Here is a 71,383-nt window from a genome sequence, read left to right on the forward strand (position 1 = left end):
ATCTAACAATCACAAACGCTATTATCAGAACTAGACAAATATTGATAATAAAAAAAAACTTTTTATAAAGAAAATCAAGAATCTCCAAAACAAAATAACCAAAACATTATCACCCCTCAAACCAGAAAAGTATCTACTCCATAATCAAATAACAAATAATAAAAGAGAAAGATGAAGTCATAGCGGGAAGGGGAAATCTTCTCTGTCGATTTGCTCCTGCGCGATCTATGAATCTGTCAGTCTCCTGCTCCTGTGCATTTCTGCCATAGCCGTTCTCCTTTGCCAAATAGGCGTGTCTTTTCTTCTTATTTGATTTTTGCCCTAATTATTTTGTAGATGGGCTTTTGGGCCTTTAATTAATTTTATTTCCTTTTTTTTTTGCCAATTATGTCAAATTTAATATTTGCCCTCTGCACACAGCAAATAAACAATTCGCATATAAATTAGGTAGAATCCAATCAAAATCACCCAAATATTGTATATGATATGAATATAAAACGCATATAATTTCTAACTATCATTGATATAATATTATAAAGTTAAATTAAATTTTAGTATAATACTTCATCCGTCTCAAAAGTAAGTATTCATTTGTTTTTTGCACGTAGTTTTAGAAATATCATTATTATATTGGGATATAGTAGGAATAAAGTAGAAATGACTAAAATAACCTTATTAGTATATGTGATATCAAGGTAATGACATATATATAATATATTGTAAGTTGTAAGGATATTTGTAATGTTAGTTAGATCAGTTGCTAAAAAAGAAAATGAATTCTTTGTTATAGAATGGACTAATATGAAAAAATGAATATTTTGTCATAAAACGGAGTGATAAGAATAAATAAATAAAAATATTTAATTTAATATCTTGGAGGAAAAATTGAAATAGTAAAACTTAATTCAAAACTTGGACAAATAAACACATCCCAAAAACGTTATTTCAATTTTAGGATTTTTTTTTTTTTTTTTTTTTTTTGTGGTGCATTTGACGTGGAGAATGAAAGTTAGAGAAATAATAACGAAAAAAAAAAATATAGAAAATAAATTAGTGAGAATTGATTACTACATTGGGTAAACTTAAATTTAATTAAAAATATATATACATAAAACCAATGATCATTTATTTGTGTGTGCATATGTACAAAAATTTCACAAATTAATCATTTAAAAATGTGCTAATTAATAATAAAAATTGTTCTATAATAAAACTCTACATATTATATTATACTCTCTCCGTCCCACATAATTTGTCCATATTTTTAATTTCGTCCGTCCCACATAATTTTTCTTTTCCTTTTTTGAAAATTAATTATACACTTTAATCATATTTTAAAATTTAAAATTTAATTTTTTTTAATTTTAATTAAAATATTTAGTTATCTTAAATTATTTTTACTAAATAATAATTATTTTAACTAATATATTTCTTAATTACTTACTAATTATATTTTATCTAAATTTATGTGTCTACAGTAATACATCTATATACATGGGACGGAGGGAGTATGTAAAAACCTCCGACTGCTATGAATGTTGTGCTGGCAGCAATGGAGACGGAAGAGAAGAGTTGAGAGAGAAATGATAAAAAGGTTTTTTTTTTTTTTTTTATGCCGGATAAGAATTTAAAAAAATTATTTCCTCCGTTTCAATTAAAGGGACTAAGATGCAGTTTTGTAATAAATTAAAAAATAGTAGTATTGTATTAATCATGAAAGTGTGCAAAATTATTTTGATTTTTTGTATTTATACTTTATATATAAATTAATTATATATATAATTGTATTGTAATTTATGTAAAATTAGTATTTTAATATTAGTAGGTGAGTATTTTTACTATAATAAAAAAATAAATACTTTAAAGAGACTAGATAATAAAAAAATACTTTGAATTGGAATATATACTTTTTTTTCCCACAAATTCAATTCTCAGTATTTCTCCATTTGAATTGTAAGAAACACTTGGGTTCGTTAGCATTATATTTTTTAGTAGCACAATTATTTATAAATATTATTAAAAAAATATAAATATATACATAACATAATATATAAGTATATATTTTATTCACTTAAAAAAATTTAAAAATTTAACATAAAATATTATTTTTTATATTAACATGATAGACATATTTTAATAGAATTTATTTTTAAAAAATTTAAAAAATATTATTTACGTATATCTAATTATTATTTTTATTTTTTACTTATTTTTCTACAAAATATATCGTACATATTTACAAAATTATCATTTTTGTTATTTGATCGTACGTAAGACTAGCGTTGTGTAAACATCACATGCGTCCAAATGACAAAAATGACAGAATTTAAGGAGAGCCCTTTTTAAGCTTTAAGGAGAGCCCCTTTGTTAACATATGGGATCACACCGACTGATGGAGATAATTTTTATTTTATTTTAAATTTTTATTTATTTTTTATTTTTTAAATTTTATATTTTTAAATTTTATTTTATTATTTTTCATTATTTATATTTTAAATTTATTATTTATATTTTTATAAAAATAAAATAAAATAAATTAAATTATACACGTGTTCGCTAGGTGGTGCTGACTTGGTGGACACGTATTCTCCGGCATGTCTGTAGGTATTTCTGGCGTTGGAATACTTAAGGCAGGCGTGTTTGACAATTAGCTGATAGCTGTTAGCTGTTAGCTGATTCAATTAGCTGATAGTTGTTAGTTGTTTATACGTAAAATGACAATTGAGGAAATTTCTATTTTATTCTTGTTTCTAATATATTCAATTATATTCTTTTGAGTTTAGAATATTTAAAATTTTTTGTTATTAGTTATTGAAACTTGTAAAAGTGTTATAAAAATATTTATTTTTATTACAGTTAGATTTAAAAAATAATATATTTTTATTAAAATATATAAATAGTTTTTTTTATTGAAAATGATGTAAAATATAAAATAATAAATTTTTCGTGTATATATTTATTATGTTAGTTATCGATTAGTTCATTATATTTATAATTTTCAATAAATTTAGTTTATTTAATTTATTTTTAAGTATAAAATTTATATAAATATAAATTATTAATATTTATATTTTTTATTTTATGTTAATTTTAATAAATTTATATATTTTACAATAAAATAATTTTTATATAAAAATTAATTATTTTAAATTTATAAAAGTAAAATTATAATATACTAAAATATTCTAATATAATTAATAAATAATCAAAATATATTTATTTGTGTAAAATGTATAATAAACTTTTAAGGGCATATAAGGAATAAAAAAAAATTTACAGAAAAAGCTATTTCAAAACGCCGGGTAAGTTAACTTTTCAGAAATTAGCTTTTTGAGTCCAATATAATTTATGCACTCTGGTTTTGTTTCCAAGTGTTTAATTTTTTAATATAATCAATAAAAGTATAGTTATTATTTATTCATAATTATAATATTGACATTAACAATGATAATAAACTAGTTGCTTAATGTAGATTCAAGATATGCATATACATAAATAAGTGTAATTGGTTCTCCCATATACATATATTTTTTAATATATATGGTACACGAACTTGGCATTTAGTTTCTGTGCTCCTGAAATATTTCAAGAACTGCTTGACTGAATCCTTACTTTTCGGATCGCCATATATCCTATAAATCGCACCTTTGATTACCTATGGATTTATGATGGGATGTGGTAGCGGCACCATCTCTGCCTGCCCCCCAGGCTGTTTGGAAGCTGCCTGAATGGACGGCGGATTGTGTAACGCCGGCTGCGGAAAGGCTTATTGAGTAGGTCCCCATTGTGATAAATGAACTCAAGGGCCTTTCGTAGGTTTTCTAAAGATTGGAACCTATTTCAATGGTTTATTTTCAGGGGCTGGTTGGGCAGAATACTCGTAGGTTTGTACCAACCCAAAACCAGCAGCAAATCGACCTTCCCCAACAGCTCCATACCCCCCAGTGTATTGGGATGGTATTGGGACTGATCCTTTTGGTTCCCAAGTCATTCCAGAAGGCTTTGGGACCAAGGAAAGTGTTGGTATCATTGTCGGCCCTGCCCCACATGCATTGGAAGTCTCTTGTCCAGCAGTTGGGTTTCTTTAAAGGCCTAGAGTGGGGACTAGGGTGCTGAAAATATTTCCAACAAATAGGGGATTATTTTGCACATATGGTACTGATGGGACTGACCCGAAGGTCATCCTAAATCCGTCGGTTGAAGGCGGCCCAAAGGAAGTCTGTCTGGCCGACTTCCGAGATTCTCCGATCTTCTGGATGGTGATCGGAGGTCCTCCAGATCCGGTATCCCTACCGAACAGGGTAATATGGTCATACTTAAGTGCCTGGGAGGTTGGATCTGCTGCGAAGCTGGTTGTAAAGCCTGCGGGAGGCCAAATCTCTGGCTGGCTGGAATCGACCTTCCGGGCCTTGCTTTTTCGAGTTTCTTTCTCCAGAAGCATCACAAACTCGTTCTGAATGGCGGGTTTCAGAACGTCGGTAATGTATCGAGATAGATCCAAGGTGGATCCGCGAATGGATGACCGAATTTCCTCACGAATCTGCTCCTGAAGGACGTTCGCTGGAAGATTAAGGATCTGGTCCGGCCTTCCAACAGCCGCGGAAGACTCGTCGCATGGGGCACCATGTTGCGTAGGCCACGATGACGAATCGCCGACGATTCCTTTGTTTTTAAACATCTCTGCAGTCCTGGGCGGCATCAATTTTCTTCCGAAGCTGCATGTAAAAGTTGCGAGACGTTGGTGTCCCACTGGGCGTGCCAATTTGTTGTCGTAAAAAAATCTCCACCGACGGCTTAACCGGAAAAGCTTGTCTGAATTGATTTGTTCGTAAGGTTCCCCAGCCTCCTCGAGAAAGGATCCGAGCTATCTCGCGATAACCGAAAAATTGATGAAAAAAGGAAGGTAAAATAAACAAGAACGAAGCTGAAAATTAAATTGGAATTAATTGAAGAAAACTATAAAAATCTGAAAAAATTACAAGAATGGAAAAATTGCAGAGAAAATAATGAAGAAGAAGAAGATCACATGGTGAATGACGTCTCCTTTTTTGCTCTTTTGGATCTTCTTTAAATAGTTAATTTTTTGAATTTATTTGAATAAGATATTATCCCACTTTTTTTCCAACAACTTTTTAACCACTTCTTTGGCCTTCTTGCCTCCGTTGACTGCTTCCAAGTCGAGCTAGACCTCCTTGAACGATGGGCTAAACGGGTCAGAATGTCCATCTGCTATTTGGACTGTATGTTGGACCGCGAATGTCCTTGAACTGCAACTACACTGAGCCGACCCCAATTAATTGTTTGGGTGTGTACAAAGATAAAATAAAATCTCTTGTAGTATAAAATTTGCATGCCGTCTTATACTTTAAAAATGTTGCATTAAACCCCACAGCCATGAAACTTTCCTTATGTGATAAGAAGATGATTTTTTATCTATATTTTTTGCATGCCGAAAAAGTTATGCAATTTTTAAAGTAAATGAGAAATTTACGTGAATTTCGAAACAACAAAGAAGTTAAAAATAATTTTTCCTAGTTTAAAAACAATTTTAGGTAAATGTACAAGCAATCTAATAAAATTCTAATTTTTAAAAGATATATATGTATATCTTTTGAAATTATAATTTTTTTTTAGTTTTTTTTATTTATTATAAAAAATATTCTTATATATTGATATATTTTTCTTTATAATTTAATTATAAAATAAAATTATATTGATATTCTAATACTAATATACATACACTATAAGAAAAAATTACTTTTGTAACAAAATTTTTTTGTCTCTAAATCTACTTTTTCCATTACTAATGATATTAGAGATGGAATTAGTAATAGAATTACGTTAGCTACGTGAACTTTAGGGACAAAATTTCGTTATAAATATATTATTTTTTTTTGTAGTGATATATACATAACACTAGTTATGTAGAGTAGAGTCGCACCTTACCCATCGAAGACCCTTCCTTAATTGGTCAAAAAAGTGATGTCGGCCAATTATACTTTACAGGTGTGTTTGTTTGGGGGATTGGATTTTGAGTTGGGATTTGAATAGTAAAAATTTTGAATTTGAATAGTTGTATAATGTGATATAAATAGGTGTTAATTGAATATAAAATTGATTTTTAATATAATATAAAAAATAAATTTTTTATTTAATTATTTTTTTTAAAAAAAAAGGGATAAACAGCGAAAATCTTCACAAATCCTTAAACAAACACAACTTCAAAATGACGAGCTTGTACAAGGTATTAAAAGAAACACACACCAGTTATGAGACTCTGCTCCTAAAAGCCATAATTCATGTAGTCATCCATAAGCATCGATATATATAAGTTTAGATATTGCAAAAAAATAATAATAATAATGAAATATTTTCTAATAGGAAGTGTTTGGGAAAGGGTTTTTTTTAATAGTTTTTAACTTATTAAACAACTTTTATTGTTTAACCAGTTAAAAAGCTAATGTCCAAAAAACTAATTATGAAAAGCTAATCTACCCAGCATTTTAGAAGAGTTTTGTTTGTTACTTTAATTTTGTTTATTCTTTGTTTATTCTTAAAAATTAATTATTTATTTCATACCTTAATATATTTTTATTGCAGTATTTATTAATTATTTTTAATATATTTAATTTATTAATTTATAATTTTATTTTTATAAATTTTAAAATAATCACTATCATTAACTATTACATATAAATCATTATATTTGTAAAATATATAAATCTATTAAAATTAAATCAAATTAAAAAGACAAATATTATTAATTTATTTATATACTATATTTTTATTATGTAAATTTTACATTAAAAATTAATACACAATAATTAACATAATAAAAATATTCGAAAAAACTTATTATTTTATATTTTACATAATTTTAATAAATAATTATTATTTTTTTAATAAAAAAATACTATATTCAAATCTAAAAGATAAAAATAAATATTTTTTTATAATTTTCAATAATTAATAACAAAAATTCTCATAAATTTTAAACCAAAATAAACAAAATTAAATATTTTAAAAATAATGTATTCATGTCCTTAATTGTCATTTTATTTATAAATAACTATGTAAAATAATTGTTTTACCAAATACTTTAATACAAACACCTAATTGAATCAACTAGTCAAATCAACTCATTGAATCAATTAAGAACTAACGGTTAATTGAATCAACTAACAGCTAAAAACTATCAGCTAATTGTAAAACGCACCCATAGTATGGTTGTTATACGTAGGGAGAACCCGCCCCGAGATCCGCCCCGCTAGAAAATATTAGGCTCCGAGACCCGCCCAGCCCCGAACCCGGAGCCCCGAACCTCCGGGTTCGGGGCCAACCCGGCAAATCTGTTTTTTTTAAAATAATATATAATAATAAATATTTTTTTAACAATCAAATACTAAAACAAATAGCATTAAAAGCACAAAAAAAATCTAAAAACAATCAAATATTGATCCATAAAAATAAAATAAATAAATAAATAATATATTTTTATTATATACATATACACATATTAGGTATATTAATTTTAACAAATTATTTGGAGCAAGCGACTAATTGAATTTTATATTTAAAATTATTTAAGTAAATAAATAATATATTTTTATTATATAAATGTACATATATATTAGTTATGATAATTTTAAAAAATATCCGGGTTCGGGTCCGGGTCCGGATTAGAGCGAGTTTTTAATAAAACCCGTAACCCGCTCCAAACCCGACCGAATTTAAAATTTTAAATCCATAATTTGCCCCGAAACATATTATTTAAACCCAAATCCGCCCCATTAAAAACGGATCCGGGGCTAACCCGCCCCATTTGACATCCCTAGTTATACGCTAGTTTTATAAATTCTACTATCATTTGTCATGTTTCTAGGCCAAAGCACTATAATATATTTTTCATAGCGGCGGTTAGTTCATTGATTAATAGATATCAGAATGGTGTTGATTAGTCATTATTCGATGAATTACATTTTAATTCAATAGTTAATATTAAATTAAAAGATAAATAAATAATTTTGTCTTTATCTTCATTTCCCTCTATGTCTTCTTCTGCAACATTGTTTTTCTTCTTTTGCAACATTGTTTTCCAATATTTTTTCTCATTTAATGCATATAATTGATTTATTGTATATTTTATGTTCCTTTTTCGCATCCAACAGAAATAGATAGATAAATAAATAAACATAAGAAATCGAAAATCCAAATGAGTTAGGAAAATGAATTAAGACTAACAAAGATGAAAAATAAATTAATTAATAAAATAAATAATCATATATGTGAAGTAAGTGAATGAAATAAAAATAATAAAAGGTTGGAAAGAGAAAATTCAAAAGAATTGCAACATGGAGTGTGAGCAGAAAGGGAATGGAGTGCGATACGAGTTTGTACTCTTTAAATATTATTGTTATGATTGTTTATAATTAATACTTCTTTCGTCAAATTGAAAGATTATTCGTTTTTATTTTCTTCTGCCAAAATAAGGTTATAATTTTCTAATTTCGTAATTATACTACATACTTAATATAATAAATATCCTTTCAATTTACAATATATTACACAAATCTCATTACTTTTATATTATACCATACTAGTTGGGGTATTTTTGTTTTTTCTTACTATAATCCAATATAATACTAATATTAAAAAATCTACGTGTAAAAAGCAAACGTCACCCTTCTAACGAAGCGGAGGGAGTATTTGTTGTGCAAGTGATCGATCATGGAGTATTGACGTCTGCCGGTAGGCTGCCTCATAACACAAATTTAGGAGATAAGATATGCTTGACTGTTGTGGCGCGGCATGGATACAAGTGTGAGGAGTTCATTTAAATATATTTTTTGGTTTGCCGATGCGTGCACTTTCAATTATGTTATTATTTTATTGACTCTTTTGAGATTATTATTATGTTATTTTGAAGGCTCTTAGAATATTTTGATTGTACTATCGTAATATAATAATCTGTTATAAAATATATGATATAAATATATATATATATATAAGTATATAAGGATATGTAATACAGTATATGTTTATAGTGTGTTGTGAATATTAAATTTTAGAGAGAGAATGGAAGATTGAGAGAGAGAAGAGGGGGGATAATAATCGTATATTATCTATCTTCTCAAATTAATACAATAGCAACATATTTATAGATATTTGAAATGTCATTAGTCATCTCATTTGATGACTTGGAAACACACCTAAATGACACCTATAATAAAATATAATGAGTCATAAAATACAATGAGTTATAACACTCTCCCTTAGGTGTCATTTAATTGCAATGAATACGCCTCGTTAAAACCTTACTAGGAAAAAACCCAACGGAACAAAAATCCTAGTTAAGGAAAAAGAGTACGTCATTCATGCATTAAAAATACTTCCTTTACTGTGGACATCACTTGAAATATTGCTCTTCCTGATGTGGACATCATTTGAAATCTTGCAACCGACGCATCCCGATGATCTTTACTAATTTCTCGAACGTTGCGGTCGGTAAAGCCTTGGTCAACAAGTCTGCTAAATTTTGGTCTGATCGAATCTGCTGCACATTTATCTCACCATTTTTCTGGAGATCATGAGTAAAGAAAAATTTTGGTGAAATATGTTTCGTTCTATCTCCTTTGATATATCCTTCTTTCAGTTGCGCTATACAAGCTGCATTATCTTCGTACAAGATAGTAAGAGGATTATCATTTTCAGATTTCAAACCACAATTCTGTAAAATGTGGTGAATCATTGATCTTAACCAAACACATTCTCTACTTGCTTCATGAATTGCTATTATTTCTGCATGATTTGAAGATGTGGCGGTTAATGTTTGTTTAGTGGATCTCCAAGATACCACTGTACCGCCATAAGTAAATATATAACCAATTTGAGACTTGGCTTTATGCGGATCAGAAAGATACCCAGCATCTGCATATCCAATCAATTCATGTCGAGATCCTTTTGTATATAATAGATCAAGATCAATAGATCCTTGGAGATAACGAAAAATATGTTTGATTCCTTTCCAATGTCGTTGTGTTGGCATTGCACTAAATCTGGCTAATAAATTTACAGCAAACGCTATATCTGGTCTAGTACTGTTAGCCAGATACATTAGTTCACCAATAGCACTTAAATATGGTACTTCAGGACCAAGTGCTTCCTCATTCTCCTCTTTTGGTCTAAAAGAATCTTTAATAGGATCGAGAGTTCTAACGACCATTGGAGTACTTAATGAATGTGCTTTATCCATTGCAAATCGTTTCAATACCTTCTGGGTATATGCAGATTGATGTATCAAAATCCCATTTTCCAAATGTTCAATTTGTAGACCAAGACAAAATTTTGTTTTCCCGAAATCTTTAATTTCAAACTCCCTTTTCAAATATTCAATAGCTTCTTGGACCTCTTCAGGGGTTCCAATTAAATTCAAGTCATCCACATAGATAGCTATTATTACAAAATTTCTCCCATTTTTCTTTATAAAAATACACGGACAAATAGAATCATTGGCATATCCTTCTTTCAATAATGATTCACTGAGACGATTATACCACATGCGACCAGATTGTTTGAGCCCATACAAAGACTTTTGTAGCTTAATAGAATAACATTCTTTTGGCTTTGATTTATATGCATCAGTCATACTAAATCCTTCAGAGATTTTCATGTAAATATCACTATCCAATGAGCCATATAAATATGCAGTTACAACGTCCATCAGACGCATATCCAAATTTTCATGTACTGCCAAACTGACAAGATATCGAAATGTTATTCCATCAATTACTGGAGAATATGTTTCATTAAAATCAACTCCAGGTCTTTGTGAAAAACCTTGGGCAACAAGTCTTGCTTTATATCTGGCAATTTCATTATTCTCATTTCTCTTTCGAACAAATACCCATTTATAGCCAACAAGCTTAACACCTTCAGGTGTTTGAACAATCGGTCCAAAAACTTTTCGTTTTGCCAGTGAATTTAATTCAGACTGGATCGCATCTTTCCATTTTGGCCAATCTATTCTTTTCCGACATTCATCAACTGATCTAGGTTCTGGATCCTCGTCATTTTCCATTAAATCAAGTGCTACATTATATGCAAAAGCATTATCCATAATTGTATCACTTCGGTTCCAATGCTTTCCAGTAGTAACATAATTTATTGAATTTTCAATAATTTCATTCTCTTCAGAAGAAATTCTATTAGGATTAACATCCTCATCAAGTTTATCAGGATCAATTTCTCTAGAAATCTGATCCATGTTACTATTTGTTTATTGAGGGTTTTGATTAACATTCAAATCTTCAATCCTTTCATTTGTTCCCCTTTTCTTTCGAGGATTTTTATCTTTGGAACCTACAGGTCTGCCACGCTTTAAGCGTACATTTGATTCATTAGCACTTTGTATTTTGTCTCAAGGAATAACAATTTTAGCAGGTACATTTTCAGCAGCTATATAAGATCTAGTGACCCTGCTAGCGTCACAAAAAGCATCAGGCAACTGATTTGCTATTCGCTGCAAATGTAAAATTCTTTGTACCTCTAATTCACTTTGACTTGTACGAGGATCAAGAAAACTGAATGGTATTTTCCAAGTAATTTCCTTTTTCAGTTGATCAATTTCTCCCCCTAATATCGGGGAATGCGACTCGTCAAAATGACAATCAGCAAAACGAGCCGTAAATGAATCACCAGTTAATGGTTCAAGATATTTAATGATAGATGGTGATTCGTACCCGACATATATCCCCAATCTCCGTTGGGGGCCCATTTTTGTATGTTTGGGCGGTGCAATTGGCACATAAACCGCGCACCCAAAAGTTCTCAAATGTGAAATATTGGGCTTTTCATTGTACACTAATTGTACTGGAGAGTAGCTATGATAGCTTGTCGGTCTTAATTTTATCAGTGTTGCTGCATGCATAATTGCATATCCCCAAGCAGATACGGGAAGTTTGGATTTCATTAGCATAGGTCTTGCAATTAATTGCAGCCTTTTTATAAGTGATTCAACTAGACCATTTTGAGTATGTACATGAGGTACAGGATGTTCAATGTCAATTCCAATAGACATGCAATAATCATCAAATGTTTTGGATGAAAATTCACCAGCATTATCAAGACGAATTTTCTTTATTGGGTAATCTGGAAACTGAGCTCGTAATCTAATTATTTGAGCAGGCAACCTCGCAAATGCCAAATTGCGGGTAGATAATAAACACACATGCGACCATCTAGTAGATGCATCGAAATGGTCCGCATGGTGGATCTACAGGTCCACATATATCACCCTGAATTCGTTCTAAAAATGAAGGGGATTCAGTTCCCACTTTTGCCGGTGATGGTCTAGTTGTTAACTTCCCTTTTGAACAAGCAACACATATAAACTCATTTGTATTTAATACCCTTTGATCTTTCAAGTTATGGCCCTTGGTATTCTCAATAATTCGTCTCATCATAGTATTACCAGGATGCCCAAACCAGTCATGCCAAATTATAAAATCTGTAGACTTCTGGTCTACCAGATATGTTTCAACCACATTAATATTTGTGCAATATAATCCGGAAGACAATGAAAGCAATTTTTCTAATATATATTTATGTCTATCAATGAATTTTGTAATCAACAAAAATTCATTATTTGCCACACTTGATGTCTCAATATGATATCCATTTCTGCGAATATCATTAAAACTCAACAAACTTCTTTGAGATTTACTAGAATATAGTGCATTTTGGATATCAAGTTTTACTCCTTCGGGGAGAAATATTATCGCTCTTCCAGAGCCCTCAATTAACTTCGCACAACCACTTATGGTATTCACCTCAATTTTTCCCAACTTCAGGTTGGTGAAATATTTCTTATATTTCAAAATGGTGTGCGTTGATGCACTATCAATGAGACATGAACTGTCTTCCATATTATTCATTATAACGTGCTCAGCATTCATATTTCTTCTTCTGGGAGAAATATAAGAATAAATATATCAAAAATTTGGAGAAAATACATAGTTGTCATATCATTACAAAATGTAGGGAGCAAAAACTACATGTGTTACAAAAACATATACACATCTATATGCATTTTATATCGCATTTCCGGGATTTTCATAGTACCCACCTTCAGGATGTACTAGAAAATCAGATACATCTAGCTGTGTATTATCATTACATTTATCACCCCCACTTCCACCGGCAACATTCTCTGAAAAATTAATTTCTGGAGGATTGACATTTTCCGGTGCTTTGACTTCTTCAGGCACTTTGTCTTTCTGTTTCAGGGAATTTTGGTACAGCTCAACAAAATAAGAATTGGAACGACAATTTCTGAACCAATGCCCTGTTATTCTGCAACGAACACTTATCCTCGTTTTTCTTTAAACTCTGACCAATATCGTTCTGAGGCCACTTCATAGGCCTATTTGATTCCTGCTCATCAAAATATCCCTGATGGTAATAAACAAACCTGCCACGACCTCGTCCACGGTCGGCTCCACGTCCACGACTCATTCCACGTCCACGACCAAATCCACGTCCACGACTAAATCCACGTCCATTGCCTTGTCCGCGACCTCGTCCGCGGTAGAATCTAGGCATATTATTTAAACACTGAGTTGCATTCACTTCAGGGAATGGACTCGCACCAGTTGGCCTCGATTCGTGATTTTTTAACAATAATTCGTTATTTTGTTCAGCAACAAGCAGACAAGTAATAAGATCACAATATTTATTAAAACTCCTTTCTCGATATTGTTGCTGTAAAACTATATTAGAGGCATGAAACGTGGTAAATGTTTTTTCCAACATATCCCTATCAGAAATATTTTCTCCACAAAATCTTAACTGGAACGTGATTTTGAACATCATGGAATTATAATCAGCAACTGTTTTAAAATCTTGCAAACGCAAGTGTTGCCATGCATGTTTCGCTTTCGGTAATATAACAGATTTCAAGTGTCCAAATGGATCTTTCAAATTTGTCCATAATTCAAATGGATCTTTCACCATTAAATATTCCATTTTTAGGGCTTCGTCAATATGATGACGCAAGAAAATCATTGCCTTTGCACGTTCTTGATTTGTGCATTCATTTTCACTAATTATTGTTTTCGAAAGCCCCATGGATTCGAGGTGCATTTCGACATCCATTACCCACGGCATATAATTATTTCCGGTAATTGCCAGTGGGGGAAATTCAAACTTTGCTATATTAGACATTGTTAAAAGAAAATAAATACTTACCAGAAATTCCGCAACCTTCCGAGTAATATAACAAAAACAACAACAAAAAAAAAACGCTATCTTTATATGCACTTCCTCGGCAAAGCCTCGTGCTGATAACGTGTTATAAAATATATGATATAAATAGATATATATATATATATATAAGTATATAAGGATATGTAATAAAGTATATGTTTATATTGTGCTGTGAGTATTAAATTTTAGAGAGAGAATGGAAGATTGAGAGAGAGAAGAGGGGGGGGGGGATAATAATCGTATATTATCTATCTTCTCAAATTAATACAATAGCAAAATATTTATAGATATTTGAAATGTCATTAGTCATCTCATTTGATGACTTGGAAACACACCTAAATGACACCTATAATAAAATATAATGAGTTATAAAATACAATGAGTCATAACATAATTATACTTTTCATAAATTTTAATATTAAAATTGTTTGTATTTTTAGATATGATTTAATTCATTGATTATAAATTATTAAAATCTTGAATCAATTAATTTTTTCATTTAAGAATGTGATTTTAAAAAATAAATTAATTTTTTCAATATATTGTAAAATACCAATATAATTTAGTTAAGAGCACTTACATTAAATAATAAGAGCAACCAATACTGTAATAAGATGTACTCCAATGTTATATTTATAGACTGATGTTTTCTGCTATTTTATAACAAATTTTGCTATTATCTCCACTATTATTATTTTTTTTCTAAATATAGATTAACCTTTATAACAAATTTTGCTATCATCTCCACTATTATTATTTTTTTTCCAAATATAGATTTGAGTGTATAGAAAAATTTAAAATTAAACTTATTTATTAATTATTAACAATTAAATACTAAGTTATAAAAATCAAACGGTACATATTTAATGAGCACCGTGTGACTCTTAAACATCAATACGGTAACAATATTTTTCATACATCTATTTGTTGGAAGTCGCGGAGAGGGGCGCGTAAGAGGTCCAACGCCTCCGAGTACCTTGCATAGCGGAACTGTGGCACGTTCGACGTAATCACAGCTTTACAACGTAGTTATCTCGCGGTTATAACAGAGGTCTGTGTTCATGCATAAATTGATGGTTGAATAAGTGCAGAAAGAAAAACAACACACCAAGTTTGTTTACCCAGTTCGGTTTTCTAACCTACGTCTGGGGGATTCCAATCCAGGAGTCTTAACTAAACCAAATACTTGGTTTACACCATATAAGACACCAAACCGAACTACCCAACCTATCTTCTACCCAAACTCCATTTAGTTTTACAAACTCTCATGGACTGGTTGTTACTCTACCGCAACAACTCCAGCAGGCCAGCGACCAAGCTAAGAATAAGGTTGTTTACCGGATGAATATCTTCTTCGGCTTCGACTCCAAGAATCCTTCTTCTCGTCTTCAACCCTCAATGGATGAGCTCTCTCAACACTCTAACAGGTGGAGAGAATACTTACTCTCTAAGTTCTGGTTACTCACCCACTTAAACAAACAAACATCCATACCAAATATAAATCCTGCCACTAGAGGACAAAGTTGACTGTGTGTCAACTTTTGGGGGAGTGAATCAGGGCAATTAATGTCATCAAGTATGAGAGGATAATACCTGCAGCCTCTCCTGCACGTTTATCAAAAAACAGACAGAAAACAGTAGATGGTAATACCAAATTCTCCTCAACACACTCCCCTTGGCTTGCTGCATTCTCCTATTTGCATTGTAGCAAAGGCCAAAAAGAGGTGGTCAAGGGTCGGCTTCCTCCGCACCATCACCATCTTCATCATCATTTGCATCAGCGTCCTCATCATCTACGCTTCTAGGTTTGCGAGGCATCAGCCTCATGGTCTGTGCCACTTTACGATTTTGAGCAATGAGAGCAGCAGACAGAGCAGATTGTTCCCTCATGACTTTAGTTAGTAGTGCCCTACACTTCTCTATGCGGGCATCGGCATCCAATGGGGCACCGAGAAGAAAGTCATTGTAAAGCTTTTTTAGGTTGGACTGGGCAATAAACGATCGAATGGGAAACACCACCTCATCCGGTTCTGGATGAATTCCCTTGGAACTCAAGAACAAACAAATTAAATCGGGATAGGGCAATCGTGTCCATTCCACTTTTGAATCCGAACAAAAGTCAATCATCTTCTTAATTACTAAATAGCCAAAATTAATTAGCTCAAAATGTTTATAAATAGAGAAGATGAGAGTACCCATATCAGTGCTGATACTTGTATTGTTGACGGTTGGTAAGATATTGCATCCACAAAGTCGAAAGAGACACTGATACTTCATTGTCAGCATTGTTCCAGTCACTCCAGAACGTCCAAATGACGAAGCATTTCCAGCAGAAATGGTTCTAGCAACCTCCTTTGTTGATTCATCAATCAGCTCAGATGGCAGCTTATTTTCATCATTCGCCGGCAGTTGTAACAACTCATTGATCACTGCAGGGCTAAGTTCCAAAATTTTGCCACGAATATATATCTTATGATACCAGAGAGAGTTCGGATTGAGTACCTTCCCACTCAAATTGGCATAAAACTCCTTGACAAGACGAGGACAGTAACGCTTCAATCCGGTTGCCCAAAACAACAAATGCCTTTCCTTAAGGAACGCACGGAATCCGGCATCGGTATACGCTCTCCGAATGAACTGAGCTTCTGAAATTACAATCCTTCCAACAAGAACATCCTGAGCATAGCAACGCCCAGAAGCATAATAATATGCCTCATTCAACGCTTTATCTTCACGAACAGCAGGAGGACCAGAAACTCCTTTAGACTTTCGAGTATTTGCCTTAGTCCTTTTGAAAATCTTTTTAGCAGGGGCAGGGGCATTGCGAGACGAACTGCCTTGCTTTCTTTTCCGGAGTCTGTCCAAAGCAGAGGACAGACGAAGAGAGTCCAACTCATCTTCTTCTTCTTCATCGATTTTGGGGGGTTCCACAAGAAGAGCTTCTCCTTCCTCAACCATATTTTCAGGAATGACTTGTTCCGCCTCTGTAGCTTCAAAATTCATATCCATGGGTTGTGGCATTTCTGTTCCAACTCCTTCAATGTCTTCAGCAGGTACCTCTTCATGCACAGCCTCACTTTCAGGTTCATGAACAGCAGGAACCTTTTTTATGGTTGTAGCAACATCTGCAACACCACCAGTAACAGTTTCAACTTCTTGAACATCAACAAGGTTCTCTTCAGAATTTTCTTTTTGTGCGCCAACCATTTCAACAACGACTTCATCCTCATTTGCGGTTTCCATGGGTGCAACTTCGTTTAGATCGATTTCATGCACAACAACATGTTTCACTAGATGACCTTCAAGTCCTTCAGAAATGAAACGATCTTCAGCAGTTGAGACAGCAGTTCCCTCATCATGGGCTACATCAGTTGCTGGAATATCAACATCACGATCAAATTCTTCCATCACATGTTCATGAACGGTTTCAAGAATAAGGGAAAAACGTTTAGGCAGCTTCTTTCCTTTCGTTGTAGTTCCAAATTTCCTCTTTGAAACAGATTTTGGCTTAACATCCTTCGCAACTCCACCGGAACGATTTTTCACCATGGTTGGAGATTTTGAGAGAAAAACTCTTTCACAAGTTGAAATAGGGTTTGGAGAGAAAGGATGAGTTATGTATGTGCACTCTGATCTAAAGATATATAGATACAGAGGAATCAAAAACCTTTCACACGAAACCTCCATTAATTCCCATCAATCCAGGCGCGTGGGTTGTCAGAGCGACGTTTCGACGTCGGGACACTGCCCAAGGCAGCAGACTCTGTAACCCTAAAAAGGCTATAAATTTCCCTTCCAATAATATTACGCAACGTATTTCTCCTTTCTTTATATTTATCCAATATTCCAAAATATATCCAAATAAAATCCCATGAATATTGGACTTAATTCCTTCAATAATCCGCACTAGTTAAGGTATGAACACATACCTAATTTTCTTCTCAAATTCTCAAATCTCTCTGAATCCAATGCTTTGGTGAAGATGTCTGCCTTTTGAAAATCAGTTCCAATGTGCTGCAATTTGCACACTTCAGCTTCCACAAGCGTTCGGATAAAATGATATCGAATTTCTATGTGCTTCGTTCGACCATGTTGAACTGGATTATTCGATATGTTGATTGCACTGGTGTTGTCACACCATAGTACAAACGACTCCTTCTCAATTCCATAATCCTTCAACATTTTCTTGATCCATAACAATTACGCACAACAACTTCCAGCGGCTACATACTTCGCCTCAGCAGTAGACAAAGCAATCGAACTTTGCTTCTTGGAACTCCAACTGATCAAATTGTCACCAATGTAAAAACATCTTTCCGTCGTACTCTTCAGGTCATCACAGCATCCGGCCCAATCGGAATCAGTAAATCCAATTAGATCAAGTGATGATCTCTTATAATACCATAATCCAAGTTCGGATGTTCCATTAATATACCTCAAAATTCTCTTTGCGGCTTTAAAATGAGATTCTTTTGGAGTTGATTGAAATGAGCACAAACACCAACGCTAAATGTGATATCGGGTCTGCTAGTTGTAAGATACAACAGACTTCCGATAATGCTCATACATAACTTTTGATCGACATTCTTTCCTTCAGCATCTTTAGACAGCTTGTCCTGTTGTTCCAACGGTGTTCTAACAGTCTTAGAACTCTTCATACCAAACTTCTCAACCATATTCTTTGCATACTTCATTTGGTTCAGAAATATCCCATCAGGACATTGCTTAATTTGTAATCCAAGGAAATATGTCAGCTCTCCATACTCATCTCGAATTCTGAATGCATGAACTCTACAAATTCATCCTTCAACTTCTTTTCCGTTGATCCAAAGACAATATCATCGATATAAACTTGAGCAATCATAACATCAGTACTTTTATGTTTGATGAATAACATCTTATCTGTGGATCCTCTGGTATATTCGTTTCCAATAAAAAAGATAGACAATCGATCATACCAAGCACGGGGTGCTTGCTTCAATCCATACAAAGCTTTCCTCAATCGGTAGACATGATTTGGATAAAATGGATCTTCAAATCCTTTAGGCTGCTCCACGTATATTTCTTCTTTGATCCAATCATTCAAAAATGCAATTTTGACATCCATTTGAAATAGAGAAAATCCAAGCGAGCATGAGATTGAGAATAATAACCTCACGGATACAATTCTTGCAATGGGGGCAAACGTTTCATCATAATCAACTCCTTCAATCTGAGTGTATCCCTGTGCAACTAGCCGAGTTTTGTTCCTTGTGATATTCCCTTTCTCATCAGATTTGTTCTTGAATATCCACTTTGTTCCAATCACATTGATGTCATCTGGTCGTTCTACCAACGTCCAGACTTTGTTCCTTTCAAACTGATTCAACTCATCTTGCATGGCACTGATCCAGTTCATCTTTCAGCGCTTCTTCAATGTTCTTTGGCTCAATGGTAGACACAAAGCAATTCATACCAGCAAATTCTCTAAAATCAATTTGCTTTCCTCTCGTTCGACGACCTTCTTGCGGATCTCCAATGACAGCATCAATAAGATGGTTCTTAGGAATTCTTGAACCATATCTCTTTACTTCAACTTCAGACTAACATTCTCCAGGTTGTTCTGCAGCAGTGGTAACTTCAGTAGATTTATCTGCTTCACTCCAATCGAACAACATCGAACTCTCATCACGAGTTGTTTCTGGAATTTGGGGTAAAGGGTTCTGAACCTCAAGTAAAGTATTTTGATTCTGAACAGTAGGAAGAGGCATCAAGTCTTCATCAACCTGTTGATTGATTGATCTCCTTTTCCACACGAGAGTCATCAAAAGTTACATTCATCGATTCCATAACTTTCTTCATCCTCTTGTTGTAAACGCGATAAGCTTTGCTGTTATGGGAATAACCAATGAATATTCCTTCATCTGATCTTGCATCAAATTTCTGAAGATGACTCATATTCTTCAAAATATAACATCGACATCCAAATGTGTGAAATTATGACACATTCGGCTTTCTTTCTTTCCATAGCTCGTACGGTGTGATCTCAGTGTGGGGTCTCAAATATACTCCGTTGATCACATAACACGCAGTGTTGATCGCCTCAGCCCAAAAGTACTTCGCAACACCTTTTGCTTGCATCATTGATCGAGCCATTTCTCGAAGTGTTCGATTCTTCCTTTCGAAGACTTCATTTTGTTGTGGGGTCTCCTGGGCTGAACACTCATGCAGTATTCCAAGATCAAAACAAAAACCATCAAAATTTTGATTCTCAAACTCCTTACCATGATCTATACGAATTCAATTAACCTTTGATCTCTTTTCATTCATCAGTCTTTTGCACAATTTTTTAAAGATATCAAATGTATCTCTTTTCTCCTTTATAAAATCAACGCATGTATATCTCGAGAAATCATCAATGCAAACAAGTATGTACTTTTTACCTCTAAGACTGGGTGTATCCACTGGACCCATTAAATCCATGTGCAGAAAATCAAGACAAGTGTTGCTGCTTTGATGTTCCGACTGCAGATGGGAGACACGCTTCTACTTTCCTCGAGCACAATCACCACAAACGAAGTTAAGTAACTTCTAAAACTTTGGAAGTCCTCTGATAATTCCTTGCTTGCTCAACTTCATCAAGCTCTGTTGGTTGACATGGCCAAGTCTTGTATGCCATAGAAGGGCTTCATCATCCTTTGAGATCAATGTAACATCCGCTGGTTTGTCAAGTAAGTAGCAGTTGTTCCTTGACCTTTTTCCAGTCATCACGCACTCTTTCTTGTTGTTGTAAACCTCACAAGCATCCTTAGTGAACTTCACTAACAGCTAATCATCACATAACTGACTGATACTAATGAGATTAGTACTCAAGCCTTCAACAAAATATACTTTCGTCAGCTTCGGTATACCTTTGGCTTCGAGAGAACCATAGCCCACAATTTTTCCTTTGGCTCAAACTCCAAATATCACTTCTCCACAAGTGTCAGCTACATAGTTCTTCAATAGATGCTTCTGATTCGTTATATGGCGTGAACATCCACTGTCGAAATACCATCGGGATGATTTTGTAGCTTATTGACTAGATAGGATGACATAGCACATCATCTTAGATTGATTCTTTAGGTCTCCATTCCATTCTGAAATTCACCATTTGTTTCAGCTCATCTGAGGGCCAATTAACCTTCTTTCCAGACATCAAATCCCTAGCCAGCTTGAAACAGTGAGATTTAGTATGACCAAATCGAAAATAGTACTTGCAGTTACTCTTCTGTTGTAACGACGTATTGACACGTCTGTTCCTTCTGCGGTTTTGATTTTGTCTCTTATTTATGTTTTCTTTGGGACCTTCAATGTTCTTTTCTTTTGCAGGTTTCTCTGGAATCTTTACATCAGTAAGCAAACCTCCTTTCACAAAAGTAGTTGGATTCACCTTCATGGATTCTTGATAACCAATCCCACAATGATCTCCAAATGGCTTTCCAATCAATAAAACTTCATCGAGTTTGTCTTTTCCTTTTCTGAGTCTATCATTTTCTTCTCTCAGATCATCACACTTCATTTTCAACTGCTTGACGTCCTTCTGAAGTCCTGCATTGATTTCAAACATTTCTTGATTCACTTTCTCAACTTTTTCAACTCGAGCTTCCAAACGGTAAACTGTGTTGATCAAATCCTTGTTTCTTTTAACACAAATTTTATGTTCAGTTACAACTTCTTCATAAGCTTCCATTAGCTCATAGATATCCATTTTGATTGTGTCGTTGTTGTTACATTCTTCTTCAGGAATACTTTCTTTTCCTTTGCTAGATTCTCCTTCTTTGGCAACAAAGACAACAACGCTTTCATTATCACTTTCATCTTCATATTCTTGACTGTCTTCTTCATCACTCCAGGTAGCTTGAAATGCATGCTTTCTTTTCTTCTTGAATGTTGCACATTCCACTTTCACATGACCAACTCCGCCACATACAAAGCATTTCGGATCACTTGAGTTTTCTGGCCTAGATACAAAGCAAACACAATCATAATTTCTCTTTAACATTTTGACAATCCATAATAATTAATAACAAAAATTCCATAAAATTCAAAACTCTAAAGAATACATAACCATAAGTTTTTGCCAATAGATATGGTAGCATAAGAATTTAAAAACAGGACCAAACACAAACACAAATTACGTGAGCACATGCCTAAAATTATAAGGGTGTAAAATCCAGTAAATGCAAGACTCAAATCCAACGGTCATAATTCAAATCATTATTCCAATCCGACGTTTCTCAACACATCCTGGAAAAACTCCACTTGCGAAGCGTACGACGACCCGCCTTCCTTCAAAACCTCTCGGCTCTTCCTCTGCATCTCCTTCACTTTCCCCCTCGCGCCGCCGCCCGCCGCCATCAACCGCCGGATCGCCGCCTCGATATCCCCCGCCGGGACAATCTCCGCCTTCTCCTGGCCAGCGATATCTATCCTGTAATCAATCCTTATCTCCTCCGCCATCCCCAACTCCCTCACCAGCTCGAATGCATTTATCTGCTGCTCTCCGTACAGCGGCAGCGCCGCCACCGGAACACCGTGCCACACGCTCTCCAGCACCGAGTTCCACCCGCAGTGCGACACGAATCCCCCCACCGCCCTGTGCGCCAGCACCGCCACCTGCGGCGCCCACCCGATAACCCGCCCCACCCCCGCCGTCCGCTCCAGAAAACCCTCCGGCAGAACCTCGCCGTAGTCGCCGTACTCGCCCGGAAGCAACGACGAGGTCGGCTTCCGCAACGACCACACGAACCTACTTCCGGAACCTTCCAGAGCCTCGGCGAATTCCCGAACCTGAGCTCCTTCGAACGCCCCCATCGTCCCGAAGCACAGAAACACCACCGACTCCTCCGGCTGATCGTCTAGCCACGTCATCAAATCGTCTACCGACGGATCGCCGGAGCCCTGATTGTCCTTCAGAATGGGTCCGATCGGGTAAACCTTTGGGTAGCTTTTGTAATGAGCGGACAGAGAATCGACGGCGTAGGATTCGAGTTCGTAGAAGGTGTTGATGAGAACTCCTTTGGCAGAGGCGAACTTCCGGAAGTATTGGAGGAAGATATCTCCGAGAGGGCTGCCGTTGACGAAGATGCGAGTAAGTACTTTGGCGGGGAGAGGCTGTGAGGCGCATCGCGAGGAGACTTGTGTGTCGGAATCCTTGTACTGTGCCAGGTCCTGATTTTGTTCGAATTTGAGTGAAACGATGTCGTAATACACGCCAAGACTGAATGCTCCAGCAGTGTAGTACACGTACGATGGAATGCTTAGTTCTTCACCTACCTGCATTGCATGCGCTATCAAAATTAAATGTAAGATTATGGGTTTAATTTTTATTTTTTCTTTCAGATTTAATTTGCAGGTAATTAAGTTGGATCCAAAAATTTAGCAAAGCATGCTTGAAAAATAGCGGTTTCAGATTTTCAGGTCATGAAATAAAATAAATACTAATTTATCTAATGTTTACTTTTATTATTTCGGTCCATTCCACATCTTTTGTCTCTTTTTTTTTTTTAAGTAATTATACACTATAATAGTATTTTAAATTTTATAAAATATTTTTTTAATTTTAATCAAGCTAATTAATTATTTTATCCATAATTATTTGTTTGGTTAATAGTTGCAAATATGGTTAGAAGTTTGATTGGATGAAATTTATCTAATTGGTGGTTAGTTATTATTAAATATATAACTAAAATAAATTTAAAATGTTGTTTAAGTGTTTTAAATATATTTAAATAAAATATGCTCGTTATGTCCACAAATTATATTTTCATTTGAATTGGACATTACTTTTAATAAATATATTACTTTATTGATTGATTGTGATCAAGTATATGAGTAAATCAACGAGATAAAATAATTTTTATAATAAATAAATTGTATAAATAGTTATAATATTTTTGTAAATATAAATAATGTCAAAGGTATATATTAAAAAAATATGTAAAAACTATTTATTATAAATTGAAATTGCTTTTTTTTTTTTTTTTTTTTTTTGGTAACAGCAAGGATAGAAAATTCACCGCCATGTTGATGCCTTAAAAATAATTACATTATTTGTATTATTTAATCATAAAATTAGAATTATGAAATTTTAGGGTGTGTTTCTCACGCTCAGGCCAGCCCAAACTTAGGCTGTCGGTTTGCGGGGTAGGCGCCTGACATGTTTTTTTTTTTAATTTAAATTATAAATGTAAATTAAAATTTTTATAATATGTATAATTTAATAAAATATATATAATATATATTATTTTGTAAAAAGTAAATTTTTTTATAATACAGATAAATAAAATTTAGAAATATATATAGATATAATATAAATTTATAATTAAATTATACAAATTAATATATATTTATACTGTGATGTTTTGTGCATTTCACTCTTCGACCTGACCCAACCTATCGAAATCCGGATCCCGTGCCCGCGGTTCGACCCGATTGAGTGATGAATTGGATGATGGGTTCGGTTGGCCTGAACCGCCCTGGACCGCCCTCAAACCGGTCCAAGGGGTCTTATATATATACACTGCTTCCCGGTTCACTGGACAGACTATTCTCACTCCTTCACATCGCGATATTCACTCTCTGGAGCTCTAGCTTTCCCGACGAACGAGATCGACCTGTCCTTGGCATTCCGGCGAGTTTGGCCATCGGAACTTGAAATTCATCCACCGTGGTTGTATAACAGCTTGTTCTAAAGCTGTTCTTCTTTTGATTTCTCGATTCTGTGTTTATGAGCTGTTCGTGGTGTAATTGATTGTCCGCGATGGTTTAGGCTTAGAATCTTGAGATTTCTTTCGAGTAGGTTGTTAATCGCGCTGATTGTGCGTTTCTGTGGATGTCGGTAGTGTTTGGGTCGAGGTTGTGTGTAAGTGTTGCTAGTCGGTTGGAATATTAGGTAAACTAAGTCCGAACTCCTTCGATTAAGAAAGTATATAAAAGATTCGATGTTTCTTGTTTCATATGTGTTCGATTAGTTGTAAACTACAAGTATTAGGTCCTTAATTTTGATTACAAGTGGTATCAGAGCTGGTTAGGGCTTGTTAGTTTACTGGAATCGTGATTTTCGAGTTCCTGGAGTGAACACCTAGTTCTCTCTGTAAAATCCGAAGGTTTTGTGTAAATAATTTCAAGTTTTTCGAAATCTTGGTTGTTTACTGTTCTATCGAAGTGAAAACTAATTTTTTAAGGTGTTTTTTCACTTCTGAAAAGTTTAGATCCCCTTGATAAGGACTAAGATAGGCCATGTAGGAGATTAGGACTTGAAATCATCCTTATTTGGTTGATTTGGGTAGTTCCTTGTTGATTGATTCATCCAAACTTTACTAATCTGTGTATTAAGTGCGCAGTTGGAAGGATTTTACAGGTTGGAGGCCTTCAATTACGAAAAGAAAGTCAAAGAATAGTTGCGGAGCTTGGAGTGGGTAACATTCCTAACCCTGTTACATATTTTTGTGAGATTTCAGTCTTGGGGTGGCTAAGTGTGAAAAGTTTAGTTTGCTAAGTGGTTGTTTCTGTGATAAGTGTGGCTGTTTGAGGTTGTTGTGACAGTTAGAGTGTTAGTTAGAGCAGTTTGTGCAAAGCTGATTGTGTGTTATGAAATATTAACTGCTCCTAAGTTAGTTTTCTCAAGAAACTAACCCTTGGATTAGTTAATATTCAGTTTTCTCTGTTCTTGGTGCATTCCTATCTGGTGGATCTTTTTTTGTTGAGATTTTATAAACCATAAATCTGTTTTTTAAGTGATTCAGTGAATCTGTTCTTAGGACCAGTAGTTTTTCTTGTGAAATTTGGTCAGTTCTTGTGTTTTTACCTAAAACAGATTGTTTTTCTCTTCATTTTAAAAATCATGGCTAGTCAAGCATTCTTTAATATACAGCCTTTTGATGGAAAATCTGATTTTGCAATTTGGAAACAAAAGATGAGAAGTGTTCTTGTAACTCAAAGATTGATAAAAGCCGTTGAACCTGATCAAGCAACAGACCTTTCTCTTGAAGAAAGGTTTGAGCTTGATGAACTTGCTTCTTCGTGCATTATTTTAAACCTAGCTGACCATGTAATTAGAAAAATAGGAACTTATGGTTCAGCTGAGGATTTGTGGGACAAATTAAATAACATGTATACTGAAACTTCACTTCCAAATAGGATACATTTGTTAGAGCAATTCTTTAGTTTCAAATTAAACCTTTCAAAGACAATGGATGAAAATTTAGATGTTTTTTCAAAGTTAATTCAAGATATAAAACTTACAGGGGATAAAAACATAGATGATTACAGCTCTATTGTCATGTTAAATGCAATCCCTAGTACATATTCAGATGTAAAATCAGCTATAAAATATGGTAGGGATGTGATTACTCTAGATGTTGTGGTAAATGGTCTAAAAAGTAAAGAAGTGGATTTGAAACTAAGTAAAGCTAATAAACAGTCACATGGTGAGGTGATGCATGTTAGGGGTAGATCTCCCTTTAGACCGAATAAGAATGGCTCTTTTTCCAATAACAATAAGCAATGGAATAACTCCTACAATAGTCAACATAAGAAGAAGTCTAGAAGTAAGTCTAGGAATAGATCTCAAACCCCTTCAAAGTATGTTAAACGGTGTTTTAATTGTGGTGACACTTCACATTTCATTAGGAATTGTCCTAAGAAGAATAGAAACTTGAATAACAACAACAATAACTTTAGAAATGGAACAGTCCCTATTAATACTTATTCAAATGAACAAGTAAATTTGATTTCTCATGGTGATGGCTTAGGTGAAGTGTTTGCTGTTATTGCTGAATGTTCCAATGTGATTGTTTTTAATAAGAATGAATGATGATTAGATTCAGCTTGCACCTATCACATGACCCCTTTTAAGGAATTTTTCAGTGATTATAAAACCCTTTTAAACTGTAATGTGACTATGGCTGATAATAGGGTTTGCAGTGTTAAAGGAATAGGGACTGTTGTGCTGAAATTTAAATCTGAAAATGTTTTAAAGCTGTGCAATGTGAGACATGTTCCTAATCTGTCAAATAACTTGCTTTCTTGTGTTGGTTTGTCTTCTTTAGGACTAGAAGGAAAATGGGGAATGGATTTTATGAAAATAACTAAGGGTTGTTTAGTAGTTTTCAAGGCTGATTTGAGAAATAATCTCTATATTGTGTCTGTTGTGCCTATTTGTGAATCTGATGCTTGTGTGAATGTTGTCCATGACAGCACTGAGTTGTGGCATAGGAGATTAGGTCATTTGAGTAATAGAGGATTGGAGATTTTGCATAAAACTGGTTGTTTAGGTGCTGTAAATTTCTCAAATGTGCCATTTTGTGACAATTGCATATATGGAACGCATCATAGAGTTACTTTTCCTCAAAAACCTACTGAAAGTAGGATTTTTTCAAAAGATATCCTTGAATATCTTTACTCAGATGTGTGGGGACCGGCTAGTGAACCCACACATGGTGGTAGAAGATATTTTTTGACTATAATTGATGATTTTTCAAGGAAAGTTTGGGTATTTTTAATGAAACAGAAGTCTGAAGTGTTTGAAATTTTTAAAAATTGAAAAATTTCTATTGAAAATCAAACGGGTAAGAAGATTAAGTGTTTGAGAACTGACAATGGCTTAGAATATTGCAACACTTGGTTTGATAGCTTTTGCATTGAAAATGGAATAAAGCGACATAAAACAGCCCCTTATACACCTCAACAAAATGGGGTGGCTGAGAGGATGAACCGAACTCTATTAGAAAGAGTTCGAAGCTTGCTTGCTTCCTCGGGTTTATCCAAGAGCTTTTGGGGTGAGGCTGTTCTTACAGCAGCCTATTTGATTAATAGATCACCTTCAGTGCCTTTGAAAGGTGAATGTCCTGAATTTAGGTGGAGTGGAAAGAGAATTGATTTTTCAAACCTGAAAGTATTTGGTTGTTCTGCTTTTATACGTGTTTTCAATGATAAACTTGAACCTAGGGCTGAGAAGTGTGTGTTCCTAGGGTATCCCGAGGGTGTTAAGGGATATAGGCTATAGTTAAACACTAAACCAGGTTTCAAAACTTTTGTTAGTTGAGATGTAGCATTTAATGAGAATGAAATGCCCTGTTTGAAGCAAAATCAGACTTTAAATGATGAAAATACTGCTGTTAATGGTTCTAATGATACTCAAAATGAGGTGGAGCAAAATCATTATAATTTAGCCAATTTAGAGGCTGAATTACTTGGTCACAGTGCCTCAAATAGAACTGATACCAGAACAACCAGTTCTGATCCAGATTTTCATTCTGGAAATTCAGATGATGGTCTGGAGATCAGTTCTGATGATGTTAATGAGAGAATTGAATCTGGAGTTGCTAAAAATATTGATCAAAATCTGGAAAATTATCAACTTGCTAGGGATAGAGTTAGGCGAAATGTAAGGCAACCCCCTAGGTTAGATGATTTTGATGTTGATGTTATCTCCTTAGCTTATAATGTGTTTGAATCATTAGATGGTAATGAACCAAGTTCATATAGTGAAGCTATGAAATCAAAACAAAGAAATGAGTGGATTAATGCAATGAATGAAGAAATAAAGTCATTAAAGGAGAATAAAACCTGGATTTTGGTGCCAAAGTTAGCTAACAGTTCTGTTGTTGATTGTAAATGGCTTTACAAAGTAAAACAAGATGAAAATGGAGTTAGATTTAAAGCAAGATTAGTTGCTAAGGGGTTTACACAAAAGGAAGGAATAGATTACAATGAAATTTTTGCTCCTGTTGTTAAATATTCTACTATAAGACTCATGCTTGCTTTGGTTGCCTATTTTAATTGGGAATTGAAACAATTAGATGTAAAAACTGCATTTTTACATGGTGATTTGTATGAAAGGATTTACATGAAACAGCCGGAAGGCTTCTTTGATAAATTTAATCCTAATCATGTGTGTCTTTTAAAGAAATCCCTTTATGGACTGAAACAGTCTCCTAGGCAATGGAAAATAAAATTTGATGAATGCATGAAATCTTTGAAATTTAATAGAAGCAATTTTGACCATTGTTTGTATTTTAAAATAGCATGTGAGCATCGTATATTCTTGCTATTATATGTTGATGATATGTTGATTGTGAGTCCTAGTTTGGAAACCATTAATCATGTGAAAGATTGTTTAAGCAAGAAGTTTGATATGAAATACCTAGGAGATACAAAGGTAATTTTTGGTATGAATACACTTAGGAATAGAAAAGATAACATGCTGTTTTTAAATCAGTCTTCATACATTAAGAAAATTTTGAATAAATTATGTATGACTGATGCTAAACCTTCTGCTGTCCCTCATGCTTCTAATTTCATTTTATCTAAAGATCAATGCCCAAAATCTGAAAATGATGTGAAATACATGCTGAATGTTCCTTATACTAGTGCTGTAGGTTCTATTATGTACTTGATGGTGTGCACTAGGCCTGATTTAGCGTATTCTATTAGTTGTTTGAGTAGATACATGGCTAATCCGGGTGTGGAACACTGGAATGCGTTAAAGTGTGTGTTTAAATACTTAGTTGATACTACTATTGAAGTTGGTCTAGTATTTTGTAAACACACTAGTGAGTTAAAACTGAATGGCTATGTGGATTCTAATTATGCGAATGATAGAGACTCTAGGACGTCAACTACGTCGTATATCTTTACTTTGTGTGGTTCTTGTGTTAGTTGGAAATCCCAACTACAACATATAGTTGCTCTCTCTACGACAGAATCGGAATATGTGGTCATAACTGAAGCATTGAAGGAAGGTATGTAGTTAAAAGGTTTATTAAATGAAATAGGCTACTTGAAAAATGAAGTAACAGTTTTTTCAGATAGTCAATCCGGAATTCAGCTTTGTAAAAACCCAGTCTTTCATGATCGAACGAAACATATAGATGTTAGGTTTTATTTCATTCGTGATATAGTGTCTAAGGGTTTTTTAAAACTAGAAAAAATACCTTCTGAATATAATCCTGCGGACATGGGAACAAAAGTTTTATCAATAACAAAATTCAATTTGTGTAAGAAAACAGTTTATATAGATACTTTTGATTAGGAGAATCTTTAAAACTTCAAGGTTTGTATCTTTTTTTTTAAAATTCTGTTTTCAGCATGATATATTTAATCATATAATTGTTTGTGTAGCTGTTTTGTTTAGTTTTGGAGCTGATTTGTTTTTTTTATGGCTGTTTTATTAAAACTTGAGAACATTGACCGTGTTAATAAGTCCGCAGGTTAAAAGACTAAAATCGTTGGAGCTCGGACAGGGATGACACCCTCAAAGCACTTTCTCCAATGCGCAAAAAGGTGGAGATTTGTGATGTTTTGTGCATATTACACTTCAACCCGACCCAACCTATCGAAACCCGGATCCCGTGCCCGCGGTTCGACTCGATTGAGTGATGAATTGGATGATGGGTTCGGTTGGCCTGAACCGCCCTGGACCGCCCTCAAATCGGTCCAAGGGGCCTTATATATATACACTGCTTCCTGGTTCACAGGACAGACTATTCTCACTCCTTCACATCGCGATATTCACTCTCTGGAGCCCTAGCTTTCCCGATGAACGCGATCGACCTGTCCTTGGCATTCCGGCGAGTTTGGCCATCGGAACTTGAAGTTCATCCACCGTGGTTGTATAACAGCTTATTCTAAAGTTGTTCTTCGGTTTGATTTCTCGATTATGTGTTTATGAGTTGTTCGTGGTGTAATTGATTTTCAGCGATGATTTAGGCTTAGAATCTTGAGATTTTTTTTTATTTCGGTTGTTAATCGCGCTGATTGTGCGTTTCTGTGGATGTCGGTAGTGTTTGGGTCGAGGTTGTGTGTAAGTGTTGCTAGTCGGTTGGAATATTGGGTAAACTGAGTCCGAACTCCTTCTATTAAGAAAGTATATAAAAGATTCGATGTTTCTTGTTTCATATGTGTTCGATTAGTTGTAAACTACAAGTATTAGGTCCTTAATTTCGATTACATATACTATTATATTCATAACCATCAAATCAATACATATCAAAACTTTTCAAAATCAACTCAAACCTAAACACAAAAGAAACGCGCAAATTGAAACTCACCTCAAAATTCAAATAAAAATCAAATCTAAATCTAAATTTTCCGGCACCCTCCTAAAGAAACACACCCTTAATCATTCAGCTAAATTGCTGAAATTTTAAACATTCAGATATATTGCCATTTGTTGCACACCTAGTGTTTTTGTGTACAAAACATGGATGGTAGGTGGCTAAAGTAAATCCTTTTACTTACTCTAACTTGTAATATAAATATAGGGTGAATGGATGAAATAAAATGCTACTTTCATTTACTCCACCTAATCAACATCCCTCATCTCTATTCACTCTCTCATATGCATAACATTTTGGATATTTAATACATACATAATATATACACACATAATATACTATATATATATTACTATATATACAAGCCACACACTTTTATATATATCTACATAATATTATATACAATATATAAAATAGTAGTTAGCGGTAGAACTAATTAATATTTTTATTGGCTAATCCTATACTAATATCACAACACGTTATCAGCACGATTGTGTATTTTAATTTCTGCAAGGTAATATTTTATATTTTATTTGTTTATTATGTCTAACCTTGCAAAACAGGAATTTCTCTCTCTCCTCGTTTATGGCCAAAATTATATGGCATGGCCTCGCGATGTTAAATGCATCTGACATCAATGGGCTTGGAAAATACCATTGTCCGGGATAAAAACTCCCCGAGCCAAGATCATGCAAAGGCCATGATCTTTTTGTGCCATCACATCGATGAGGCATTGAAAATGCAGTATGTCACACTGGAATCCCCACTTGAATTGTGGGAGAGATTGAAAGAAAGATATGATTATTTGAGGCTGACATTGTTGCCAATGGCACAAAGCGAATGACAAAGCCTATGACTTCAGGACTTTAAAACAGTCCAAGAATATAATTATGCAATGTTTAAAATAACATCACAATTGCGCCACTGTGGCGAAAATATATTTGAATCAGATATGATGGAGGAAAATTTCTTCATTTTTCATGCCTCGAACAAAATAATGAATTACTATTGAAAAACCACGAATCTCGGCCGACAGGTGCAAATCCATTTCCAGAGGCAAATGCAATACAACCGGCAAATCCAGTGCGTGGTCGTGGGTAAGTCAGAATTCAGCGAATTGATCGCGATCGAAATCAGAATCGCGGACGGAGCCGGGCAAACGCATACAGTCACAATAATTATCAAAACAGGCCCCGATATGTGCCAAATCGGAGTTATAATGACAGAAGGTCGTACAGACCTCAACCGAGGTTGAACACCGGGAGAAACAGAAACAATGACGAGAAATACACCTGGTGTAGAATCAAAGATCATTGGGCCCATGTTTGTCGCACAGCCAGTCACTTGGCTGAACTGTATCGGGCTTTAAAAGAAAGGTAGGGAAGAATTGCCCCCGAAAAAAATCACGCTGCCCACGATGACACATTTGACGATGTGATGAATGAAAATATCACGCACCTGGATGCCGATGATCTGCTTGACATAGCTGATGATGTTAAATGATAAAATGTTGTTGTATCTCTTTTATTATTTTGATGTTTTCTGCCCCCTTTTTGTATTACCCCATATAATATAAGTCTATTTTGATTATGTTACTAATACATGTCTTTTATTATTTTTTACGGCCTTGCAAAGATATGGATGCCAAATGTTTTAGAGCCGATGACAATATATGTCTTATCGACAGTGCTACGACTCACAGCATTTTGAAAAACAAAAGTTATTTATCCCACCTAAATATGGGAAAGACCACTATTTTTACTATCAGTGGTGCATCGAAAATGAGTGAAGGCTCAAGGAAAGCTACTGTATATCTCCCAAAGGGACAAAAATGACAATTGAAAATGTCTTGTTCTCGAGCAAAGCTCGAAGGAATATACTGAGCTTCAGTGATATTCGGAAAAATGGGTATCACACTGAAACATTAAATAAGGCAGAAAATGAGTATCCCTTGATTACTCAGATTGTGAATGACAACAGAATTGTGAAAGAAAAATTGCCATCATTTTCTTCCGGCTTATATTACTAAAAAATCAGTGTCATTGAAACATATCACCTAGTAGACCAAATGGCTACTAGCGAATTCAAAACTTGGCACGGTCGACTTGGACATCCTGGCAATGTAATATTGAGGCGAATTGTTGAAAATTCAAATGGCCACTCATTGAAAAAGAAAAATATTTTGAGTTCGAATGAATTTGCTTGTGCTGCTTGTTCCCAAGGGAAGTTAATAATCAGGTCATCTCCAACAAAGGTTGGATTTGAATCCCCAGCTTTTCTGAAAAGAATTCAGGGCGATATTTGTGGACCAATAGATCCACCGTGTGGACCCTTCAAGTATTTTATGGTACTAATTGACGCGTCAACGCGATGGTCACACGTATGTCTGTTATTAACTCGCAATCTAGCTTTCGCTAGACTACTTCCACAAATAATTAAATTGTGAACACAATTTTCAGATCACCCGATAAAGAAAATACGTTTAGATAATGCTGGAAAGTACTCATCACATACATTTGATGATTATTGTATGTCAATTGGGATTACTGTGGAACATCATGTTCCTCATGTACATATGTAAAATGGCCTCGCTGAATCCCTTATCAAAAGATTGCAATTAATTGCTAGATCATTGTTAATGAGGTCTAAACTTCCCGTATCATGTTGGGGACATGCTATATTGCATGCAGCAGCCCTCGTGAAAATAAAGCCGACAAGTTATCACTGTTATTCCCCTACTCAATTGGTTTCTGGAAATGTACCAAATATATCTCACCTGCGAATTTTTGGGTGTGCTGTTTATGTGCCAATTGCGCCACCTCAATGCACGAAAATGGGACCTTAAAGAAGGTTGGGTATATACGTCTGGTATGAATCACCCTCGATTACGAAATATCTTGAACTAACAACGGGTGATTTATTTACTGCAAGGTTTGCAGACTGTCACTTTGATGAATCTCATTCCCCAACATTAGGGGGAGACAGTAATCAACTGAAAAAAGAAATTTCGTGGAAAATACCACTTGAATTTGATCCTCGTACAAAACATATTGAACTTGAAGTTCAAAGAATTGTGCATTTGCAGAAAATCGCAAATCAATTATCTGATGCTTTTACTGATGCTGCTAGAGTTACGAAATCATATATTGCAGCAGCAAATGCACCAGCTAAAATAAATATCCCGGAAGGGAAAATGCCGAGTGCTAATGAGCATACTGCCCGCGTAAAACGTGGCAGACCGTTGGGTTTCAAGGAAAAGAATCCACGAAAGAAGAAAATTGTAAATACTGGTGAAGAGATCAACAATAATCAGATACCTGAAAAGGTCAGAACCTGAAGAGATTGATACTAAAAATTCTGATGAAAGTGATAATGAAGTTATTGAAACTTCCGTTAACTATATCACCAGTGGAAAATATTAGAACAGAAAGAAAACAAATATTGATAATACATTTGCATATTCTGTAGCACTCGATATAATGAAAGGTTACGAGGATTATGAACCAAAATCAGTTGATGAATTTCGGCAAAGAGATGATTGGGCAAAATGGAAAGACGCAATTAAGTCTGAATTGGACTCATTGAAAAAACATCAAGTATTCGGCCCTATAGTCCATACACTTGAAAATGTGAAACATGTTGGTTACAGATTGGTGTTTGTGAGAAAAAGAAATGAAAATAATAATATCACAAGATATAAAACAAGACTTGTAGCCCAAGGTTTTTTTCCAGAGGCCGGGCATTGATTTTGAAGAAACATATTCGCCGGTCATTGATGGAATCACATTCAGGTATCTAGTGAGTCTGGCAGTACACAATAATCTTGATATGCGATTAATGGATTTGGTTACTGCTTATCTTTATAGCTCCTTAGACAACGAGTCTACATGAAAATCCCAAAAGGGATTAACATACCTGAATCATTCAAATCAAAGTCAAAAGAATCATATTCCATCAAATTACAAAAATCATTATATGGGCTCAAGCAATCGGGCCGAATGTGGTACAATCGTCACAACGAAAGCTTAACAAAAGAATGTTACATAAATGACCCTATTTTTCCATGCGTTTTCATAAAAAAAAATGGGTCAGAATTTGTAATCATCGTTGTATATGTCGATTATCTCAATTTGATTGGAACTCCTGATGAAATCCAGAAAACTATTGAATATTTGAAAAAGGAGATTGAGATTAAAGATTTTGGAGAAACCAAATTTTGCCTTGGTTTGCAAATTGAACACTTGGAAAGTGGAATCTTTATCCACCAATCAAATTATACCAAAAGGATACTAAAATAATTTATGATGGATAAGTCACATCCGCTAAGTACCCCAATGATCGTCAGAGCACTGAATCCAACAAAGGACCCTTTTAGACCAAAAGAGAAAAACGAAGAAACACTTGGCTCTGAAGTGCCATATATGAGTGCTATAGGCGCATTGATGTATCTTGCTAACAGCACCCGACCTGATATATTATTTGCTGTAAACTTATTGGCAAGATTCAGCTCATCGCCTACTCGACGACATTGGAATGGGATTAAGCACATTTTTAGCTATCTCCAAGGAACAATTGATCTCGGGTTATTTTACTCGAAAGATTCTCGACATGAATTGATTGGATTTGCCGATGCAGGATATTTATCGAATCCTCATAAAGCCAAGTCTCAAACTAGCTATATATTTACTTGTGGTGAAACAGTGATCTCTTGGAGATCAATGAATCAAACGTTTAACTGCCACTTCTTCAAATCATGCTGAAATATTGGCAACACATGAGGCTAGTCAAGAATGTGTTTGGTTGAGGTTAATGACTCAACATATTCTGAAAAATTGTGGGTTAATACTTGACGATAAAATCTCTTCAACTACATTGCATGAAGATAATACGGCTTGTATAGCCCAATTGAAAGGGGGTTACATTAAAGAAGATAGAATGAAACACATTTTACCAAAATTATTTTTTACTCATGATCTTAATCAGAATGGTGAAATTGATGTGCAACAAATTTGATCCGATAATAATTTGGCGGATATATTAACCAAGGCATTGCCGACGGAAACATTTAAAAAATTGGTGCAGAAAATTGGGATGCGTCAGTTAAGGGATCTCAAATAATGCTCAGATCAGGGGGGACTTTTTTTCCTTCACTAGATTTTTTTTTGTCCCACTGGGTTTTTTTCCTAGTAAGATTTTAACGCGACATATCCTTTGTATAAAAGCATCCAAGGGGGAGAGTTGTACACGTAGTATTTTTGTGTACTAATCGTGGATGCTACGTGACTCAAGCAAATCCTTTTACTTACTCTAACTTGTAATATAAATATAGGGTGTGGATGAAATCAAATGCTACTTTCATTTACTCCGCCTAATCAACGTCATTCCTCTCTATTTACTCTCTCATATGCATAACATATTGGATATTTAATACATACATAATATATACACACACAATATACTATATATATATTATTATATATATACAAGCCACACACTTCGATGTATATATCATAATATTATATAATATTATATACAATATATAAAATCGTGGTTAGCGATAAAAGTAATTAATATTTCTATTGATTAATACTATACTAATATCACAACACCATTTTTATTTTATTTTTGTAAACAAATAAAAAAGAAAAACGGCTATAGAATTAGTAGATTGAAGCAATATTTAGTATGAACATTGATATGTACAAAGTGAGATGGCATACACGTCTCGGACTTTTCGTAGGCTTCGAGAAAAAATTAAATTATAATCCCTATAAACATATTATTACATTTATTTATAAAATAATATTAATAATAAATATAATGATAACCTCTGCAAAAATAAAAATTATTTTAATTATATATCTAATAAAAATGTATAAGCAAAAAATGTATCATCGGTGAAAAATAAATAATATTATGATTATTGTAAAACCAATAGTATAATAAAACTAATAACAACAACAATACTAATAATAATACTATTAAGTCCAAATGTATTTTTCATTGCAAAATCTTTGTAAAAATAAATACAAACAAAAATAAATTTAAATTAAATTTTATTGGGTGGGAAGTGTGGATAAAAAAAAAATCGAGATGGAGAGAAAAAGAAAATTGTTAAGATTTAATTTTAAAATTAGAATTAAATGGGATAATTGTAAAAAAATAATAATAATAATAAAAAGAAAATAAAAAAAAAACCTAATTTAAAAGATTCTAAATTATAAAATTGTGGATCTCTTACCCTAGGCCCTGAGCTGATGTTTCATATTGCTCCTCCGAAGAGCCGGTCATATTTTTATTACATAAATATATAATATGTATTTATATAATTATATACTACTATTAATTCAAATATTACAACATAGAAAGTTTGTATGTAAGAATAAAAAATATGTGAACTAAACACAACTTGAAAGATGTGGTTTTTACTTTTATAAAAATAAATTAATCGAATTGAAAAAATACTTGAAGAAAAACTTGGAAGTTATAATGCAGAAAATATATATCAACCATGTGTCTTTTTATATCAGATTAAAAAATTTACTATTTACATACATATTTAATCTAAACACTATTTAAATAAAAGTTCACATAAAAAATAAAAAAATAATAAAAAAATCAATTTCTAATCAAAATCAAACAAATTAAAATTTTCACAATTTTCAAAACTATTATCCTAGGTGAGGCATAAATGCTAAAGTAAAATTCTTCCAGCATTTTGTAGTACTATTCATCAAAGTAATTTTTTTATATAAATATATATATTATATTAAAGTATGTATATTTTATAAGGGTGTGTTTTCTTAGGAGGTTTGTTGGAAATTTGAGTTTAAGTTTGGTTTTTATTTGAATTTTGAGATCGAGTTTTAATTTTGATATTTTTTTTTTTTTTTTTGGGTTTTGTTGGAGTTTGAGGAGTTTTGATGTATATTGATTTGATGTGTATAAATATAATAATATAAATGTATAGTAATTTGTATAATTTAATTATAAATTTATATTATATTTATATATATTTTTTAAAAATTTTATTTATTTCTATTATAAAAAATTTATTCTCTACAAAATAACATATATTATATATATTTTATTAAATTATAATTATTATAATTTTTTTTATATTTATAATTTAAAAAAAAAACAAAGAATGACTCTGTCCCCTAAATCACCTCGAGTCCAGTGTTTGCACAATGGAGAAACAACCCTAAAATATCACATTAAGGGTGTGGTTGTTCGGGAATTGGATTATATTTTCACTATTCATTCTAATTTTTTCTCCAAAAAATATTAAATTAAACATCTATTTTTTATTTTTTATATTATACTTAAAATAAATTTTACATTCAAAGCATCACATCGAACACCTATTTATATCATATCATACAACTATTCAAATTCAAAATTTTTACTATTCAAATCCCAACTTAAAATCCAAACCCCTAAACTAAAGTATAATTTTTTTTATCATATTTAAATTATAAAATGTTTAAAAGATTTGTCATGGAAGCCATTATTTCCTACGACTTTGTGTTAGGAACCTAAAGAATAATAATGCTAAGAATTATTGTTACACTTCCACTCAAAAGAGGGACACGTCATTAGCCCGGCTGCAATTCAGTTCCAGTAGCTCAACCAATTAAATGATATTAAGTGTAATTTATTGTAGGTTAAAATTATTATTTTTTAATACATTTTTATATTTTATTTATTTTCTATCTATAAAACAATATATATATATATATATATATAACAGGCAGAAGAAAGAAAGGGAGAGAGGAGAAGGAACACAGTTGTAACTAAAAAAATAATAAATAAATAAAATTCTATAATAAATAAAATATACTATTTCCGTTCCAAAAAAAATGTCTTATTGGAAATGGACACGAAAATTAATGAATAATAGTATTTAATTGAAAGTGAGTATAATGTATAAAGTAAAATACTAAAATACTCTTACTTTTTGAAAGATTTTAAAAAGTAGGTTAGAGTAATAATTAGGAGTAGTTTGGAAAAGTATCGAATAATTTTGTTATAAAGTGGAGACCACAATTACTAAATAAGAAAATAAGATAATTTTTTTGGAACGGATGAAAATGAAAAAACATGACATCTCTATTGGGACGGAAAGAGTATATTATATATCACTTAATTTGTGCGAGGGACTGGAAAGAGAGGGCCTGAGGATCCGTTCCCAATGAGATGTTAATTATCTCTCTAATAGAAGAGTTTGTTTGGATTTACTTAAAAAAATAAATAGAAGTAAAAAGCAGAAGTAACCAAAATCAGTTTGATTTTATGTTTGGATGAATAATTATAAAATCAATTTTTTATATAAAAAAAAACTGTTAAAATTATCAAATAGGACATAGTAATATAAATAGTATATTATTTATTAAAATTTTCTAATTTATTTATTAGAATTTTATTAATTATATTTAAAAAAATTTAATTATCTAAACTACTTGAAAATATATTTATTAAATTTTATGTATAAACTATATTTGTATTTTTCTTATTTTTTTAAAATAAAAATTAAAAATATAACTAAATTTAAATAATATTATTCTACAAATTATTTTAGAATTTTATAAATTATATTTAAAAATATTAAATTATTTACTATATAATTAAAATTTATATTTTTAAAATTTGATATTTTCAATCATAAATTTTAAATTTAATTAAAATAAAGCTATATTTAAATTTTATATAATAATTTATTTTTATTTTTATTTTTATTTAATTATTATTATTAGGGTTAAAATTGTAATTTAGATAATAAAACTGCTTCTGTTTTTTTCAAAAGCACCACATCAGGTAATTTTTATTTTGTTCGTCTAGTGTGACTTTCCCGTCGGGGCTGGTTTGTAGGGTATTAGGTTCGGCCGAAGGTTTACCCAGTGGACACTTTCCGGTAGCGGCTGCGGGTTCCCACGTAATAAAAATAAAAAAAAAAAACTTTTGGAACCTAAAAGATGCTTCTGTTTTTCAGGAGAAGCCAATATAAACATGAATAAATATTTTTTTTAAAATAGAAGCCAAAAATACTTTACATAAACCAATTCAAACGAGACCTTAGTCTTCCAATATACGTGGATTTTACGTGTTGTTACTTAAAATTAACGTATTAAAATATGTATTATTATGACATATAATAATAATAATAATAATAATAATAATAATAATAATAAAGATTACACGAAAATAGTATGGTGTGGAGCGAGAGCCTTTCTTTGCCTTTATGTGACTATATAGCGACTAGAGATGGCTGCATTTATTATGTGCACGCTTGTCCGCCCAACTTATATTTATTTAGGTTTCATTGTTGGATACCATCTCACCTACCGTCACTTGAGGCGCAAGGGCATAAACGCCACCAAATTAATTTGTCGGTTGAACAACGATAAATGAGAGACTGTGGAATTTAAATTTAAATTCGAGATCTAAAACTCTGATATCAAGTTAAACGTTTCATCTAAAAACTTAAACTGTTAAGATATGATATTATTTAATTATTTATCTATAAATAAGAGTAAACCAACATTAATATATTGATCTTAATAAATCAATAAAGTATTATATTGATTGATTATGATGTAAAATAAAGATATTTTGAAAAGTAGTATATAAATAAATTAATAAAATAAAAGAAATTTTTTGATAAATTGAATGTATAAATAATTGTGATATTTTTATAAATAAGTGTAATATTGAAATATATAAATCAATAAGTATGTAAAAATTATTTGTAATAAAAATGAAAAGTGGATATTTTTTTTTGTAGACAAATAAAAAAATAATACAAACATAGATTTGATGGACAGAACTAAATAGTTTTTGTTACTCTATCCCTACTTATTTAAAATATCATTCATAGCATTTTTATTCATCTCATTCAAAGATATCTCTATTTAATCATAGATAATATTTGTACATACCCAAATAATTAATAGAGCCCACCTAGTACAGACCATAATAGAGGTTCGCTGGCAGAAACCCAAAGCTGTCCAGATCATTGTGCAGTCTAAAGACCAAGGTAGCAGTGCCCAATTGGACCAGCCCAGCTTATTCCTAGTAGCCGGAGGCCCAAACGCGATTGGGCCCAACTGGATCGGCCCAGCGCCCAGCCTGTGTAGCTGCCCCGTAGAAAATCAGCTTGTGGATTGGATAAGAATGTCTCATGGAAGCAGTTGAAAATGAGGTTGGAGTTGTTGAGGATAATTAGGGATAAAATTTTATCCAAATAATTCAAAAGTAGCAAACAGTATTAAAGATCGGGAGTAGATCAGAAGACTATGAGACGCACATTCCATCATGATATTCTTCATCTTCATTTAATTTTTTCTATGCAAACTTTATTGTATTTTTTTGTTCCAGAATTTTACTGTTTTTTCCATTAATTCCAATTTAATTTTCAGTCTGCTTTCTTGTTTATCAGCCTTATTTTTTGCATTAATTTCTTGATCATCACGAGATAGCCGGATCATTTCTTGAGGAGGCCGGGGAACTCTTTGAACAAATCAATTCTGACAGGCTTTTTTGGTTAAGCCGTCGGTGGCGATATTTTTATGACAACAAATTGGCACGCCCAGTAGGACACCGACGTCTCACGACTTTTGTATGCAACTTCGGAAGAGAAAACTGATACCGCCAACGACTATGGGGATGACAAAAAACAAAGAAATCATCGGCGACTCGTCATCGCGCCTTGCGCAGGAAGCTGCCCCGCGCGATGAGGCTTTTGCTGCTGCTGGAAGGCCAGACCAAAACATTAGCCTTCCAACCAGCGTCCTTCAGGAGCAGATCCGTGGGAAATTCGGTCGTCCCTTCATGGATCTGCCCAAGAACTATCGAAGTACATTTGCGACGTATTGAAAAACCCGCCATTTGGAACGATTTTGTGCTGCTTCTAGAGGGAGAAACTCGAAAAAGCAAGGCCCGTAAGGTCGATTCCAACCAGCTAGAGATTTGGCCTCCCGTGGGCCTTACAACCAGTTTGGCAGTAGATCCGACTTTTCAAACACTTAAGTATGGTCATGTTACTCTGTTCGGTAGGGTGCCGGATCTAGAGGACCTCCAATCACCACCCAGAAGGTCGGAGAATCTCGAACGTCGGCCAAGCAGGCCTCATTTGGGCTGCCTCCAACCAAAGAATTTGGAATGACCTTCGAGTCAATCCCATCAGTACCACAGAGGTAAAATAATCCCCTATTTGCTTGAAATACTTTCAGCACCTTAGTCCCCACTCCAGGCCTTCGAAGAAACCCAATGCCCGGACAAGAAACTTCCAATGCATGGGGGCAGGGCCGACAGTGATACCAACACCTTCCTTGGTCCCAAAGCCTTTTGGAATGACTTGGGAACCAGGGAGACCAGTCCCAACACTATCTCGATACACTGGGGGGCAGAAAGCTGTTGAGGAAGGTCGATTTGTTGTTGGTTCCAGGCTAGAACAAACCACGAATATCCTGCCCAACCAGCCCCAAAAAATACACCATTGTAACAGGTTCCAGTCCTTAGAGAACCTACGAAAGGCCCCCTAGTTCGTTTCCCACAACGGGGACCTACTTATCAAGCCTTTCCGCAGCCGGCATTACACAATCCGTCGTCCGTTCAAACAGCTTCCGAACAGCCTGAGGGGCAGGCATAGATGGGGCCGCTGCCACATCCCATCATAAATCCACAAGTAATCAAAGATGGGATTCGTAAAATGTATAGCGATCGGAGAAGCAAGGACTTGGTCGAGCAGTTCTTGGAACAATTCAGAAGCGCAGAAACTAGATACCAAGTTCGTGTACCAGAGGACCAGGTGGTGAATGTGGCAATAAATAATATGACGCACCAGCTGCATGACACGCTGGCTCTCCGGGAGTGTCACGACTTTTGGCAGCCGATGCCCAAAGCTGCGAAGGCCAAACAACCCTTGAAAGAAGCTCAAACGGCCCGAAATCAGAAATTCCGGAGTGGAAATTATTGTGTGTTTTCCCAAGAAGTGGCTACCGAGGTCGATGAGAAGCAAGAGGAGACCTTCGTGGCTGAACTTTCACAGAGGAAGACATATACATTCCCGACTCTTAAGCCTCCCCGATGGAAGGAAGTGAATCTGAAGGTATCTTACTCGTACGACATCGCAAAGACGGAGTAGATTTTTGACTACTTGCTGAAAGACAATCAGCTCCACCTCAAAGAAGGTCACAAAATGCCGACCAAAGAAGAGCTAAATGGAAAATCATTTGGCAGAACAGCAAAAAACCCTCTTGTGGTTTACCGAATCTGCTAAAAACCCCCCGTAGTCCTAAAACTCCAAAAAACCTACTCGTAATTTGTAAAACGTTGCACACTCGCCCCCCCTTTTAAATCACACTGACGGCGTTAAATTTTACCCTCATCAGACCATTATGCCTTTGTGGTTCTCTCTCTTCTGTTCTTTCTTCATCTCTTCTTCTCTTCTCCACAACCTCTTTCTTCAATTTCTTTTCTTCCCCAAATTCTTCTTCACACATCTTCTTCCTCAATTTTTCTCTTCTTCTTCTCCAATTATTTCTCTCTCTTCTTCTGTTCTTTCTTCTTCGCTTCATTCTTCTTCTTTTCTCCCCAACTTCTTTCTTCCATCTTGTTTTCTTTCCCAAATTCTTCTTCACACATCTTTTTCCTCAATTTTTTTTTCTTCTTCTTCATCTCCAATTCTTCTTTGAAGAATGAAGAATTGGAAAGAATAAAAATAGAAAGAAGATGATGGGCAGAAGCGGCTGGAGTAGGGAAGAAGGAATGAAGAAAAGAAAGAGAAGAAAAAAGAAAAGGAAAAGAATAAGAGTAGGAAGAAGGGCTGGATACCACATTTTTTTTTCTCCAGATTTTTTTTCTTTTTCTATTTCTTTTTCCCCAATTTTCTTTCTTCTTTATTTTTTCTCTCCAATTCTTCCATACGCCGTTGCAACCAGAAGCAAACAGGTTTTTCTTTCTTCTTTCTCTATCTCTTGTACCCCAATTTTTTTTTCTCCCTAATTCTTCCGTACGCCGTTGCTTTCTTTCTTTCTTTCTTCTTAAATTGATTTCAAATCTTAATGTCAAATTGATTTCTTAAATTTTTGAGTTTGCTATTTCTAGGTTTTGTAAAACACAAGAAGAAATATAACTGGGTTTGGTAAAATAGAAGAAGATCCATGTCCGGTCGATTAATTGTGATAAATTTGGGATCGGTGTCGAATTTGGTTGTATTTAACAGATTTTAAATAAAAAAAAATGAACTGAGAGTAAATTCTGAAAGTATAGATAACAATAAGAAAGAAGAAGAATAAGGAAGAAGAAGAACGAGGGAGAAGAAGAATAAGGAAGAAGAAGTCATTAGGGTATTTCAGTAATTTTACACATAAATATATCACTTTATGGACAAAAAATCGCATTTCAGGCACGTGGTATACAACCTCCGTTAAACCCTAACGGAGGGGGGATTTTTTGCAACGTTTTACAAACCACGAGTAGGTTTTTGGAGTTTTAGGACTACGGGGGCTTTTCAGCAGATTTGGTAAACCACAGGGGATTTTTTTTGCTATTTTGCCAAATCATTTTGTAAAAGGCATGGAGTGTATAGCCATCAAATCGGTAACTGTATCGTCTTCCAAAATTCAGTCCAGAAAGCAATCAAAGAAGGCCACACCAATAAACATTGTCAGAGTACGTCCAGCTAGGTCCATAAAGGCAAATTCGGGCTTTGGAGCATATGGTGGGAGAACAGGCCTTAAAAAACCAGTGTTTGAGAAGCTTGGAAGGTCGATCAAACCACAGATGAGGAGTTCGGTGTGGAACAAACTTTCTCCCACGAATACAGTCACGGAAGTGAGCTTCCAAAAATGAGGCGAGGTTTGGCGAGTAACCTTCATAGATCAGGTGGTGATCACACCCTAGAATGCCCGTTATCCTGAGAAAGCGCCCGACGATGGAACCTGTACAAGGAACCAGAAGGAGCAGGCAACGCGGTTTCCTATTAGCACTCAAAAGAGGAGAATGCAGCGACAACGCTTGGCCGTTCTCCTTTCTTAATGTACCAGGCTAGGGGGCAGCGGGCTGATGACCATGAAGGTCAGGCCGACGGGCAGCAGCCCCAGAACTCAGAAGGAGATGTCGCCAGAAGGCCGAAGGTTGGTCAGGAGGACCTTCGTCATCAGCTTTAGGCCTGAAAGAAGTGGAGACTGAAAGGAGTTTTCACAAAGGTTAAGTACCCCACTGAACTTCACTTTACTGTGATACTCAGGGAGGACCAAATTCTTGAAGGTGAGCCAATGATCGGTGCTCTTGATTGCGATGAGGCGTCAAAGGCTAGCTTAGACATCATCGCTTCCGACCAAGACCTTGAATAACCTTCAAGCTATAAGGGAGACCTCGAGGTTAATATGATAGGAGTGTTACCTCGAGAATTCAAAGCTCCTCCAATCTAGCCCGACTATCTCCAGGGAGATGTTTTGTTAGAAGGAGCTGGTTCATTATGTTGAGTGGACCAAAATTTCGACATTCAAAAAGGAGGTCCAGAACCGGTAGTCTTCCAGAAGCTAACGGACGAGAGTACTTGTCATTTGAAGCTCTTGCTCCTCACTGTATATCTTGATAGGCGGACGGCTAGAAAGGTCCTAGTTGATGGAGGAGCTTCCGTTAACATCATGACGTTGTCTACTCTAAGAAAGATCAAGAAAAATAGAAACGACATGATCCCGACAACCATGCGAACGAAAAACTTCACCTGAAATGTGCATACGGCAGCAGACGTGTTGGTGGAGAAAGTGACAGTCGGAACAAGGACGGACCAGATGGCTTTCTTCATCATTGAATGAAAGCCAAATTATTCAGCCATTCTCGGGAGGGATGGGATCCACACTACCTAGTGTGTCCCTTCGACATTTCACCAAAAATTTATATTTTGGAACAGAAACCAAGTTGAGACAGTAGAGGCCGAGGCTAATCCAGCTAAGAAGGTGCATTCCGCAGAGGCTTTTTATTATTCCCTCTATGTCAACCTGCTGCCCATGATGCTAAAGCACGCTGGAATTTGGAAATAATGCAATCTAACCATGAAGGGGCTCAAAATCAAAGTCGAGGCCGACGCACGGCCTAATAACTCAGGTATTTATCATGTCTGATATCTTGATTTTACAGGATTTGGAGGCGAGAGCAGGCAGGTCCGGCTGTACATTTATATAGGTTGAAAATCATGCCGCTCAACCTCTTGACGGACAGGCAGGGACATCCTCCCAGTCGTCGATTTGCGATTAAGACGAAGAGGATATTCACCCACTGATTCAAAGAGTTACTCCTCCTTTTGGAGCGCAGGATCCATTAGAGGAGGTCAACCTGGGGGATGAGACAGCCCCTTGGATGACACGGGTCAGCACCTTACTGAATGTCGACAAGAATGAGCAAATAATTGCTTTGATCCGAGAATTCAATGATTGTTTTGTATGGGATTACCATGAGATGTTGGGGCTATCAAGGAGCTTAGTGGTGCACCGATTACCTACTAAAGCTTCATTTCGGCCGCACAAACAGCCCCCTAGGCGTTTCAATCCGGAATTATTGCCGAAAGTGAAAGAGAAGGTCGAAAAACTCATTAAAGCTAACTTTATTCGAGCATGCAGGAACCCGGATTGGATTTTCGACATTGTTCCAGTAGTGAAGAAGAACGGAAAGATCTGGATATGGTTTGACTTCCGGAATCTCAATTTAGCAACACCGAAGGACGAATACGTAATGCCCATTGCCGACATGCTCGTGGATTCTACGGCTAGGGTTACGAGATCTTTCTTTTTTATGGATGGCTACCCTAGCTATAATAAAATATATTTGGCCAAGGAGGACGCCCATAAAACAGCTTTCCGCTGCCCCGAAGCAATCAGAATCTTCGAATGGATTTTAATGCCCTTCGGCCTCAAGAATGCCAAAGCAACCTACTAGAGGGCGATGAACATAATTTTTCATGACCTGATCGGTATTTGCGTTTGAGGTATATATAGTTGATGTGGTCGTGAAGTCCCGAGCATTTGATCACCATATGCTTGACCTTCGCAATGCCTTTATGAGAATGAGACAGCATGACCTCAACATGAACCCAGCAAAATGCTCTTTCGGAGTACAAGCAGGGAATTTCCTAGGCCTTTTGGTCCATAAAAAAGGGATCGAAGTTGAAAAAATAAGGCCAAGGTTGTCCAGGATCTTTGGCCCCCACGCAACATTAAGGAGCTGCAAAGCTTGATGGGGAAGGTCAATTTTTTGAGAAGATTCATTGCTAATGCGGATGGGAGAATGAAAGACTTCTCGGTGCTGTTGCACGGGAATAAAGACGTGTTCGAGAGGGGAACAACCCAGCAAGAAGCCATGGACAGATTAAGCAGGCGTTAGCATCTCCTCTATTGTTAATGTCGTCAATAAGTGGATGACAGTTGAAACTGTACATAGCCGCGACCAACGATACAATAGGTTGCCTCCTCGCCCAAGACGATACAATATGCAGAGTCGACCTTTTATGCTATTTTTTAAACAGGCCAGTTCTCAGAGGCCGTTTAGTTAAATGAATGCTAAAACTAGCATTGTTCGCATTAACATACCAGACCCCTTAAGGCCGTGAAAGGACAAGCCATCGCAGATTTCTTGGCCAAACATCTTGGGATGGTTCAGGCTGTTCCATTGGACTACGTGGTGTTGGAACCTTGGTTGATGACCTTTGATGGGTCCAGCGCCTCGGGAGTAGCCGGAGCTGGCGTGGTGTCCAGAAGGAGAATTATGGCGCTTCGCCCACAAACTTCCGCAAGGTATCATGAATAACCAAGCCGAATATGAGGCATTTCTATTGGCGTTGCGATTCTTGGTCGCAAGGGATGTCAAGAAGGTCGTTATTTAAAGGGATTCTCAGTTGGTTATCCGACAGGCCCTCAAAGAATTCAACTGCAAGGAACTACGACTTCAGGACCTTTTTCGAGAAACCCACGACCTTCTTCAGCAGCTCACGGAGGTGACGTTGGAGAACATAACTGGGGAAGAGAATTTAGAGGCAAATGACTTGGCGCAATGGGTTCCCGGGTTTAAAAAAAAGAGAATACAATCAAGATACGAATGTTTGCAGGCTGACCAGGACCTAGATTGACGAACCCCACTGCTGAAAGGTCTAACACACCCCAGGAACGTCGTTTCAAAAGCAGTGCGCCATCAACTTTTAAAATACACTCAAATCGATGGGGAGCTGTATCGGCGGAGATCCGATGGGAGTTTAGCATGTTGTCTGAGTCACGAGGATGCATTAAAGGTCGTTTCCGAAGACCACGAAGGTGTTGGAGGTGCCCAGAGGGTTGGACCCGCTATGAACTGGACAATCCTCTCCTATGGTTATTTTTTGCCACAAATCTTGCAGGATTGCATGGATTATGCTCGATGATGTCTAGTATGTCACTGCCATGGACCACTTCGAAGAGTCCCGTAGAAGAACTTCATTCGATCATCAAACCTTGGCCTTTCAGTGGGTGGGTGATGGACATTATCGGCAAGATCCATCCCCCATCTTCCAACGGGCATTCCTTCATTCTCGTGGTCACCGACTACTTTATGAAGTGGGGGAAAGTTGTTCCATTGGCTAAGGTACAACATAATTATATTATAAGTTTTATTAGAAATAACATCATCCACAAGTTTGGCATTCTGATAACTCTTAATTTTGTCATATTTTATAACTTATATTTATTTAATTAATTATTTATTTATGTCAAATTATTCATATTAATTTATTCCAATAATTGTTTTTATTTCATTTTGTGTGTAAAATATTAATTTATTAGCTTTTAAGTGTAATTTATATTTTTTTGGTCTATGAATTAAATTAATTGATCTGTTTCTTGAATTATATTTTTAGGGATTATTTATGTGCTATTTAAGTATTTAATTTTGGCTAAATTAATTTTATATAATAAGTATTATTTATTTAAATAAATATTTATAATGTGTTTATTATTTATGCAGGTGAAATAATGCTTGAAAATTGGTTTAGGAGTCCAAAACTGGCCTTAAAAACAAAAAAAAAAAAATGACTTCGGGAGCGAAGAAGAGCCGTTGAAGCGAAAGTAAAAAAAAGCCAACGGCCAACACACAAAGTCAACGTGTAAAATTCAAAGTCAACCGCTGGCACGGAATCTGAGCGACGATTGGCGCTGAATCTGAGCGGCAGCTGCACAGAAGTAAGCGAGTGCCGAAAGCAAGCAGCGGCTGTGCCGAAGACAGTGGGTGCAGAATCCGTTAGCGGCGGCTGCATTTATGTGTGCGAAAGGCCATGCATGTAGGTGAGCGATAGTTAGTAGCTATTTTTAGGAATAGTTATTTATGGGCGGTTGTAACCGCCAAGCTTCTAAAAGTTTTTCCCCTATAAATATCTCATTTAATTGTATACCATATACCCCATATATATATATATATATACACCCATATATACATAATCATACACACAACCCATAATTTCATACACTCCATTTTCTCAATTTCTTCTCCTCCATATTTTTATCTAGTTTAATAATACGAGATTTTCAGTTTTTGTCGCGAGCAAACTTATTTTCTTCTCATTTTCTTTTAATTTCCGCACTCTATTTTAGCTAGTAAATTTCCTACCATATTTCTCCACATCACTCTTACCCAAAAATTCCATGTTCGATTTGAGTTGTTCAAGCTAGATTTCGACAAGGTTGCGGAAGGGCGACAGAAGAATTGACTATTTTAGCCTAGTTTCGCATCGTATTCATTAACAGATTCTAAGTAGTTCAACGTAGCTAAATACGCGGGAGCCTTGTCGACTTGTTTACTTGCTATTCTGAATTCGATTATGATTAAAGAGAGGTATCAGAAGTGTAGAGCCACTAGCGAAACGGTTGGAAGAATAATTAATGGGACATAGACGCTTGTCTATTGGGTCACAGAAATGTCCGGTGACAGCGGCTTTTCTTTCAAATAATGTTCTTTGTCAGGTGTCGTTGAAGCCTCGTTGTAAATCCCCTAAGGTCAAGTACCAACTGAGTCGAGAATTGGCTTAAGCGAGCAAATGCGATCACGCTCATTTCTCCCAGTCGTCCCGCAATTATACATATATTTTTCGCTATCATACCATCATCATCCCGCTCATTTTATTCATGAAAATCTAGCCATTAAAGAACGCAAAGTCAGACACAAGTGTTTCGTTCCATCATCTTCGAGATACGTATATTTTATTATTATTATTTTTTTAAGGAAAATAAAGAGAATTTTTGTATAAAGTTTTGATATTTTTATTATTATCTTTTTTAAAGATAATAATGATGGATAAGATATTTTACATGAAATTGATCTAAATGATGTTCTTGGAAAAGAAATTATAAAATCGTATAAATACAAAAAAAGTCAATATGATATAAACCCTACAAGAATCCACATTGTTATGATTCATATATTTGTGAGGGTTTTGCGTGTTTTCATGTAATAATTTCAAGTGACTAAATTGTAATGAGTCATCACATTACTTAAAACTTATTTAAAGGCAATTGAATTAGTAGGACGCATGACTTTACTCTCTCTCCATCTAATCTATCCCGCGAATCTCTCTCTCTCTTTTAGTATTGAATACACACACCTACACCTGTACATATACATCTACTACCTATATATTGCATATGCTTTATATATTATATTTACATATATTTATTTTGTTATATTTTATAACATATTATTAGCACAACAGTTTGTTGATAAGGTGTTAATATAAAGATAGCATATATTTTTGTATTTTTTTTTAATTAATGAAAACAAGTTGCAAAAATTATATTTGAATAAAATATTTTTATCCTGAAGTTCTGTCCAAATACAAGAAGATATCTAAGAACTGCGGAAACTTTACCAAAATTTTGAGGTATTTATTCAATTAATTTTTTCAATACAATTATTAATAACATAATTTTTTAATTTTTTCGCTAGCTATTATAAAAAAAAAAACAACACATGAAGATGTTAATATTCAATAAATAAATTTAGCTGAAAATAATGCTAGTTGTGGCAATAATTTTAACACACAATTAAATATGTGATATTTTATGTACCCAAAAGGTAGATATGTTAACAGCCATGAAAGTTTGTATATTGAGAACCTTGAAGGTTCATATTTTAAAACCCTCGATAGTGTTTATTTAGATGTATATTCAGCACATTGATGGTAATATTGTGAAATCTCCAATATTGTATATTGCGTACATTGAAGGTACATATTTAAAATTTTCGATATATATATTTGAACACCCTAAAGGTGCATATTTTAAAAATCCCGGTGACTTACATTTTGAGCACTCTGTAGGTGTTATGTAATAATATATATTATAAACTCCTTGTATATAATTATATTTACTCTCATATTTGGTAATAATATAACAGTTATGTATTTTGTTTAAATTATTAATACATTTATTTTATGATATTTCTTCCAGAAGAAGAAATATTAATGCAGAACGCGATATAATGAATAATACATAAGACAATTTATGTCTTATTGATAGTATATCAATGCACCCCCTTCTAAAATATAAGAAATATTTCACCAACCTGAAGTTGGGAAAATTTGAGGTGAATGCTATAGGTGGTTGTGAAAAATTGATTGAGGGTTTCGGAAGAGTGATAATATTTCTCCCCGAAAGAGTAAAACTTGATATCCAAAATGTACTATTTTGTAGCAAATTTCAGATAAATTTGTTGAGTTTTAATGATATTCGTAGAAATGGATATCATATTAAGACATCAAGTGAGACAAATCATAAATTTTTGTTGATCACAAAATTCATTGATGGACATAAATATATATTTAAAAAGTTGTCTTCGTTGTCTTCCGGATAATATTACATAAAGTTGAAACATATCTGATAGATCAAAATTCTGCAAATTTTATGATTTGGCATAACCGATTTGGGCATCCCGATAATATTATGATGAGACAAATTTTAGAAAATACTCATGGCCATAACTTGAAAAATCAAAGTGTATTAAATACAAATGAATTGAAATGTGTTGTTTGTTCAAAAGGGAAGTTAATAACTAGACCATCACTAACAAAAGTGGGAACTGAATCCCTTGTATTTTTAGAATGAATTCAGTGGTGATATATGTGGGGCCAGTAGATCCACCATTGCCCATTTCCATATTTTATGGTACTTATCGATGCATCTACTAGATGAACACATGTATGTTTATTATCCACCGCAATTTGGCATTTGCGAGATGACTTGCTCAAATAATTATATTACGAGCACAGTTTTCATATCACTCAATAAAGAAAATTCGTCTTTATAATTCTTGTGAATATTAATAAAAGACATTTGATGATTATTGTATATCTATTGGAATCGATATTGAGCATCCTATACTGTATGTACATACTCAAAATGTTCTAGCTGAATCACTTATAAAAAGGCTGTAATTAATTGTCGGGCCTATATTGATGAAATCTAAACTTCCCGTATCTAATTGGAGAGATGCAATTATGCATGCAACAACCCGAATAAAATTAAGACCGACAAGCTATCATAGCTACTCCCCATAACAATTGATGTATAATGAAAAATCCAATATATCACATCTGCGAACATTTCGGTGCGCAGTTTATATGACAGTAGCACCACCCCAACGTACAAAAGTGGGCCCCAATAGAGATTGAGGATATATGTCGGGTATGAATCACCATCTATTATTAAATATCTTGAACTATTAGTTGGTGATTTATTTACAGCTCAAGTTGTTGATTGCTATTTTGACGAGTCTTATTTCCTGACATTAGGGGGAGAAACTGATCAATAGAAAAATGAAATTACTTGGAAAGTACCTTTTATGTTTTATTTTTTTTTTATCATCGTAATAGCCAAAGTGAATTAAAAGTGCAACGAATTTTACATTTTCAACTAATATCAAATCAGTTGTGTGACGCTTATTGTGACACCAGCAGAGTCATTAAATAATATATAGCTGCAAATAATGCCCCAACAAAAATTATTGTCCCTCATGCAGGGCAAATACAAAATGCTAATGAATCGAACACACGACTGAAGCGTGGTAAACCTTTATGTTCCAAAGATAAAAATCATTGCAATAAAAGATGAACAAATGAAAAAGTTACGGATTTGAATGTTTACCCAAATCCTCATTAAACAAGTAGTAATATGGATTAAATTTCTGGAAAAAAAATGGTTTAAATAAACTTCTTCAAGAAGTTGATCCTAATGAACTTCCTGACGAAGTTGAACCAGATATAGTTTCTCTTGAAAAGAATGATGTTATTGAAAATATAATCAATTATGTTACTATTGGAAAACATTGGAATCGAAATGATATAATTAATGATAATAATTTTGTATATAATGTAGCACTTGATTAATAGAAAGTGAAGAGAATCATGAACCTAGATCAGTCAATGAATGTCGAAAAAGAAAATATTGGCCAAAATGGAAAGATGTGATCCAATCTGTTTTGAATTCACTAGCAAACATAAAGTTTTTGGACACATTGTTCAAACACCTGAAAATATTAAACGTGTTGGCTATTAATGGGTATTTGTTTGAAAACGAAATGAGAATAATAAAATTGTCAGATAGTTACATAGATCAAATTCCTGAAAGAAAACACCATCAAGGTACGCAATATATGTACCCAAATATAAAACGACGTTCAAAATATAAATATCATAAATTTTAAATATGTACCTTCAAGCTACACAATATATAATATTGGTGGATTTCACAATATGCATCTTCATGGTGCTTAATATACATCTCAATATACACCAGGGTTTTAAAAAATGAACTTTCATAGTTATTAAAATATGCACATTTTGGATACATTAAATATCACATATTTAATCGTGTGTTAAAATTATGGGCACCGCTAACATTATTTTCAGCTAAATTAATTTATTGAACATTGGCATCTTCGGATGCTATTTTTTCTATAATAGCTGGTGAAAAAATTGAAAATTTATATTAGTAATAATTTGTATTGAAAAATTAATTGAATAAATACCTCAAAATTTTGGCAGAGCTTCCGCAGTTCTTAAATATTTTCTTGTTGTATTCGAGCAGAACTTTAGGATAAAAATATTATCTTCGAATACAATTTTTGCAACTTGTTTTCACTAACTAAAAAAATACAAATATATATATTATCTTTATATTAGCACTTTCTCAGCAAAACCGGGTATTGATAACATTTTATTAAATATAATAAAATAAATATAACAATAGGATCATAAAATATAGTTGAGTAAGATTTATATAAATATAGAAAAAAAATCTATTTTGGTCCCAATATAATCAAAATTTATCAACTTTTGTCCCAATATAAAAACTCATCAATTTTAGTCTCATTTGTTAACAATTTCAATCAGATTTGGTCTCATTATAAATAATTTCAATTAATTTTGGTCTCACAGGTGATGTAGCAGCTGACATGAAAACTACACGGTCATGTACAATTATACACGGTCATATTGTTACATGGTCATGTATATTTCAGTGTATAATTATACATGACCATGTTGTTATACGACCATGTATAATTTTACACGGCCGTGTACCTTTCTGTTTTGGTTTAAAATTTTAATTTATTTTATATATTTTTTAAGAAAAATATTTTGATTTAGAATAGTTGATATAGTTAAAACGGAAAAAATCAATAGTAATCATAATATAATTAAAATGTATCAATTTTAATTCAAATATAAAAATTTATAAGATATATTCTTTTGAAATATTTTTTCTAAAATTTTGTTATTCATAAAAAGTTTTCCTCTTACAAACATCCAATTACACAACTATTTTTTATTTTTTTTATATTATATTGGTATTAAAAATTAATTTATTATTTCAATACCATAATATATGTCTATGTTGAAATTGTTTGAAATTGTATTGAAATGTAAAATTAATTTTTAATATTATAATATACAAAAATAAAAATAGTTGTGTAATTGAATGTTTTTAAGAGAATTTTTTTTGGTATATATTAGAATTTTAGATAAACTCTTCCAAAATAGCATACTCAATAAATATTTATATTTGAACTAAAATTGATATATTTTTTAATTATATTATGATTATTATTAATTTTTTTTTCCATTTTAACTATATGAACTATTATAAATTCAAAATATTTTTTTAAAAAAAATATATATAACAAAATAAAATAAAATTTTTAGGCCAAAACAGAAAGGTACACGATCGTGTAGAATTATATATGGTCATGTAACAATATGACTATGTATAATTATACACTGAAATATACATGTCCGTGTGACAACATGGTCATGTATAATTGTACATGGCTGTGTAGTTTCCATGTAAGCTACCACGTCACCTCCGTTATGTCCACGTCAGCAATTTCTATTAGTTTTTTTAACAGTGAGACCAAAATTGATTAAAATTGTTTATAGTGAAACAAAAATTGATTAAAATTGTTTATAATAAGACTAAAATCGATGAATTTTTTATATTATGACCAACAATAATAAATTTTAATTATATCGAAATCAAAATTAATTTTTTCCCATAAATATAATATACAGTTTATGCAATATAGTATATACAGGTAGTAGATGTATAGATATATGTAAAGGTGTGTGTATTTAATATTAAAGAAGAGAGAAAGAGAGATCCATGAGATAGAGTATAAAGATAGAGAGAGTAGAGTCATTGGTCCTATTAATTCAATTTACAATTTTTTTTTAAATAGGCTTGTGTTTGTTTAAATAATTTTCAAATATTTTTACTATTCACTAATTTTATTTTTTTTTAAAAAAAATATCAAATCAAATAATTATTTTTTATTTTTTTATACTCCCTCCGTCCCATAACAAGGTATTCATCTACCTTTTGAGTCATTGTACTTAACGTTAAAAATATCCTTATATTTATATAATTTTTTATACAAATATCATTATATTAGTATTATAAGACACTAATAGAAATATTTTTGCAATTTTTCCTTGATTTGTAATATATTTTAATATAATAATTAATATTTAAAAATCAACATGCAAAAAGTAAATGAATACTTAGTTATGAAACAGAAGAAAATATTATATTAAAAATTAATTTTTACATTTAAAATAGCACATTATATTATCATTCAAATTAAAAAATATTATTATTCAAATCCCAACTTAAAATTTAAACCCCAAATAAACACACGGATAATGTGATTAGTCATCACAATTTAGCCAGTTGACATTATTGCGTAAAAACACGTACATCTCTCACGTCAATTAAATGACACATAATGAATGAATCATAACACTTTGGATTTTTTTTAGGATTTATTTCATATTGACTTTTTTATATTATTTTGTAACTATACAATTTTATAATTTCTTTTACAAGAACACCAATATCTTATCCATCATTATTACCTTAAAAGTTAAAAAAAAATAATAAAAAATCAAAACTTTAAAATAATATAAAAAAATTATTTTTATTTTCTAAAGCATTATAAAATATGTATACTACTCTCCCCGTCTCACGCATCGTATTCACGTTATTATGTTCGTTCATTTCACATCTCATATATTTATTTTTACAAAAAGAATTATATACTTTAATTTTATTCTGTCATAAAAATATTCACCAAAAGTGTATCCTTATCTCTACATTTTACTTTGGATATATTCGTTTGGAGATTTAATTTGATTTTTATTATTTATAAAAAGAAAATTCTTAAAAAATATTGGATCATATATTATTTAACTTTTTTAATTATATTAAAATTGAATTTTATATTTAAAATATCACATCAATACCTATTCATATTACATAAAATAACTATTCAAATTTATAATTTTATTATTTAAATCAAAATCCAAAATGCAAACCCAAAACAAACACATATTCTTAATCATCTACCTCAATAAATATGAGTATGTATATATATATATATATATATTAATATTAAAATTATTTATTTTGAAAATTAAAGTTGAATATATATATATATAGCATTATGTAGAAATAAAATTTTATCAAAATAAAAAATAATAAAAATAAATAAATACAAGTAATAAATATACAAAAAAGAAGTTTACTTCTTGGGTATTTTTTTCATAGATACCAAGAAATATTTTGATATTTTTTATTCGACTAGAGAAGGGCGGATGATCTGATATATTTATAATGTAGTTGAAAATTAAAATATTGTAATATTATACTCTCCTGTCTCAAATACTGTGCAATATTTATCTTTGGCACAAAAATTTAAGTGGAGAATATTAAGTATGATAATTTGAAATAATTTGAATATTAAATGATGTGATTGGATAGAGAAACGATTATTTGTTTTTTTATTTGAGTGATTTGATGAGATAAAGTGAAGTGTATATTAATATATATATATATATAAATATTATTAATTATTTCTAAATTTAAAAATATTGCAGTGAATTTGAGACAAACAAAAAATGAAATATTGCAGGGTGTTTGGGACGGAGGAAGTATGTGATTGTTTGTATTATAATAAAATAAAGATACATTTGAATAAAATGAACAAAAATGCTATAGATGATACTTTTAAATACTCGGGGAGAGAGTAACAAAAACTCTTTAGGAGGGTTATTGATAAACAATTTTTTCAAGAGTTTTCAGCTTATTGAAGAGCTTTTGGTTGTTTGACCAGTAAACTAGCTAATTTTAGTATTGGCTAAATTAGCGTTTTCAATTAGCTTATTGGATCCGAAAAGTTAATTTTGAAAAAGTCATATATACCAGCATTTCAGATTAGCTTTTCCATTTATTACTTATTTGCCAGTAAAATTAATTTATTCTTTCACATATATTCATATATTTTTTTAGTACACTATTTATTAATTATTTAGTTTTATTTTCTTCTAATAATTTATAAATTCAAATTTATAAATTTAAAATAATTAATTTTTTATATGTCAATTATCTTATTTATAATTCTTTTTAATTTTTTAGAATAAAGATAATATAAAAATATTAATATTATTAAATCAATTATATATCATTTTTATCACATAATATATTTATTAAAAATGAATATATTTATTTAAAATTATATTAATGTAATATATATTAATTAAAAATTAATCTAATCAAAATACATATGTTAATAATTTTTGTTCTTTTATATTTATACTATTTCTAATAAGAAAATATATATTTTTTTCAATAAGCTTGCATTAATTCTTTACAAAATATTTTTGAAATAATAAAAACAAATAGCTTACTAATTTTTTTTAATTTTTAAAATTAATAAAATTATAAAAAAATCTACCCAAAAAAAAAACTCAACTAAATATTTTGAAAATAAAATATAAAATATCTTTAATTGTCATTTTACGTATAAACAACTAATATCAAACCGCTATTTTACCAAACACTTTAATACAGACAGCTAATCGAATGAGCCAGTCAAACCAGCTAATCGAATCAACTAACAACTAACAACGAATCAAATTTGCTAACGGTTAACAGCTATCGGCTAATTGTCAAAACACCATAGATAAGTCAATCAAATTTATTTTTGTTTTATTTTTTGTTTGTCTACAAACAAATATGCATTTTTCACTTTTATTGCAAATAATTTTTTCATACTTCTTGATTTATATCATTCAATGTTGCACTTATTTATAATTTATGCATTCAATTTTCAAAAAGTTTCTCTTACTTTATTAATTCATTTATATACTTCCAAAATATTTTTATTGTATATCACAATCAGCTAATATAATACTATACTGATTTATTAAGATTTATATATCAATGTTGGTTGACTCCCGTTTGTAAATAAATAATTAAATGATGTCATATCCCAAAAATTTAAGTTTTTAAGTGAGATAGTCATTTACTACATCTAACATTGTATCAGAGTCTTAAGGTTACTGTAACTATTTGATTTATTAAGTTTAAATATATTTAATAAGTGCGAGTCTTTTATGTATAAAACTTGGTCAGATTTATTTATTTTAAAATGTTAATGTAACTATTTGATTTATTGAGTTTAAATATATTTAGCAAGTACGAATCTTTTATGTACAAAAAAATTATCAGATTTATTTATTTTATTATCTCAATTATTTTAATACGACGGATCATATGCGTGCAAGTAATAAAAGCAGCCATAAATGGTTGTAGCACCAAAGCATCTCTAGTTTCTATATAGTCACATAAAGGCAAAGAACGACTCTTACTCGACACCATACTATTTCCGTGTAATCTTTATTATTATTATTATTATTATTATTATGTCTGAATTAGCAGCGGAGCTTGTGTTCATCCCCTCGCCGGGGCTGAGCCACGTCATCCCCACCATCGAGGCCGCCAAGCTCCTCCTCGCCCGCGGTGGCGGCGATGATCGGCGCTGCCGTCTCAGTATCACTGTCCTTATCGTGAGGCTCCCTGAAAAAGGAGATGAACAAAAAGACAAGATGTTGTCCGAAATCAAAGAAACAATCCCCGACATCCGATTCATCGACTTGCCTTTTGACCATATCGTCCCCGGCGCCGACTCCCCGACTTTCCGATTCACCTATATCCTTAGCCGCGCCGACAAGATCAAGCAAATATTGTCCGATTTGATCGAGAAGCCTTCCGTCCCCGGCTCGCGCCTAGCCGGCCTCGTCCTCGACATGTTTTGCACCAATCTTATTCAGGTATATATATATATCGAAAAATTATATAATACTCCCTATGTCGTAATAATACATATTTTTAGTAGATTAAATTTTTTTAAATGAAATGATCATTTTTTATTTTTAACACATAAAATGCCGTATATTGGAATACTAATACTATATATAATATATAAACATGTACTCTCTCCGTCCCAGATACCATGTCTATGTTGCCGTTTCTGTTCGTCTCACATACCATATCATTTTCTTTTTTTAGAAAATGATTACACTTTAATTTTTTTTTAATTTTAATTAAACTAATTAGTTATCTTAATCTTAATTTATAATTATTTATATTATATGATAATTATTTTCACTAATATATTCTTAATTATCTACTAATTACACCACTCCTAAAATACCGTGTCTACAGTGTAGCAGACACGGTATCTGGGACGGAGGGAGTATTATATATATTATGTATATATATAAAGTTGTATTAGAGGTGGACGTATGTAAAATGATATTGATATTTTTGTTTTTACAAATATAAATAAAAAAACTAAAATAAAATTGTAAAAAGTTAATGAATATTTTGATATTTGTTTATTGATACTTTTGTTATAACGGAGTATATAATTAATTTTATTTTATTTTTTTGTAAAAAAAAAATAAAAACAATAAAACATAGTAAAAATTATATTCAGAATATTTTTTTAATTGTTATTTTTATCCAAACCCAATAGAGAATATCACTGTTTCCTATCCCAATTGTTCCTGCAGAATTGACAGGTTTTGTTCCCATTCTCTATACTATTTGTAGAAAGTTTTATATATGAGACATGTCCAGGGCTTAAATTCTAAGATAAAAATCATAAAAAAATTAATAAATTTTAATTAAATGAATATAATTATTTTTTTTATTTTTCATATATTTTTATTTATTTTAGAATTTTATTTATTAATTAACTTTTTAATTACAGCTGTGTTTCTTCTCCTCTCTCCCTTTCTTTCTTATGCCCAGTGTGTATATATATATATATTCTTTATAGATAGAAAATAAAAAAATATATATATAAATGTATTAAAAAAACAATAATTTTAAAGTGTGTTTTTTTTGGTTGAGTTTGGAAAAAATTGATTTAAATTGGACATTAAAATAATATTTGAAAAAAATATATATACTCCTTCCATTCATAACAAAGTATCCATTTTTTTTAGTAATTGTACTATCTACCTAACATTACAAATATCCTTACAATTTATAATATATTACACAAATATCATTATCTTTATATCACATACTAATAAAAGATTATTTTAGTCATTTCTATTTAATTCATACTACATTCTAATATAATACTAATATTTCTAAAACTATATGTAAAAAGTAATAAATATCTAGTTATGGAACGGATGGAGTATTTTTCTTTTGAAAAAACGCAGAATCGAAATCGTAAAAATTTGGATATATTTAGCTACTTATTATCATTTAATTGGTGGAGCTAGTGGAAATTGAATTAGAGTCGTGTTATTAAGGACGTGTAACAATAATTCTAACATTATTTTTTTTTTTCCAAACATTATTATTTTTTTTTTCCAAACATTATTATTCTTTATCACAGAAGCTCGTAGGAAATAATGGCTCCACAACAAACCTTTTAAAAACCTTACATTTTAAATATAATAAAAAAATAAATTTAATGTGATATTTCATAAACATACTACTTTAATATAATATATATTTTTTTATGAAAAAATAACTTTTGATGAATAGTACTACAAAATGCTGGAAGAACTTTATGATTCCTCCGGTGGCGGATTTAGAATTTTTAATTTGCTGAGTCGATAAATTAATAAAATTAAAATAAATAAATACATTTACAAAAATTCGTATTAAAAAACTTCAAAATTTTAAATTAACAATCACCAATACATCAAAATAACTACAATAGTTCACAACGAGATCTTATATTTTGGTATTGGTTGACAATAATATTTATACTAACTTTCGTAAACACATCTCTTTCTAGAAAAGTAACGAAAAAATTATTGAATAATTAATCTTTTATACTATTCCATAATTTGTTGAAAAACGTTTCATAAAAGGTGTTTCATTTTTCTTTGTCTCAACAAATTTTTATAGAAAGTTCATTTAGATTCTTCAAATTTCAAAATATCTCGTTACGTTGAACATCAATAATGAAATTATCCAATAATAATTCAAAAATCATCAATTTTGCTTTTAAAAATTCAGTACCATATAATTTTGCAAGTAGCTACAATCTCTATAAGAGAAAATTTATTAAAGAGAAAAAAATGCAAGACATTAATAATTTTTTTAGTGGTCTTGTCGAATATTACAGTTGTCTTTTGTGTATGAAATAAATATAGCACTAATATTTATAAATATATTTATAATTTTAGTGATAATTAGTACTATTAATTTTATTTTTTTTTGGTAGGTCAATTGACCTACCTTGCCTAATGTTGCATCCGCTCTGGGCGTCACCTAGGATAATAATTCTGAAAATTGTAAAAATTTTAATCTGTTTGATGATTTGAAGCTGATTTTTTTTTTTTATGTGAATTTTTATTTAAATAGTGTTTAAGTTGAATAAGTATGTAAATAGTAAATCTTTTTTATTTGAGAAAAAAAAAGAAACATGGTTCATATATTTTTTGCATTATACCTTCCAAGTTTTTCTTCAAGTATTTTTTTCGATTCGATTAATTTATTTATATATATATATATATATAAAATACCACACATCTTTTAAGTTGTATTTAGTTCACATATTTTATTTTTTTTAGTTCACATATTTTTATTTACATACAAACTTTCTATGTTGTAATATTTAAATTAATAGTAGTATATATTTTTTATTTCTAATATTATATTGGGGCTCCCTTGGCGAAAAAAAAAAAAAGAATGATATTAAATGCTGAAAATTTAATTTCAGGACTTTTGTTGAATGCTTAAAATTTTATTACTCTAATTTTTATAATTAAATAATACAAATTATATAATTATTTTTTTGTTTTGGGGATTAGATTTGAAATACACTATTCATTCCATTTTTTCTTCCAAAAATATCAAATCAAACATCTAATTTTTATTTTTTATATGATACTAAAAATCAATTTTACATTTAAAACATCACATCAACACCTCTTTATATGATATCATACAACTATTCAAATTCAAAATTTTTACTATTCAAATCACAACTCAAAATTCAAACCCTAAACGAACACACCCTTAAAAAGTATCGACATGGTGCTGAATTTATGCACTATCAATTTATAATAAATAATTTATATATATATATTTAATATATACCTTCGACATTATATATATGTACAAAAATATTATAATTATTTATACAGTTAATTTATCATAATTTTTTTTTTTTAATCTCATTAATTCATTCATGATGCCAATCAATCAATAAAATAATATACTCTCTTCGTCCCAAACATCATGCTAATATTTTTTTTTAATTTGTCTCAAATTCACTGTAACATTTTCAAATATTTATACACATATATTAATATACACTTCACTTTATCTCATCACATTACTCAAATAAAAACACAAATAATCATTTTTCTCTCCAATCACATCACTTAAAATCTAAATTATCTCAAATTACTATACTTAATACTCTTCACCTAAATTTCTGTGCCAAACACAAATGTTGCACAGTGTTTGGGACGGATGGAGTATTTATTAAAAGTAATGCCCAATTCAAATGAAAATATAATTTGTGACATAAGGAGTATGTTTTATTTAGAAATATTTAGAACACTTAAACAACATTTTAAATTTATTTTAATTATATATTACATAATAACTAACCAGCAATTAGATAAATTTCATCCAATCAAACTTCTAACCATATTTTCAACTATTAACCAAACAAATAATTATGGATAATATAATTAATTAGCTTAATTAAGATTAAAAAATATTTTATAAAATTTAAAATACACTATAGTGTATTATTTTTTAAAAAATAAAAAAAGGAAAAAAATATAACATACCGAAATAAGAAAAGTAGACCTATTAAATAAATTAATATTTATTTTATTTTATTTTTTATGACTCACGATCATATTTGATTATATTTTGATAGCTCATGTAATGCAGGTAGGTGAAGAGTTGAGCATTCCATCCTACGTGTACTACACTGCTGGAGCATTCAGTCTTGGCGTGTATTACGACATCGTTTCACTCAAATTCGAACAAAATCAGGACCTGGCACAGTACAAGGATTCCGACACACAAGTCTCCTCGCGATGCGCCTCACAGCCTCTCCCCGCCAAAGTACTTACTCGCATCTTCGTCAACGGCAGCCCTCTCGGAGATATCTTCCTCCAATACTTCCGGAAGTTCGCCTCTGCCAAAGGAGTTCTCATCAACACCTTCTACGAACTCGAATCCTACGCCGTCGATTCTCTGTCCGCTCATTACAAAAGCTACCCAAAGGTTTACCCGATCGGACCCATTCTGAAGGACAATCAGGGCTCCGGCGATCCGTCGGTAGACGATTTGATGACGTGGCTAGACGATCAGCCGGAGGAGTCGGTGGTGTTTCTGTGCTTCGGGACGATGGGGGCGTTCGAAGGAGCTCAGGTTCGGGAATTCGCCGAGGCTCTGGAAGGTTCCGGAAGTAGGTTCGTGTGGTCGTTGCGGAAGCCGACCTCGTCGTTGCTTCCGGGCGAGTACGGCGACTACGGCGAGGTTCTGCCGGAGGGTTTTCTGGAGCGGACGGCGGGGGTGGGGCGGGTTATCGGGTGGGCGCCGCAGGTGGCGGTGCTGGCGCACAGGGCGGTGGGGGGATTCGTGTCGCACTGCGGGTGGAACTCGGTGCTGGAGAGCGTGTGGCACGGTGTTCCGGTGGCGGCGCTGCCGCTGTACGGAGAGCAGCAGATAAATGCATTCGAGCTGGTGAGGGAGTTGGGGATGGCGGAGGAGATAAGGATTGATTACAGGATAGATATCGCTGGCCAGGAGAAGGCGGAGATTGTCCCGGCGGGGGATATCGAGGCGGCGATCCGGCGGTTGATGGCGGCGGACGGCGGCGCGAGGGGGAGAGTGAAGGAGATGCAGAGGAAGAGCCGAGAGGTTTTGAAGGAAGAGGGGTCGTCGTACGCTTCGCAAGTGGAGTTTTTCCAGGATGTGTTGAGAAGCGTCGGATTGGAATAATGATTTGAATTATGACCGTTGGATTTGGGTCTTGCATTTACTGGATTTTACACCCTTATCATTTTAGGCATGTGCTCACGTAATTTGTGTTTGTGTTTGGTCCTGTTTTTAAATTCTTATGCTACCATATGTATTGGCAAAAAATTATGGTTATGTTCTTTTTAGAGTTGAATTTTATGGAATTTTTATTATTAATTATTGCGGATTATCGAAACGTTATGAGAAATTATGATTGTGTTTGCTTTGTAGATAAGTATTAATTGGTATTCCGATTAATTATCGTTAATGTAGTGTGCTATTGTACATTAATAGACATGAAAAATCGTTGTTGTTATCGTATTGATGTTTAAGAGTGAGCACGGTGCTGATTAAATATGTACCGTTTGATTTTTAGAACTTAGTATCCAATTGTCAATAATTAATAAATAAGGTTACTTTTATAATTTTGCTATACACTCTGATTAACCAATCTATATTTGCAAAAAAAAATACAAAAAATTAATAATAGTGGAGATGATAGCAAAATTTGTTATAAAATAGCAGAAAACATCAGTCTATAAACATGACATTGGAGTACATCTTATTATTATTACTGTACTGGATGATCTTATTATTTAATGTCAGTGCTCTTAACTAAATTATATTGGCTTTTTTCAGTATATTGAAACAATTAATAATTTATAATCAATGAATTAAATCATATCTATAAATACAAAAAATTTTAATATTAAAATTCCTGAAAAGTATAATTATTATATTACGATTGTACAATCAAAATATTTGAAGAGCATATAAATCACTTCAAAATGGCATAATAGTAATCTCAAAAGAGCACAATAAAATAAAATATAAAATTTAAAATATAATTAAAGCGTATATGCTGAAAAAAAAAAAAACATAAAACATACAATAAATCAATTATATGCATTAAATGAGAAAAAATTGGAAAACTGAAAATGAAGATAAAGACAAAATTATTTATTTTAATACTCCTTCCGTCCCGCATACCATATCCATGTTTCTATCTACGTAGCATGTCACTTTTTCTTAAAAAAAATGATTATACACTTTAATCTCATTTTAAAATTTTAAATTTTTTCTTAAATTTTAATTAAACTAATTAGTTATTTTAATCTTAATTTATAATTATTTATTTTATAAGATAATTATTTTCACTAATATATTTTTAATTATCTACTAATTACACCCCTCTTAAAATACCGTGTCTACAGTGTAGCAGATACGATATTTGGGACGGAGGTAGTATTAACTATTGGATTAAGATGTAATCCATCGAATAATGACTAATCAACACCATTCTGATAATTATTAATCAACGAGCTAACCAATATATTATAGTGTTTTGGACTAGAAACATAACAAATAATAGTAGAATTTATAAAACTAGCGTATAACAACCGTACTATATATAAATATAGCACAAAATTAGTAAGTCAAATTACAATGAAGGACCTCCTCGGAGGGGTGTGTTTGTTTGGGGAATTGGATTAGATTTTCATTATTTATTCCATTTTTTTCCCTAAAAATCAAACACCTATTTTTTATTTTTTATATTATACTAAAAATAAATTTTACATTTAAAAGATCACATCAACACCTATTTATATCACATCATACAACTATTCAAATCCCAACTTAAAATCCAAACCCCCAAACAAACACACTAAATTGAAGCCGGATATGACAGTAACTACTATTAATTTCATAAATTTATTTCTCCATAAATTTACATCCAACACTTGCTTATTTTAGTTGAAAAGCACTAAATATCACTTGATTAATAAGACATAGCGTTTTTGGCTATCAATTCACTTAGGGTGCGATTGTTTGGTGGATTGGATTTTAAATATACTATTCATTTTATTTTTTTTTCTCCAAAAACATCAAATTAAATACCTATTTTTCATTTTTTATATTATACTAAAAATCAATTTTACATTAAAAAATATCACATCAACACCTATTTATATCATATCATACAACTATTCAAATTCAAAATTTTTACTATTCAAATCCTAACTCAAAATCCAAACCCCAAACAAATACACCCAGCGTAAATTCTTACTTTATTTTAAAAAATTAGATGACGTTCCCTTATACTTAAAAAAATATTGCATGAAATCTCCTCATCATGAAAAAAAAAAAAGATAGAAAATCATCTTCTGATCACATAAAGGAAGTTTCATAGCGGTGGGGATGCAACGTTTTAAAGTATAAGGAGGCGATATGTCATTTTAAAAGTACAGAGAAATTTTATTTTACCTTTAAATTATATGATTGGCTACAATAATCCCAAGTTATGGGGTAAGATACAGATGACTTTAGAATTGTCTCATGGTATTAGGCTGGCTACAATGCGCCCTTTCCGTTGTAAAGGTTGGCCGATCCCGACGCGGTGTTTGTTTCTATTTTTTATTTTCTGTTGCGCTTTTGGGTAATCGACTTGGATGCAATCCAAGTCACGTGTGTTGGCTCGAGTATGTTGTAATGTGTGTTGGTTCGAGTATTTTGAGCTTTGTTTTTACTGCATTCTAACTGCGGAAGTCATGTATCTTATTTGGGCTTTGTTCTCTGGCCACCGATTTGGGTATGAAGATGTTTTTTCTTCCGATGATGTCAAAAACGACAAGATTTCCGCCGCAAAGAAGAATTTGGGATATGTGGCGATCCCTGCGGATGCGAAAGTGGTTGACGATGACATCATATACAAAAACAGCTCCCTCTTCAATTCCTCTCCAGCAAGGTGAGCGTACGCATCACTCTCCCTATGCCGGTGAGCGACTTGAATTTATTTCGGGAATTTTTTAACCATAATAATATTTTGTATTGAATGGATGACCATTATTTCGGGACTTTGGAGACCTGTTGGAATTAAAGATCATGTCCCATGTAAAAATACTTTTATCCTATAAAGTTCTTTTTTTTTTTTTGAATGCAAGTTGTGTATCTTATAAATATAATAATAATATTATAATGTAAGAATATAATTATCAAACTAAATTCGATATCAAAATAATTTTATCAAAATAAATTCGATAATCGCAATAATTTATCAAAATAAATTCGATATCATCTTGAGTCGAGGTCGAACTTTCCGTAAAAATGAATACGCGCCGGTAGTGCCTCAAGTTTGTGGCGCAACATTTCTAAAGATAAAACGACGTTCGTCTCCGAATCAAGTGGCAGTATATACCTTCAAGGTACGCAATATATGTACCTTTTTTTTTTTTTTTTTTCGCAATATATGTACCTTTAAGGTAACAAGGGCAATGAATGTCGGAAAAGAAAATATTGGCAAAAATAGAAAGATGGGATCCAATATAAATTAAATTCACTAGCAAAACAGAAATTTTTTGGACCCATTGTTCAAACACCTAAATGTGTTAAGCCTATTGGTTATAAATGAGTATTTGTTCAAAAACGAAATGAGAATAATAAAATTGCCAGGTATAAAGCAAGGTTTATAGCCCAAAGTTTTTCACAGATATCAGAAATTGATTATAATGAAACGTATTCTCCAGTAATTGATAGAATAATATTCTTATCTGTTTGCAGTTCATGAAAATTTGGGTATGTGTCTGATAGACGTCGTAACTGTCTATTTATATGGCTAATTGGATAGTGATTTCTACGTGAAAAATCCTGAAGGATTTTGTATACCTGATGCATACAAATCAAAGCCAAAACAATTTTATTCTATTAAATTACAAAACTTTTCGTATGGCTCAAGCAATCTAGTCGCATGTGGTACAATCGTCTCAGTAATCATTGATAAAAAATGATATACTAATGATTTTGTTTGTCCATGTATTTTTATAAAAAAAAAATGGTACAAAATTTGTTATCATAGTTGTTCATGTGGACGACTTCAACTTAATTGGAACTTTCGAAGAGCTCCAAAAAGCTACTAAATACTTGAAAAATGAATTTGAAATTGAGGATTTTGGAAAAATAAAATTCTGTTTTGGCCTACACTTAAAAAATGAAATTTTAATCCATAAATATGTATATACCCTTCTGGGTATTGAAATGGTTTGCAATGGATAAATTATATTTATTAAGTACTCTGATGTTTGTTAGAACTCTCAATCATATTAATGATCCTTTTAGACCAAAAGAAGAGAGTAATGAAGCAATTGGTCCTAAAGTACTATATTTAAGTGCTATTTGCGCACTAATGTATATGGTGAACGATACAAGACCAACCATAACATTTGTTGTAAATTTATTAGCAAGATTAGTCCAATACCAACACAACGACATTAGAAAGGCATTAAACATATTTTTCGGTATTTTCAAGGAACAATTGATCTCGGTTTATTATATTCAAGGAATTCTCGATATGAATTGATTGAATATGCAGACGTTTGGTATCTTTCTGACCTGCATGACTATATATTTATCTTGGGTGGTACAGTGGTATTCTGGAGATACACTAACAAATATTAGCTGTAACATCTTTAAATCATCTTGAATTAATAGCAATTTATGAGGCTAGTCGAAAATATATCTTGTTAAGATTAATGACTCACCACATTTTAAAGAATTGTGATTTGAGATCTGAAAATTATAATCCTCCTATTATTTTATACGAAAATAATGCAGTTTGTATAGCGCAATTGAAAGGAGGATATATCAAGGGAGATAGATGTTAAAAAAATTATAATGAAACATATTCCACCAAAATTTTTCTTTACTCATGATCTTTTGATGTGATATTTTAAATATAATATTAATTTTTAGTAGAATATAACAAATAAAAATTAGTTATTTAATTTACTATTTTTAGAGAAAAATAAATTTAATGAATAGTAATAATATTAAAAAATCATTTAAACAAACAGACTGTAAATTGAACTAATGGGACCAATGACTTTACTCTCTCCTCTATACTCTGTCTCACTGATCTCTCTTTCTCTCTCTTTTAATATTAAATACACACACCTTTACATATATCTATACATCTACTATCTATATATTCTATATATTGCATATATTATATACTTCTTTCGTTTTTTAACAATTTATCTATTTTTTTATTTTAGTCCATTCTATAATAAAGTATCTGTTTTCTTTTTTAGTAATTGTATTATCTACCTAATATTACAAATATCCTTCTAATTTACAATATATTACACAAATGTTATTACCTTTATATCATACAATACTAATATGATTAATTTAGTCTTTTTACCTTTATTTTTACTTTATCCCAATATAATACTAATATTCTAAAACTCCGTGTAAAAAGCAAATGAATAGATAAATTGGAGACGAAGGAAGTATATTATATTTATATAAGCCTTGCTCGGCCATATTTTATGATCTTATTGTTATATTTATTTTGTTTTATTTTTTATAACACAAAAAGGGTTCTAAGAAAATAAGGATAAGTATGTTGCAAGTGGCTGATAGGCGCATTGATTTACGGTTCTAGAAGAAAGCATTATTTCAAAGTCGTGGTCGTAAATTCACTCCAACCCAAATATATCCTATTTTATTCCCGTGGAATCCGCAGTCGCTATTCGAAAGTTCATATTGAATAATTTTTCGGTCAAATCTAATACTCTGCAGACCAGACGGAAAAGTCACACTAGGTTAACCATGTATGGCAGGTGACCTGAGGTCAGTATTAAAAATTTATTTTACATTTGAATACAATTTGAAACAATTTCAATGTAGACATATATAATTTGTATTGAAATGTAAAATTAATTTTTAATACTATAATATGCAAAAATAAAAAAATAGTTGTATAATTGGATGTTTGTAAGTGAAAAATTTTGGATGAATAATAGAATTTTAGGCAAAATTTTTCAAAAACACATATCATGTAATTTTTATATTTGAAATAACATTGATACATTTTAATTATATTAGAATTAGTATGTAATTATTTATTTTTTTTTTCATTTTAACTAATCAACTTTTCTAAATTCAAAATATTTTTTTTAAAAAAATATAGAAAGAAAACAAAATTTTATACCAAAACAGAATATACACGGCCGTGTATAATTGTACATGGTCATGTAGTTTCCAGGTCAGCTGCCAGTCAACTCCGTTACGTTCACGTCAGCAATTTCCGTTCGTTTTTTAACGGTACGACCAAAATTGATTGAAATTATTTATAATGGAACTAAAATTGATAGCTTATTATATTGAGAC

At 32.4% G+C, this 71,383-nt stretch overlaps 3 protein-coding genes across 3 annotated transcripts; 1 reads left to right on the forward strand and 2 right to left on the reverse strand.

Annotated features, from left to right (window-relative positions):
- Positions 1-15,990: 15,990 nt before the first annotated feature.
- LOC127247354 (uncharacterized) lies at positions 15,991-17,811 on the reverse strand. Its single transcript, XM_051269187.1, has one exon. It carries the CDS (start codon positions 17,809-17,811, stop codon positions 15,991-15,993), a length of 1,821 nt encoding a protein of 606 aa, XP_051125144.1.
- A 4,558-nt stretch (positions 17,812-22,369) lies between these two features.
- LOC127247726 (UDP-glucose flavonoid 3-O-glucosyltransferase 6-like) lies at positions 22,370-23,565 on the reverse strand. The gene has a single exon (XM_051269706.1). It carries the CDS (start codon positions 23,563-23,565, stop codon positions 22,501-22,503), a length of 1,065 nt encoding a protein of 354 aa, XP_051125663.1. The 3' UTR covers positions 22,370-22,500.
- Positions 23,566-59,589: 36,024 nt separating this feature from the next.
- On the forward strand, positions 59,590-65,369 carry LOC127247720 (anthocyanidin 3-O-glucosyltransferase 2-like). The gene is made up of 2 exons (XM_051269693.1): positions 59,590-60,024; positions 64,139-65,369. Exons 1-2 carry the CDS (start codon positions 59,617-59,619, stop codon positions 65,195-65,197), a joined length of 1,467 nt encoding a protein of 488 aa, XP_051125650.1. The 5' UTR covers positions 59,590-59,616; the 3' UTR covers positions 65,198-65,369.
- Positions 65,370-71,383: the final 6,014 nt, after the last annotated feature.

The sequence above is a fragment of the Andrographis paniculata genome, unplaced genomic scaffold (assembly GCF_009805555.1).
Source record: "Andrographis paniculata isolate CXL003 unplaced genomic scaffold, ASM980555v1 Contig32END, whole genome shotgun sequence".
Lineage (NCBI taxonomy): Eukaryota > Viridiplantae > Streptophyta > Magnoliopsida > Lamiales > Acanthaceae > Andrographis > Andrographis paniculata.

Bases quoted from the DNA above. Each gene is read 5' to 3' on its own strand.
- LOC127247726 (XM_051269706.1), bottom strand. From the start codon at position 23,565: ATGCAGGTAGGTGAAGAACTAAGCATTCCATCGTACGTGTACTACACT.
- LOC127247720 (XM_051269693.1), top strand. From the start codon at position 59,617: ATGTCTGAATTAGCAGCGGAGCTTGTGTTCATCCCCTCGCCGGGGCTG. The intron at 60,025-64,138 runs GTATATATATAT...CATGTAATGCAG, and splicing joins TTTGCACCAATCTTATTCAG to GTAGGTGAAGAGTTGAGCAT.
- LOC127247354 (XM_051269187.1), bottom strand. From the start codon at position 17,811: ATGGTGAAAAATCGTTCCGGTGGAGTTGCGAAGGATGTTAAGCCAAAA.